This window comes from Lissotriton helveticus, chromosome 6 (assembly GCF_964261635.1).
Source record: "Lissotriton helveticus chromosome 6, aLisHel1.1, whole genome shotgun sequence".
NCBI classification, from domain to species: domain Eukaryota; kingdom Metazoa; phylum Chordata; class Amphibia; order Caudata; family Salamandridae; genus Lissotriton; species Lissotriton helveticus.
The window spans coordinates 1855764425-1855836513 of record NC_136067.1 but is presented as its reverse complement, the minus strand read 5'-3'; the positions used below and the strand labels follow the sequence as shown (position 1 = coordinate 1855836513).

General features: G+C 43.5%; 1 long non-coding RNA gene across 2 annotated transcripts; it reads right to left on the bottom strand.

Annotated features, from left to right (window-relative positions):
* Positions 1-46791: 46791 nt before the first annotated feature.
* LOC144761926 (uncharacterized) lies at positions 46792-61213 on the bottom strand. 2 transcript variants are annotated; one of them, XR_013595952.1, is made up of 5 exons: positions 61088-61213; positions 60641-60798; positions 60453-60552; positions 60286-60367; positions 46792-47942 (listed from the first exon to the last, which is right to left on the bottom strand). It is a non-coding gene; the product is annotated as an uncharacterized LOC144761926 (long non-coding RNA). The 2 variants fall into 2 exon arrangements; XR_013595951.1 differs by lacking the exon at positions 60286-60367 and having other exon boundaries at positions 47735-47942.
* Positions 61214-72089: the final 10876 nt, after the last annotated feature.

Sequence of the window (72089 nt, the reverse complement as noted above, 5' to 3'; positions counted from 1 at the left end):
TCCCTGAGCTGTGCATTTGTATTGGATTCTGCTCCATGTCGTAAACAAATTGTATTCACCTGTCGCTTGGTTTGCACTGATTCATTAATGTTACGTTTGCAATTATTTTGCCACTGCAACAATAGTTCGGGGGAATTGTATTCCTTGCGCAGTTTATCACTGGGATGCTCCCTCCCTTACTACTGCACATGCACGAGGAAACAGGAAAAGGCTTTTGCCAACAAAACTGGATGGTTTGTAAAATGATAAATGTAGGTATCTGTAACAGGAGTGCCCTGAATACACCCGAGGTGAGAGCCAAGCGTTCCTATACTTCTAGCTTAGTATAAAAATACAAATGAAAAAAAAAACATAAAGGCTATGAAACTTTTTTAAACTTATGTATTTATTGAAAGCTTCAAGAAAACAGAAAGAAAGAACCCCATACCACAAAGAGAATCATAAACGAGTGAAAGACACCAGCTCAATGCATGCATTAAGGGATGGTCCAGTAGCACCAACAACGTCCAGTATATCCACACATCAGCCTCAACTTTATTGTTATCAGTAAAGGGTGGCATGTACAGAGTCTTTGCAGTTCAGCAAATGGGGCAATCACTTATCACCCACGCACCAACTTTGGGGTCGATTATGATTGTGGTGAATCCGCATCCTCCAGGCCGGTGGAAGCCACTGCCGCCCGGAGAATGCGGGTTCACCGCCGCAGTCACAGAAAACACCCACCGCCAGATTATGATGGTGGTGGGAACAGCGGCGGACGGCAGGTCCGTCCGCCGCTGATCCGCGAGGTGTTGACTGCAATTTGGTGGTGGTGTCTGCAAGACACCGTCAGCCAAATTAGGATGTGTGTTTCTTTGCTTCTGGGGGCCCCTTGTGGGTGAAGGGGGGGTGGGGTGCACATGGGGGGTACCTATGGTACCCCCCTGCATTTGCATGCACAAAGCGGCAAAGCATGAATTTTTAACCTTGCTTCAAGCAGCACCCGCCGCAATGTTAAAGATACGGGATGAGACCGCCAGGGTGGCGGTCACATCCTAGTTGGTATGGAGGGAACGCCGCTGCCCCTGCGGACGGTCCCTCCACCTCGGGGGTGGCGGACGGATGCAGGTCTGTCCGCCACCCTAATCGGCACCTTTGTTCGAGATGATCTACTTGTCTGTGGCCCTCCCAGTGTTTCTGGGGGATGAGAGTGATCCGGCCCCTCAAATGTCCTTAGATCAGGATTGGACCATCATCAGTTCCCAATAGGTGTCCAGTTCAGTGGCAGCCGACAGAGATAAAGAGTGATGGGGTGGGTGTAGGAGGCGCAGGGGGAGCACAAGGCAGGGGGTTTAGCAATAAAATTAATTAATTAAAAAACTTACCTGGTGCTGCCAGCTGCCTTGCACTCCTCTGCTTGCATTTCCTTGTCCCAGCAGTCCCTGGGAAAGCATCACAGACTTTCCATCCAATCCCTGCACTGCTCTCAAGCTTGAGGGCAGCGTGGTTATTGACCTGAGCGGACTGGATTAACGCTCGCTCAGGCACATATCAGTTTGGCCAGCCTAAAACGGCCGGCCAAACTACCACGCACACTTAAAAATACACCTACCACTCATCCTTCCTCCTTCCATGGCCTAGCCCTCCCTCCCTAAACATTCTGGCTCTGCCAGCACCTGAAAAATAAAACAATTATACAATATTGTTTTATTTTCAACTGATGGCTCTGAGCCCATTATCCTCCGCCATTGCATAGGAGCTGCCGCTGGTCCAGCTGCTCATTGCCGTTTATGATATCTCTCAGCCCGTCTTTGATACAGTTAGGGGGGTAATGGTCTCAATGTAGCACCACATTTTGCCAGCAGTGAATGGCATTGTAGTTCTTCACTGAAGGTGGAATGCCCTTAAAATAGCCAGAAGTGCCAGAAGGAGATTTAGGAGAACAGTATGCCCATTAATTTTGAACAATTCCTTCTCACCTCATCCCTGAAGTCAGCAATTGACAGACAGATGGAAGAATCCGTTAGCTTGGACTCTGCCTCGGGTCCAGTTTTTCTAAGAACCAGTTGGTATAGGGTTGTTGGAGCTTGCTATTTTTTATATATACCCTGAATTTGTATTAATAATTATTATCATAGTTAGGGGAGAGGGCACATGTTGTGGAGCAGCAACAATTCCATTGTTAGTTAGTTAACTGCAAGTCAAGTTCTGCTACCCACATTTCTCTAGCAGCAGGAGTGCATAAAGGTGCCTCATGTTGTTGCATCATGGTTTATAAGTGGGATATCAGTTTTCTAGGAGACTTTGAGACAATTAGTACTGCCAAGGTTTTAAATGGATGGGGAGGAGAAGGTTAGGTGGAATTAGATGCTGTACACTTTACCACTACTAACCAGCGCTAAAATGCTTGTGCTCGCTCCTTTAAGCATGGCAAAATTGGCTTATACCCTGTTGGCATATTTAATTTACTTGTGAGTCCCTAGTAGAGTGGTACTGCATGTTCCAGGGCATGAAACTAAATTCTACTAGTGGGCCAGCAGCACTAATTGTGCCACTCACTTTGTAGCCTTTTAAACATGTCTCGGGTCTGCCATTCCAGGCTGTGTGCGCAGTTTTTTTGTGAAATATTTTTATTAGGTTTTAAAAAATATAAAGGCACATAGTCCTCTCTAATATTAATGTAAAGGAATACAAATTAAAAAGGACTAGAAATAATGACGGTAACACCCCTCCAACATATAAATATTGTTCAGCTAATTGAGAATTAACATATGAAGATCAAAGAAAAGATGTGGAAGTACTCACAGTAGGTCGTCACCTGCTAATAAAAGCTATAAGGCACTTTCCCTCCGCCGACCGACAAACCTTACGTGTGTGCAGTTTGAGCTGGCAAAACAAACCTTTTCAATCTCACAAAAGGGTTTAGCTGTGGAGTGGTTTACATTCACGATACCACTCCATATACACTATACTCACAAAAAATATCGGGATGTTGTCAGTTAATTCAATAAATGATCATGTGTCGGTGTAAGGAAAGAGAAGGGCATTAGTCATATAAAGACGTGAACCCTCACTCACCCAAAGGTGACATGCTTCATCATTGGGTTCCTTCTTGCACCACAAGGTTCACAGTGTGGGCTACAACTCTCCTATTAGGAGAGGAACGTGAGCTGTTTTGTTTTTAAATCATCCAATGGAAGTCAGAGTGAGGGGCAGAGTGCAAATAAAGTGAAAAAACTGTGTTAAAACTCACTTAAGGGAGACAAAATCGTCTTTAATCAGTGTTCCCAAGGGTTAGGGCTAAAAAAGCTAAGTGAAAAATAGACGTATTGATATTCCTTACTAAAGTAAGGTCAACATGGTTCTGCCTTGGGCGACCAGTTGGTTCATGGCATTCTTCAGGACCCACTTCTTTTCACTCTGCTATTTCTGTGCAAAAATGATATTATAAAGGTGTGTAAAATACCATACTTAATTGTAATGGCATCAATCAGAGTGGTATCAACTGCAGTATGGTCCACAATCTGCAAAAAGTATGCATCTTCATTAAACTTAAAAAATGCTTGCTCTTTTGTGTGCACACACACCAATGTGACCCCCCACCTAACAACACATGTGACAAACATAATTAATGATAATCGGTCATGCTTATGATTAAGTATCTCACCACATGGTTACTGTTAATGTACCCCCACCTTCCAAGGGTCCTTTACTGGCAGATCTCCAAAAGTCTGAAGGTGTAAACATACAAACAAAAATAATGTCATAACATAGAAACTAAAATTAGCGACCCAGGACCTTACTTTTCGACAACGCTATCACTAAATAGCATGGCTCACAGTCTTCCAAACAGTGTCACAGTTTCCTTGGCAACTCTAATAGTGAGTGTCCTAAAGCATCACTAGTTATCAGTAACCCGACTCACAATATTTCAATGTATCTCATACATAACTCCCAGTGTATTCTTTCTCCCTCTCACAGATTTATAGAAAGGAGGGGGAAAGAGAGTCACTGATTCTTGTCACATTAAAAATAGTGCATTCAATATCCCTAACAAACAAGGAACTGGTCATGCAGCTCACTCTCCAATCACAATGGGCGCAGAACAAAAAAGTTGCTGAGTGTCTCAAAAAGACTAGTGTATTCAGTATCAAAAAGCAACTATTCATGTGGCTAATTCTTAGATCGCCAATGGCGTAGAACAATAAAGATTATGGAGTGTCATAAGAGGCTCGTTGGCGAAGTACGTGCTGCCCATCGAGGAGACGGTCCCCCGTGTAGTGTCCTTCTGGACACGTTCTAGTCTTTTTGTAACTGCAGCCCACACTGTACACCCGCCACCGGCATCACGAGTCAGGTGACCCGGTCAATAATGGGTCCGAGCACATGTGCTTGTGGCCCATTAGCCAACCCACTATCCTGGTGTCTGCGTCCACTTCATTTACCTAATGCGGGCCTATGGCCAACATTACAATGGCCACGAGGCGGGTCTTTCCCGGGTGTGCAGCCACTGTTCACCGGTGAAGAAAAGGCGGAGAGAGCTGCTCGCGCAGAGGGAACCCCCGTACTGAGGCGCGATGCGCCGAGAAGCCTGTGGGCAGGACGGAGCCCCGCAGCGCGACCTGCGGTGACCGGGAGCCTACCCCGCACCTTATGAGCCTGCAGTGAAGTGCCCTGGGAGGAAGTGCAGACCAAGCGGTGCCCACCCGCGTTGGCTGCAACCGAGTCACTCCCACCGTGAAAGCAGACCGGCCGGAGCCCACCCGCATCGCCGCAACTGACCCCCACCGTGGAGAGGCCGTGCGGAGCCCACCCGCACCGGCTGAGAAAATGGCGAGCTAATGCACGTGGCGGTGAGGAAAGGATAAGCGGGGCCAAACTGCCGATCTGTCGGCCACCGCCACTGCCTGCAGAGAAGTGGCATGACGTCGTGACACAGTGGAGCCCACACGCGCCAGCCAGATCCAAGGTGAGCCCGCAGACCGCCCGAGGAGCTGTGACCAGCCCAAGAAGGCCTAGGAAAAAGCGGAGCACACCCGCAGCGAAGCAGAGCGGCGCCGACACCCCCCTGCGCAGCCTGTTGTGTGGAAATGTCTGCTGTAAGGGGCGGGTGACTTCCAAAGTCGATGGCTGGCTGCCGCGCTGAACATTAGGGAGCACTGAAGCAGGCAGTCCTGGGAGTGGAGCGACCCTCCCCCACCCAGTGCAGCGGGTGAGGAGTGCGGCTGCTGCCGAAGGAGTGGAGGAGAGCAAAGGACGCAAAGGCAGGTGTAGCGTATGCCCCCAGGACTCAATGTCCATGCGCTATACCCTCCCGCATTGCCCGAGTGCAGGAATTCACCAAAGGCAAAGAAGGCCGGCCCCAGCAGCTGAGCCGACTCTCCCCCGCCCAGCGCAGCGTGTAAACCGAGAGGCTGCTTTGGACGGGGAGAGCGAGGAACAGAAAAAAAAAAGCGTACCGCCTGAGGACACTGTGAGCGGCGCCAACACCCCCTTGCGCAGCCCAGGAAAGTAAAGACCCACTCACCCGTAGTAGAGTGGGGCAGCCGTCAGATCAGGCAGAGAGACACTGCGAGCAGTCCTGCAGAGAGAGGCCTAGATCTCCACAGTGCTGGCACCCCACGCCTCGCAGCACAGTGAAGGTGAGACCGGTGTTTGGCCCAGAAGACATCGGTGACTGCAGCCGGCAGCGTGGAGAAGCTGCTGAGGATACAGGTAATCAAGAGGAAAGCATCACAGACATCTAGTGGCCATCTAGCGCCACTGCACTCACACACACAAAAGAAAGTGAGAGATCACTGCAGCCCTGCACTAGTGGCCCCAAGCGCGCCAAAACAAAGCAGACTCCCAGCAGAGGACAACAGGCTGCGAAGCGCCCATAGAACAAGGCAAGTGCACAGCAGCACAGACACTGTACAGACTGCCCCATCCAACAAGACACCCAGCAGCGCGAGATTAGCGCAGGAGCGCCACACAGCTGCAAAGAAGCAAAAGAGTGACATAAAGTAAGACACTGCCAGGACCGGTGAAAACAAAGAGGAGGTGACGCCTGATGGCCACAGGTCATTACCACAGCGGCAACAGAGACACCAGAGCCTTTACCACCACACGGAAATGCAGTGAGTTCCTGAAGAAGTGCAGCACGCACGTTGAGTGGCATGACGACGCCAGCGGAAGTCACAGGAGCAGTGGTGTAACCCTCCGGACACAGAGAAGCGCACCAAAGCAAAAGCATTGCAACAGAAGAGAACAGTGATCACGCAGATCACCGGAAGCATGAAGACTCACCAGGAGGACGCTGGCCACCCCGTCTGGTCACAAGAGAAGAAGAAGCCGACCGCCCAGTCTGGTCGCCATGGAGAAGAAGCCGACCACCCAGTCTGGTCACAAGGGAGAATAAACCCGAACAGCAAGTCTGGTCGCAAGGAAGGAAAGAAGCCAACCACCCAGTCTGGTCACAAAGAAGAGAAAGCCGTCCACCCACTCTGGTCACAAGGAAGATAAAGCCAGATGATCGCCCATGAGGAAAAAAGGGATCCGACCGGCCAGATGGTCGCCGGCGATGACAGACCTGGCAGGAGGTCTGATCAGAGGGAAGTTGAAGTCCGTGGTGCGGATGTACGGAAGAAGACACACAAGGGATCCATGAGAAGGACTAGAAGTAGACGGCTGCGACACCCATCAAGAACCAGAAGTAAAACAGTCAAAGGAAGAAGGTCGCGGCGACCGGTCCAGTCACAGAGTTGAAAGAAGACAGTGTCCTAGAGCCAGGACAAGATCAGAAGGAAATGGGCGGAGTACACGCCACTCGGAGAAGCCTGGTCAGGAGGACAAGAGCAGCAAGGTGACCGGACCGTGTCGTGAGGAAGAAAAGAAGACAGGTGTCGAGTGGCATGGTGCCACCAGAAACAACAACGTCCAGGAAGATGGAGAACGAGTGGCACGACGCCACGAGGAAAAGAAAGGAAGAAAGGAATCGAAGGGCATGGTGCCACCAGAAACAACAACGTCCAGGAAGATGTGAAGAGGGGTGGCAAGCCAACACACATACCAGAAGAGAAGGTGACACGCGCCACAACATCGAGCACCTGGCCTGATCACTCCACCATTATGTTTAATATCTCACTACCTACAGCATTATTTAAATCGAATATGTCAGTCGTGAAGCACAGGAGTTGACTGTGGCATAATATTTACGCCATCGAATTCAATGCTTTGTTAGCGAACAGTACATCTGGGAGCTCCAGTGATCTGGAGACTATTACCTCGGATTATCATGCCTGGATTGGCTCCATAGTAAATACCTCAGTGCCTTTTAAAACTGGCAGGCCATACAGAGTTACCCCATCTGAATCCTGATTCTCGGAGGAACTCAGGCATGCTAAACAGCATTGTCGACTACAGGAATGGCATTGGAGGCAAAACTATGCTTGGGGGTTGCGATCCCCAGATTCCGGTTATCTCTAACTGAAGTGGCAAAAGTTTAGTTACCTCCACACCCATACTGTGGAACACTCTTGCGACCCATTAAAAAACTCCTCAGAATTGCTTCCATTCAGGTACGCCCTTAAAAATTGGCTTTTTACTGTATTTATTCTCAAAATAGGTTTAAGTTTCATTTGCCTTCTCCTTTCCATAGCTATAGCCTTTCAGCTTTAGCTCCTAGATGCCTCCAGGCATTAGTCCTTGCTGTAGAAATATAAAATCAATCAAATCACAGAGCAACCCATTCTGTTGAATGCATGCGGTGGGATGGATATACCAGAACCTAATCCAGTTGGTAAAATTTGCAATGAAACCAATTTGTTTCCAGTACTGAAAACAAATACTGCCATTCCAAGGAATCATCGCTAGTAATCTTAATGAGTTCTGCATTCATTCAAGCTCAGCTAAGTGCAGTGCATGTGCAAGAGTTTTGCTTGGCCTTTCCACATCTGTATGTCCTAGCTTTGGCTTCTTCGCCCTGATTATTGAGCTCCCTAGTTCCTCAAGCTTGACCATTATATCTGTCAACACCTACTCTTCATAAAAGGAATATAACTGCTGTTAAAAGTCGCACAGTTCTGCCTCAGTTCTACCAAAGTGGCCGTGTATGGTTCTTAAGGTTTCTGATTATTTTGAAATGCCTACACCTTGAATCAAAGCCTAAAAGGCCTCCCACAATGTGCCAGCTGAAATGTCAACTAGCATATATCATCTCTAAGGAATAGATGGGCTCTTGTAAAACATTAGGGGGTAGCTCTCAAATGAACTCTTAGGGGCAGATTTATGAAGGCCTTGCGCCGCCGGTGCGTCACTTTTTCCCATGTTAAAAATGACGCACCGGCGGCGCAAGGTCTTCATAAATCTGCCCCTTAGTTCTTCGCAACCAGCAAAGTCAATTCAAGGAGGGCCAGACTGTGATCTGATAAGGTTTGGGGTTTGTGCTCAACAGCAGTTTTAGCGTCTATTGTCACCAGACTTTGTTTCATATAGATGAGTAGTTCCCAGACCACTTGCTCACCTTGCACACCCTGGCTCGATGGCGCGCAAGCATCCTCTGATGCTGCCTCCAGATCTGCAGGCCTAGTGAACCTTCTTTTTTCAATTTAGGTTGCTTGGGATCTTGTTTACCCATGATGGTTTGTCCAATTATGGTGCAGGATGTATCATTTTGTGTGATGTAGGTATCACCTGTGCCTTCAATGTCAGTGTGTAATTCTCTGTTGTCTGGGCTCTCAGTTGAAAAATGAAGGTTAGATGTCCAGTCCCATTACCTGGCTAAGGCCACCCGATGGTGTGTTTGCTACATTCAGGAGCCTATGTCTCTTGTCAATCTGAGGAACTAACCCAAAAAGGGGAGGGGGACCGGTGAAAAGAAGAGCAAATCCCCACCACTCCCCACAAACGCGGCTACTCTTTTCAGCTAGGACTAACAGGGGTGGGGGCATGAGCAGGCCCACACCAGTGCAGAACGATGCCTGGCACCCCCGCTTTCAATTGATTTAATAACCACCCCAGAACAGCACTCAGGTCTTGCTTCTGCTTGTGGGCCTGTCTTGAACAATTAGAACAGTGGTTTCCACCTCATGGTGAGGGAGATTGGCACACAAACATGCACCTTCTTCTTTTCTTATGATCTTAATCAATTGCTTTGCTGTTGTTTAAGGTCATTGAAACTTTGCCCAGTCAAGCCACCCTTCTTTTCAAACATCGCATCTTCATAGTTTGAAAAGATATATGTGATCCAGGCTTCTAAAACGTGATAGCCAGCCAGTTGTTTAACTTTGTGGTACTTCCACTTAACAGGTATTAGCCATCAGGGAGCCTGACTTGGCTTTAGTCCCAGCAGAAGGTAAAACAGTTTTGGTCCTGTTAGGGGGCTTCTTCTTACAGTAAAGAAAAGAAAAGAGTGCTGCAAAAGTGAGAGTAAAACAATATGGTAGGCATACTGTGGGTGAACAATTCTCCAATTGGGGCCAACAATGCTAAATTAGGCCACGTCTGTTGGCCTATGCCATCAGTTTGTGATGCTATTTGACATCTCCTTCACTTCTCAGTTTCAGCAATAAACTGAAGACCTGGCGCTTCAACTAGCAGCTCCACCCGGCCTACATTCCAGCTCCGCTGCCTGGATACCCTCACACGTAATAAATTGCGCCATATTAAACAACATAACAAAACATTCACACTCAATACTGGTTTCACTAAAGAGAGCATACAAACATTTATTTGTTTTAGCTCTGATGAAATGTTTTTCAGATTTGGAAGAATCGTTTTTCAATATCAAAGCTTCTAAAATCCCTGGCAAAGTCACCAATCTCAGCAGAAGAATGCCCAGCATTGAGGAAGGAGGAGCTGAAGAAGAATTAATTTTAGATATTTTTGATGAGTTTATTTTTATATAAAATATTACTTACATGATCCAACCCATGAGAGGTGGTGGTAATAGTCTCCTCGCTTTTTTCTAAGGGGTGTATTACCTTATTACCTTGTTTTGATTTGAAAGTAATGTTCTCTCAACTGAGGCATTATCAAAATGTGAACACAAGACAATTTTTTTGCTAGAACAATTTAACCTTAAACTGGGCCCTACTTTAACTATTTTGACTGAAAAGATTTCTGGGCTCCTGTTATAAAGGACGGGTCACACCCTACTGCCTGCTCCGTTCTCCTGCTGCCTGACTCCTCAAGGTTAGCACAGTGGGTCAGAGTCGGTCACTTGAATACCAAAGCTGAGCATCTAAGATGAAAAGAACTCATGCTAGTCTAAGTTGAGTCAAGCTAATTAATATAGCTATACTAAGTAAAACCAATTGTCCTCAGTTGAGATCTTGGACACAAATCTTAAAGAAAACCAAATACCTCTCATGTACTTTCCAACCATGGTGGCACATAAGGTGTTTCAGACAAGTTGCATAGCTGGAAATCAGTATACCATCATAGTGGGATATAGACTGCTTTGGTACCAATGTCACTGTCTTGCGATCCAGATGAACCAACATCTCCACCTAGCCCCAATGGCCCTACCTCCTATGGGCACCACTGACTGGGTCACTCCATTGGTTCGCTGAGGGAAGAGGAACCTGTTGCACTTCACAGGACCCCCAGTGACGCCACTTGTAGCGCTGGTATGGAGTAAGGAGCAAAGAGAAGAAGCCAATACATTCCAGAATCTGTGAATCTCCCCAAATCTCTAGCAGTGCAACCCCACCAACCACATCGTGAGGACACAGAAAACACAAACAAATGAGCAGTAGGCTGTAGGCGATTGAGAGATGGCACTGTACAAGCAAAAAGCGAGCCATGTAGGCAAAGCAGCATATCATTTGGCTGGAAATAGCCACTGGTGGTGGTTCAGGCTCTACACAGAGACGGTAGGTAACATATTGATACTTTATATAAAAAAATAGAAGGCTGGCCTCCAATGTGATGCAATCAGAATTAAAATATTAAGGCTGTCGTAGCTTCTGTGTACAAAACTGTTATTCTTTATTCAGAATTGCTGACTGAGTTATTTATAGAGCGCACTATTGCCGAGGCGTCTTGGTGCTAAGTGTTGTGCAGGGACGGCAGCTGACGGGTTCATGGATGAGTAAAGAGTCAGGTTTTTATTTCTTTTCTAAAAAGTGCCCTACTGGGCTGAAGTCTCAGTTGTACTGGAAGGGAATTTCATAACTTGGCCGCTAGGAAGGAAAAGCGTTTTCCTCCCCACATTGCTTTTTTAATCTTTGGAAGGTGTACCAATCCAGAAGTCGAAGATCTTAAGCGGCGCGACGGTACATAGTGAGGAAACAAGGATTGCATATCTTTTGCCCCTCCTCCAAATAGAGCTTTATGTACTAGGCAGAGTGCCTTGCAATCAACCCGGCATCTCACTGTAAGCCAGTGAAGTTGCTTTATGCTAGCGGAGGTGGGATGGTGTTTGGGTAGCTTGAGCAGTACTCGCACTGGCACATTTTGAATTGATTGGAGTTTGGAGAATTGGTCTGCACCTGCTCCCAAATAGAGAGCATTGCAGTAGTCTATTCTTGATGGCTCCTACCACTGTTTTTCTCAGAGAGAAAGGGATGAACAGGAGGATCTTCCTCAGGACTTTCAGCTTGGAAAAACAGGCTGACAAGACTTGAATAATCTGCGGTGCCAGGGTTAGATCTTTATCGATCTGAAAACCTAGGTTCCTTGCCTTACTCACCGGTACCAGGCAAGTACCGGCTACATATGGCCACCATAATTGGCTCCAGACCGGTGATTTCAGTCCAAACTCTGCCACCTCTGTTTTTTCTGCGTTCACTCTTAAAAAGCTGGAATTCATCCAGGACATCAATGCGGAGAGACATTTGCAAAACCGGGCAGCTGTTACATCCACGGTTTGTGCTACGGACACCACTAGCTGGGTGTCATCCGCGTATGACACCAGCATGAAACCATAGCTTTTTATGAGTCTAGCAGAGGGGCAACGTATATGTTGAATAACGTCGGGGATAAGGCCGAACCCTGGGGAACTCCACCAGGGAGGGTAAACTTTTCAGATTGAAGGCCATCCCAGTGGATTAGTTGTTCCCTGGATGACAGAAAAGAGGTAATATGGGCTAATGCAACCTCCTGCAACCTTCGATCTAGTACCACATGGTTTACGGTGTCAAAGGCTGCGGTCAGATCAAGCAATATTAAGGCGGCCCTTCCACCACCGCCCATCACCTTCTGAATCTCCTCTATTGCCATAATCAAAGCCGACTCAGTAGAATGCAGAGATCTAAAGCTGTGTTGGGTAAAGTCAAGGATGTTATTTAGCTCCAGATATGCTGTCAATTCAGAGTTCATAGCCTTCTCCAGAATTTTGACGGGTAGAGGTAGGCAAGAGATCGGGCAGTAGTTTTTCTTCTCAAGGGGATCAAGCTTAGTTTTTTTTAGGAGAGGACGAATACAGGCTTTTTTCCAGATCTGCTGAAAGATCCCAGAGTTTACAATTTGGTTTAGTAATGGAGTCAGGGAAGCACTAAACTCCTCTGGGACCAGCTGTAAAATATGTGGGGGGCAAGGATCTAAAGGGGACCCCGATTTGGTTTGCAGCAGGAGATCAGCCACTTTTTCTTCTCCCAAAACTGAAAATCGCATTAGGCTACAGTGAGTGGCTTTGTCCTCCTGCATCTCCAAATAGTTACTCCCAGCCACCTCAGCTGTTTTCGAAAGTTCATTATACACGGTCTCGACTTTATTTTGAAAAAAGTCGGCCAATTTATCCACAAACTTTTGATCTGGAGTAAACTTGGTTTCACGAGGACACCCCATCAGAGCCGTAACAGTTTTAAATAATTATTTTGAGGAGTTTGTGGCCTCCTGAATTTTGGCGGTAAAATAATCTGTTTCGGCTTGTTTTATTGCATTTTTATATTCCTCTAAGGCTACACAGTAGACTTTCCTGTGTACCACATTATATTCGGATCTCCAAGTGCGTTTCTTTTGCCTGCATTTGATTTTAACTTGTTTAAGTTCCACCGAATACCAGGTAGACGAGACTAGCTTTCTTCAGGAGTGCTTCATCACTTCCGGTGCCAGCTTGTTTGCTGCCCTGTTAAGCCAGCTGTCAAAATTAATTGCAGCCTGGTTGAAGTCAGTTGGAGTTAAGGGCCTTTCACTCAGAGCTGTGGATAGGTAATTTTTGCAAACTAAATTCCAAGAGCGAGACTTGACCACAGAAGGTCTGTTCTTGCGACAACTATTGGTTGCTGCAAGGTTAATGGTGAAGTGAACAGCCGAGTGGTCAGACCAGGGTAAGGGGCACACAGTCTTTACTTCAATAAAATCATTGTAGGGAAACATTCCATTTAGTGTATGGCCTGCTTGGTGTGTTGGCTCACTAACAATCTGATTCAGCCCAAAACTAGCTAGCTTATCTGTTAGGCTAGATGTGTCAAGATTGTCATTTCTTTCCAGGTAAAAGTTAAAATCGCCTAGTACCATGAAGGAGTCAGTATCCAAGCATGATTCCAGATAGGTGTGGAGGGAGTTGATGAAGGAGGATCTAGGACCTGAAGGTCTTATAGACAAGTAGACCCGGGAAGAGTTTTCAGTTGTTATATTTTACACTAAATGACATTGCCTCGGCAGCCAATGTGGATTCTGGTATAATTCTCACCATGTAGTGGGATCGATAAATTACGGCAATTTCACCACCCTTTGCCCCAATTCTGTCAGAGTTAGCAACAAAGTAGTAGCCAGCCGGAATCGCAGCATTCCAGTCGGGCTCATTTGTTTTATTTGCCCAAGTTTCTGTAAGAAAAACGAGGTCTGGATTTTCTACTTGGATCAGGCACTCTAAGCGGAACTTGTGCTTGATAATTGACCTGGCATTAAGTAAAATGCAGCTGATGGCTCGAGGGTTCTTGTTAATACTGTTATTGAAAATCTAAAGTTAGAATGGCCAGTTGAGGACCCCTGCTGTCTTGAGAAGTGTTGTTAACCCTGTTATTGTCTGGCTTGTTTCCACCCAGATCCTTGATTATGTGAGTTGTGGATGGATTCAGGGCCATCTAGCCACAGATGTAGCAACGCCTATGGCAAGTAAGTAATTTATCAAACTGTAGTTTATGGAGCAAGCATTCACCAGGATTATAGCCCATGAGTTCACTGCGCGAGCAGGGGTTCTGGCACTGAACACGTTTTGGACGCTGACGGGCGCAGACGGGCTTGCCTTTTGCACGCCAAAGGCAATATTGCTAATATTGCGGGTATTTTTATTTTGGGATGCAGCAATACGAGGTGTCAAAATTCACCTTTTCTGCATTTTAGCTAGGCCTGGGCGGAGTTCGCGGAGTTCCACTATGTAGAACTCAGCGAAGTGCAAAAACCTTGGCTGCGGTATGTGGAGCTCCTCAAGCGGCATTCATTGCGAACAGCACCAAGCACAGTGCTAGCTGGTGCTGCTTTCTTTTTTGCCACTCGAGTAGATTTATACTCGAGCTGTAGCTTTCTCGACACAAACAGACTGTTTCTCAGCGCGAGCTGTCGCAAGCGTACGTGACCACTTGCAATGAGAAATCTGACCGCCCGCGTTGAGAAATCTTGCCAGGAGTTGGATTTTCCTCGCTCATGCTCGCCAACTTGACATTAACGAATGCTAGCGAGGAAAAAAACTCTGCTCGGCTACGCTACGTAACGCGGAGTGCGGGAAACTCCACCTAACTCAGCGAGCGGAGCAGAGTTCACTGCCCAGAATTAATTTTAGCCCCAGAATGTTGCCTTTTTATAAGCCCTATATTTGCTGGAATTATAACTCCGCATTGTGACACTGCTTTTCAGTGCAACAGTGTGTGTATTCTAGCCCTAAGATAGTATTGGTAAAATTGGTTTTACACAATTGGTCTATTTATATTTCTTGTGAGACCATAGTAGATGGAGCAGAAAATTCAACAGTGGCATAAGAGTTACTTGTCATGTGGATTGCAGTGTGTATTTACAGATCCACATAAATTAAAAAAAATCTAGCTTCTAGGAGCATGTCTGTACTCTGGCTGGGCCACAGTTTAAAGGTTCTGTAGGAACACATAGGAAGAAATGTGCCTTTGACGTTTAGGTAATCCTATTTTTGTATACTAGTAAGTCACCTCTAATGTGTGCCTTGTATGCCCGCATGGCAGGATGCCTAATATATAAAAGATTGTTGTACACTCTGTATTTAAATGCTGTCCCCTCACAGTGACTGAAGACCTACAAGCTATTTCACTGTGTGGGTTCAGCTTCATTTTCCATAACACAGTGTAGATGAACCTACACAGTTCAATGTGATTAAAACCTACAGTGTAAAGGGGGGAGGAGCCTAGCTCGCGACCGGGATGGCCGCGCTTTAGCTCGGCTCCGTTCGCCCGCCTGTGTTTTTCACATTTATCCTGCATTTATCCTGCCCCGGGAAGCCCTCCTTGCTGTGTGGTACTACTACGGCGCACTGCAGGCACTTACCACTTGTTCCGGTTGTCCTGGCTGCTGTGGATCCGGTGCAGTGCCCCCGCTCATTCCGGGGACTCGAGAACGGACTGGCCTGGTTCTTCTTCCCGGCTCCTGGGCCGGATGCAGCCCGCGGGCTTGCCCTTCGGGGCGCGCTGGAGGTGATCGGAGGACCGCTGTTCGTGTGAGCCGGAGGTTCCTGGCTGAGAGACTCCTGTGTGGCGGCGGCCTTGGATGGTGGCGCTGCCTTTCATTGTAGGGGTTCCTCGTATGTCCGGCTTGCTCCCCCTTTGTTCCCCGGTCCGGCCATTTTGTTTTTACCGCCCGGACTCGGAGAACGGGACCGGCGACATTGGGGGGCCGGCGAATCCCCTTCTTCTGGTGGCCCCCCTTCCTGTCCGGGGTGTTCTACTGCCTGTCGGCGGGACTTCATTTGCTTGACTGCCGCCCCGGCGGAGGCTGTTGGCCGCGCGGCCTGTTTGGGCTCTCAAGATGGCGGCCAACCCCATTTGCCTGGGCCGGGCCTGGACGAGCGCTGGGGGCCCGCCGCAAGGCCCGGGTGTCGGATACTGTAAAGGTTTTCCTGCACTTAAGGGGATCTTAAACATCCTGCTCTCCTGGCGGCTCTCGGTGGCCACGCCTCTCATGGCTTTGGAGATGATTCCTCACTGCGGGCCTCCCGGGCCCCCACGGCCGGATGAGGCATTGATGTCGCGGGGTGTGGCTGGAATTCTCCTGGCGGACTCGGCCCCGGCTGCAACCCCGGAGGTGCGCAACCTGATGGCACCTTCTCCTTCTGTGCTGCCTCCTCTGCCCCTGGCCCGGGAGCTGGATCTTGTCTTGCCGGACCTCCATGATTCTCCTGGTCCCTCTCAATCACCACTGCCCGGTGATGTCTCCTGTGCCGGCCCGGATGGGTTGGTTTCTTTGGATATATCCTCGGAACTGTGCCTGCATCGTTTGCTACATTCTGAGACTTTCCTGGATCTTCCGTGCTTTTCCTCCTGTGAATTTTTTGGACTGCCATTGGACTTTCCTGCTGTCTGCCTTCTGTTCTTTGTGGCGGGGTCCTCGTCGGATCGGACCTTTTCTGCTTTGGATAAAAAGGGACAGGGCTGATAAACACTGACTTTTATATGCGGTAGTTCATGAATGGTTGGATGATCTTTGTGTCCTGATATGGTTCTGTGTAATTGGTTTGTGCTCCTGGGCTTTGGCCTGATACTCTTTGGCTTCCCGAGGACTTGGACCTTTACCCCAGGCGGGTGGATGGGTGCGTTTACTCCTGTCTCCGGCCCTCCCCCGTGTGTATGTATGTATGTCTCTGATCCCTTCCTTCTTCCCTTCCTTCCCCCTTTTTTGTCTTTTAATTCCGACTTTTCTTGCTCCACTATATTTCGGGTTCTAATTAGGGCGACAGGCACGCTGCGGGGGGGTAGGCCGTAGCCTTCTGCAGGGGTGCAGGGTGGGCTTAGGGGAGGGTGGGGGGGGTCTGTTTGTGTCGGGGGGTCTTTTTCCCCCCTTAATTTACCTTTTTGTTCTATGGCTCTTGTGTATTCACTTTTTCGGGACTCTGTCACCTCGTATTTCCCCCGGGGGTTTTCTGTTTTTCTTCCGGTGTGTGACTGATTGTGGCTCGCTGCATCTTTTGGTATCATGTTTCTGTTACATCGCATGCCGGTTTTATTGTCCTGTTTTTCCCCCTGGGGGTGCATGATTTGGCGGGAGTCCCTTTTGTCGTTCCTTTCTCCCTCTTCCCCTTCCTCCTTTATGGAGGTCCCTTTCTTCCGTTGGGGTGCATATTGTATTGCTTTTGTGATGGGGCTTTTTGACCTCGTCTTCTCTGTTCGGGTAGGGGCGGTGGTGAGTGGGCGCGGTTGACTGATGCCACTGTCGCTACTTGATGGTCTGATTCTGTTTATGTCCTTTGCTAGATTTGATTATATGGCTTCATTTTCTTACGCTGTGTTTATAAAATGGCGGCTTGCCGCGGTCCCTCCCTTGTGGTCTCATATACGGCCCGTTATTCCTTTGTTCCCCAACCCGTATTAGAAAATTAACCTTTATTATCCTGTTCTTGCTGAACGCTCGATGCCTTTTATTGCTTCACCTGTGCTCCTGATGTCATATCCTGTGTAGATCTTCTTCTCATGTGCTGCGTTTCTTTTTTTGCCCATTCTGTTGTGGCCAGCCCGTGGGGTTGTAGGCCCGTATTTGTGAGCTTTCATTGTTCAATAAAGGTTTTAAAAAAAAAAAAAAAAAAAAAAAAAAAAAAAACCTACAGTGTAAAATATTTAAATGTTTATCCCTGCCAGGGGAAATGCTAGTAAACGTCTTCAAAATTACTTCCTACTTATTCATTTTTTCTATTTAAATTGATTAAATGTGAAATCAAAGTTACTCTTCTACAGACATTACATAAATAATGTCTATAGAATAGTAACTTTATAAAAATATACACATTCTTCTTTACAAGGTTAACAACCCTGGCTCACAAAAATGGCCAACCTCAGAGTCCAGGAAGGACAGGGTAATGTTAACTGCTGGCCACTTAACAGGGATTACGTATCTGCATGTGGACAGGAACAGTTGGCAGAGCACAGGACAGGTTTAGCACTACCTCTTTTGACTGGGAGATGGCAGGGAGGACTTCTTCTACTCATTTGCAGGTCTCTCTTTGAGAGCCCGGCTTCCTTCACAGTGAGGAGGGAACCAGTTTAGGCTACCTGAAGTGGGAGAATAGCTAATCTAAATTGGGGTGCTTCCATACTGAAACCGGTGCTTCTTTCTAATTTTGCTGTAAGGCAAAGAGGAAATGCTGCAAAAAGAGGTTGGAGACTGATAGAAAATAGGACTGGGTGACAGACCTTCTCCAGTCATTGGCTTGTTCACTGGATAAATCTGGCCTCTCACTACTCCTTTCTCAGAACATTCTTGAACCCGGGAAGATTCCAACTGAAGAAGAAGGCCAATCTGGTAGAAGACTCATAAATCCTACTGGAAGAAGAGGACTCATGGACTCAATGACTCCCGACTCCTGCTAGCACCCAAAGATTGAAACTGTTCTCCAAAGGCCAAGTGGTTGGCCTCCTGTTTGTAGGGACACACAAATCAGAAGGATTCCTGACTCTAAGAGGCCCAGCTGATGACAGAGGTCTGTAACCTGCTGGAAACCTGGCTGGAGGGAGACCCGGTGTCTAGAAGCCTTCCATACAGAGCTAGTGAATGCAGAAATCACAAGAAGGAACATATGCAGAAGTTGAGAATGGAGGGACTTAACCACTTTTTGTACCTCAGAGAATGAGGAGAAGGTGCTGAGGCTTGTCCGGGAAGGTTGCTTCTTAGGCCAGCAAGAAAAACAGGTTTGCCCCGCTCGGATGCAAAAGTTGAGCTATATTTCTTGCCCCATTAGCAATGTCTCAAAATGTCAATCATTGTCATTGCTTAGTGTAGCAAAGTAGTTGGAATCTTTGTAGTCTCTCAGGAGGTAAAATATTGTATTTTGCAAATCATAAAGGATGGATTTGCTGTACAAATATCTTAGAGGTAAACTGTTCGTCCAAGAGTATCAGACGTAGGGCTTTGACAGTGAGACTCCATGGATTGCTAAGCTTATAAAAGCCTTGTAGGTGTAATGTTCTTTCTGCTGGGCCCTTGGCCCGCATGCCTACTAGAACGACAGACACAGACACTGATAGTTACTGGTTAGTAATGGCCACGAGCACGTGCACTCGCCCCTTTTATTGTCAGGGTCACCTGACCGGTGACACCTGTGGGGGGTGGGTGTAAAGGCTGTATTACATCACAAGTGGAACACTAGACTGTGTCCAGCTAGACATTACATCTCCCCCCACCTTTAATGAAAAGAAAGACTAAAGTCCAACCTAAAAGAAAATAACCAAACAACGGATGGTACTAAATCAGTTCCTTCAGGCCGTCAGCCAGGCAATGCTGGAGCCTTGAACTGCCTGATCATGATGTATTTGTTGGCCTTGGCAAAGTGTATTAGTCCGGTCTGATCTCACAGTGTCGAGGTCCTTGTATGAAGGTCCAGCATCAGTGCATTGAAAGCTGCGGTGAGGTCCACTCTGAAAGATCTCTGTATGTGAAGCCTCCGCCTCGAGGCGGCATGGTTGATGGTCTTCCTTGCTTCTGACTGCAGAGCTACTTCCGATTTGCCTCTCTCACTCAGACTCTTCTCCCACTGGAGCTTCCTGTTGAGTCTTCCGACTGGGCTGCCGTTGAACCGTGTGGATCTTGTGTGTGCTCTACTTCAGTATGCTTGTGGAACTCCAGTGGTTGTCTTCAGTTGGGCGGTAGGCGGCGGTCTGATTTTGTGGAGCGAGGAGGAATGGAGGGATTTCACAGTTTGCCTTTATCTTGCTGATGTTTCTGTCACGCGTGGCTTCTGCGGTGAGATGCTGGGATCTCATCTGACTTGGACTGCTGAAACTTGGGACTGGGCAGTGTCGCGGGAGAGCGTTGGAGAGATATTTGCTTCACGCTGGTTGCGGCTTACGTTTGGTTCTTTTCCATGTGCTGTCTCCTGGGACATTGGTCCGTCGGATGGCTGCCTGATGTCTCAGATGCGCTCACACTGTGGTGATGCGAGCTCTCTGCCCTCTTCCTGTTCTCTTGCACGCCTGTGATGGTTGTCTGCCTTGTGGTACAGTTCCTTCTCTCTTTGTAGAGTGGCATTATGCCACTATCTTCCCCTCCACTCGATCAGGATCTCACTTGGATATGGCATCCTGCCACATGTCTCATGCTGCTGTCACATGGACACTTCGCTGGACGCGTCGTCGTCCATACGGTCTCACCTTCCCGAACTTTCGTTGGCACCATCTCTCTGAGAAGGTCTTGTTCTTCTGCCCTCTTCAGGGTCTTCTTCAGTTTTGCCCTCTTCGTGGTCTGCTGCAGTTCTGCCTTCTTTGGGGTCTTCTGCAGTTCTGCCCTCTCTGGGGTCTTCTGCAGTACTGCCCTCTCTGGGTCTTCTGCAACTCTGCCCTCTTCGGGGTCTTCTTCAGTTCTGCCCTCTTCGGGGTCTTCTGCAATTCTGCCCTCTTCGGGGTCTTCTGCAGTTCTGCCCTCTTCGGGGTCTTCTGCAATTCTGCCCTCTTCTGGGTCTTCTGCAGTTCTGCCCTCTCTGGGGTCTTCTGCAATTCTGCCCTCTTCGGGGTCTTCTGCAATTTTGCCCTCTTCGGGGTCTTCTTCAATTCCTGACATCTAAATGCGTTGCTCCTGATGTCATCACTCCTGCAGCGACCACCCCTGGCCAGTCGACGTTGCTGCACTTAAGGGGGCTGCCACCTCTGCGTATGCAAATGTACAGTTTGTCCACTTGGCCTAACTATGTCATAGTTTTCCCAAGAACTGCTGTACTTCCTCTCTGGTCACCTTCTTCTTTCCCAGCAAATTTGGGGCTGCGACATCTACCTCGGTGCTGCATTATTTTCCTGACACGCCATGCCTCCCAGCTCACTGACCCATCTCATTTAGTGCAGTCTTTGCTGTACCCTCTGTCTTTTATTCAGTGGGCGTAATGATGCAACTTGGCCACTAGATGGCAGCCACTGCTCTCCTCTGAAAGCACCAGCAGATTTCTCTACGCTACAATCTTTAGTCTGTATCTCCCTCTCTCGTGCCGCGCCAGCACTTTGTTTCTTTATTACGCCCCCTGGCACCTTCCTACTATTTTAGCCTTGTCTTTGATTTATTTCCCTATGGCCACTTGTATGCAGGGTCCTTGCAATCTCACGGACCACCCGGTCACATTCCGCCCGACTTCTCCTCAGGCGTCTCTCCCCTCGTGGCAGCTTGCAGCTACGGCCGGCATCTACACTGTCCGGCCTCCCTCGCACTCCATCTCTGCCGTCTTGGGGATCACTTCATGCCGGGCATCTCTTCAGCAGTCTCTTCAATGCGGCGTGGGCTCCCGCCGCCTCCCTTTCACCGCGGGGTACTTCACACACCCTGCAAGCCTCACTGGTTCACTCGCGCTGCAGGGGGGGCTACCGACCTCCTCACCTTCACCCCGGGGCTCTTCACACGCCCCGCGGGTCTTTAAGTCGGTACAGGGTAGGCTCCCGAACGCCATCGCCACCGTCACACCTGGGGCTCCTCACATGCCCTGCACGCGATCAGGCGCTTCTCTCGCCTGCTACAGGGGTTGCCCTCGCCATGGGCATCACTCTTCCCCTCACCGCCTTAAAAACGGGATTATCCCCCCTCGTCGCCAATGTAATGTTCTTTGAGCTGGGCCATTTGCCCGCATGCCTACTAGAACGACAGACACAGACACTGATAGTTACTGGTTAGTAATGGCCACGAGCACGTGCACTCGGCCTCTTTTATTGTCAGGGTCACCTGACCGGTGACGCCTGTGGTGGGTGGGTGTAAAGGGTGTATTACATCACAAGCGGAACACTAGACTGTGTCCAGCAAGACATTACAGTAGGCATAACTCTACAAAATTCTGTAAGTGACGAATGAAAATGTTTTGTGCACCTTAAACTGTTTATTAATGCAAAACCTTCATTAAACAGATGTTAAATGCTTCACTAAAAGAGAAATAATGAAATTCCTCAACTAATACACTGCTCTGAGCAACAGGTCCAAGCATAAGTTGTCTTTACTTTGTGTTATTAAGTCATTTGTTGAGCCGACAATCGTTTTTCTTTCGTACGCAAGAAGAGAAATTGATTCATTTCAGTTATCCAATGTGTAGTGAATTCTCAATTGTATAGTATTACAACTTTGGAAAAGTCTTACTTTCTATATGTCTATAAGCACAGACATTCTAAAAGGAAATGCTCCATTTTCCAATATAAACATCTGCAGTTCCTTATAGTTTATAGCAGACAAATTTGTAGGAAATAGATGTTTTAATGTTTTACTTACCATTTTATTTTTTATCATTTGTAGGTGTGCTGCAATGGTGTTCTGTATGAGAGTAAACCTGGATATGTATGCTGTGAAGAGAAGTACAGGCTTCTTCACTTAACTTCATCAGAGATTTGTTGTGGTGGACAGACCTATGCCGTGCGGCCAGAATATAGCTGTTGCGGTGGGTACTACACCCGCTCACTTGCAGGTAAAACATAACTTCTACAGAAGTGCAACAAATAAAGTTCTGAATCCTCCATTGTGGAGCCAATCTTAAAATACTTTCGGGAAAAGTTTGTAGCCCAATTTGTTCTCCTTTAAACATTCCATCACTAACTATTGTGCAGGTTCATTTGTTGTTTCTCTAATTTTGTTAGTCGGTGCTTTCAGTGAATAGTATGTAGGTGTATGTTACATCTATGCAATTCTGGAGAGTACAAACAGATGACTTGATAAATAGAAACTTTGACATCAAGAACATTCTCCTGCTTTGATTCTAATTCGATACAAAAGGGGATGATGGAGGGAGCGTTTGAACAAATCAAACACTCACCCCCAGTCAACTGATCTGGGTTTAATCCATCACCATTCTTTAGTTCACTCAGCCACCCCAGTTCAGACATGGCTATATGCAAATCAGTCTGACCCTGTGCCTCATGGGACTAGTCCAGCCCGAACTGCCAAGCCATGTCTTCCCTGGACCGGAAACAAGCATCCTGGGACCGGTTTCGGATTCATAATCCTCATCAGCCAGGCTATCTTGAATCCAGTGGCCAAGTGAACAAGGGACTCACGTCTGAGCATACCCTGCCACACTTAGGGCGAACAAAGCGATACAAAAGGGGATGATGGACGGAGCGTTTGAACAAATCAAACACTCACCCCCGGTCAACTGATCTGGGTTTAATCCATCACCATTCTTTAGTTCACTCAGCCACCCCAGTTCAGACATGGCTATATGCAAATCAGTCTGACCCTGTGCCTCATGGGAACAGTCCAGCCCGAACTGCCAAGCCATGTCTTCCCTGGACCGGAAACAAGCATCCTGGGACCGGTTTCGGATTCATAATCCTCATCAGCCAGGCTATCTTGAATCCAGTGGCCAAGTGAACAAGAGACTCACGTCTGAGCATACCCTGCCACACTTAGGGCGAACAAAGCGATGCAAAAGGGGAGGATGGACGGAGCGTTTGAACAAATCAAACACTCACCCCCAGTCAACTGATCTGGGTTTAATCCATCACCATTCTTTAGTTCACTCAGCCACGCCAGTTCAGACATGGCTATATGCAAATCAATCTGACCCTATGCCTCATGGGAACAGTCCAGCCCGAACTGCCAAGCCATGTCTTCCCTGGACTGGAAACAAGCATCCTGGGACCAGTTTCGGATTCATAATCCTCATCAGCCAGGCTATCTTGAATCCAGTGGCCAAGTGAACAAGGGACTCACGTCTGAGCATACCCTGCCACACTTAGGGCGAACAAAGCGATACAAAAGGGGATGATGGACGGAGCATTTGAACAAATCAAACACTCACCCCCAGTCAAATGATCTGGGTTTAATCCATCACCATTCTTTAGTTCACTCAGCCACCCCAGTTCAGACATGGCTATATGCAAATCAGTCTGACCCTGTGCCTCATGGGAACAGTCCAGCCCGAACTGCCAAGCCATGTCTTCCCTGGACCGGAAACATGCATCCTGGGACCGGTTTCGGATTCATAATCCTCATCAGCCAGGCTATCTTGAATCCAGTGGCCAAGTGAACAAGGGACTCACGTCTGAGCATACCCTGCCACACTTAGGGCGAACAAAGCGATACAAAAGGGGATGATGGACGGAGCGTTTGAACAAATCAAACACTCACCCCCAGTCAACTGATCTGGGTTTAATCCATCACCATTCTTTAGTTCACTCAGCCACCCCAGTTCAGACATGGCTATATGCAAATCAGTCTGACCCTGTGCCTCATGGGAACAGTCCAGCCCGAACTGCCAAGCCATGTCTTCCCTGGCCCGGAAACAAGCATCCCGGGACCGGTTTCGGATTCATAATCCTCATCAGCCAGGCTATCTTGAATCCAGTGGCCAAGTGAACAAGGGACTCACGTTTGAGCATACCCTGCCACACTTAGGGTGAACAAAGCGATACAAAAGGGGATGATGGACGGGTGCAGGTTCATTTGTTTTTTCTCTAATTTAGTTAGTCGGTGCTTTCAGTGAATAGTATGTAGGTGTATGTTACATCTATGCAATTCTGGAGAGTACAAACAGATGACTTGATGAATAGAAACGTTGACATCAAGAACATTCTCCTGCTTTGATTCTAATTCCGCATCATGATTTGAGTAACCCCAGATCTTCCTTTTCATCCAGCCAGGGTTAGTGGTGAGATGATATCTGAGCATTAAAGATATGTAAGCATTAGCAGGAAGCCACATTTTTTAAAAACAATGTATGAATATTAACAGGCTAGACTTATGGTAGCATTTTCTTTAAAAGTGGAAGGCCGAGATCTAAATGCTAACGAACACAAGTTTGTTGCTCTTTAACTTTCACTGAGACCACGAAATACTTAGGATTCATACTTTCTTTCCGATAAATGTAGTGACATTTATATCCTACAATAAACAGAGTAGCTGCCTTTTAGGCACTAGTGTCCCACCTGAGGTTTACCTGTGTTCCGAAAATCAAATACGTTTAATCCTGAAGCAGGAAATAAGATGGTCATGTGAAATATTTGGGGTATGTTCCTTCAGTGCATTTTACATCAGATAGAGAATATTGAAAATAATTATGTCTTTTACTAAAAGTCAATATTGGCTTTTGAAGTGTATTGCTATTGGTTTATTTTTTATTGAGTCAAATATTAGTCTTCCTATTGTCTTTTGCATTTCTGCACTCTTTTTGTTGGTACTCTAAACACCTGCTGTAGAAAGTTTTCTGTAGAAATGCCCTGAGCACTACATCATTCTTTCCTGTCCCCCAAGTTATGTTGCTGTCATCCAGCTCGGTTGCAGACCATACTGCCATTTTTCTAGCATAGTGTGTCCAATAGAGTGATACTGTGATTCTTCTCACACTCAGGTCCATCTCTCGGGGGTTTCCAAGCAGCTCCAATGTTTCACTCTGGTCTGCTCAGAACCCTCAACAGCTCTCTTTGGGGCCATGAAGTTCTAAAGACCGAAGAATATATTTTCGAGGAAATCTTGCATGATTTTCAGGTCATACCCCAATTTAGATACAGTTAGTATTTAAACCGTGTCGGGGTCCTGATTCTATGTTTAAGGACAGACTTACATCCCATGTTTTAGATCTTTGTGGATTGCTGTTCTCTTTCATTTACCAACTATAGTCTGGATAATTTGAGGTAAGTAAACAATTTAATTAATAAAACGAATTTTGTAGTGCGGGCGATGCAGGGCGCGCTACGAAATTCGTTTTATTTATTACATTGTTTACCATATTCCGGTTTTTAGCAGCCCCCACCCTTCCCCTTACCCGCCCTGCCTTTCTGCCCCATCGCAACTCCCTTCACGGGCCGTGGCTGGTAGTAAGTGTGTGCGAAAAACAAGACAAGTTCAAAGTACATTGTTTTTGGAACACAGAATCTAAAAACCAGTGCTGAAATACTCGATCCAACCTTCAGTTTTGATTTTTAAGTTAAAGATTCTAAACAAAATGTGTATTCGCAAGTCATTCAGAATCAATATCGTACTAAACTTTGGATATTGGAAGCCTTTGTGAAAATACTAATCATGTATTTTCGGACTAGTGAAACCACAGTAACTGTCCATGAGAGGTATTACAAAAATATAATTTCAAGCATAATCCGTAAAGAGCATTTTGAATACCAAAGACAGTTACAAGCATTATACGTAAGAAGTATCTCTGCTACAAAAAACCCAAAAGCGACACAAGAAGAGTAATAATATTTTTAAAAGGTGTACATGTAGACTGTTAAAATTTGTGAGCGTCCTTTATCTGTATTATTAGGCATGTCTTGGGCACTCACTCTCTCTTTGGTTCACCGAGTGTAGGATTCATTAAAAGGTTTTTATTACAGAAATGTCTTCTGTTTCACAAATTCTATTAACATGCATTTTCCCATAAGTCTTCTTCAGGAATCTGTTTGTGCTTTACACTCTTGAACCTCTCCTCTACCTCCAGGGATTTAATTTCTTCGCCCTAAACACAGATTTGTTTGTGAGTGGAGCATAGTTTGCAGCACAATGCACTCAGGCTCATGCACAAACAAAAGAGGTCTCACCCAGTGCCTAAAAGTCACCATCAGAGCCCAAAGTGGAAACAACAGTGCATTAAGCCATTTCACCCTCTCATAGAGCTCTTTTAAGTCTTCATTCACTTTCGTGCCTCCCCATGTTCCCAGTTCCTCAAGTTAATTACTTGAGGGTGATTTCCATATTGTCCCCGCCAATACTCCATCACTTGCCTGGTGTGACAGTGTATCTGCTGAACTATAGCTTTAAGAAACCACACCTATTTTTCTCCTGTAGGTAGCAAGTCTGGTTTGCACATCCTGATGTTTACTTATCAGTCGGCTCTTGCTGAAGACTATTCATTAGCTTACCTAGCTCCTGGTCTAGTCTCCTGGCTTGAGGTCTGCTCTCTTCTCCATTCCTCCAGGCCTTCACCTCGTCTTTCAGCCTTGGTCTCTGTGGGAAAAGATCCAGCTCTTAATACATCCAACTAAGTGAAAATGGAAACACGCCCTAAGGTAACAATATGCAAGATTTATTCCATATCTAAGTAGTACAACATGCAAGTAACAAATGATGAACCGTTACCCAGTTCCGCTATTCATACACTACCCATATTTCAAAAGATGACTCCCCCAACACGCGGATTAAAAGCCACCATAAAGAGGCATTATGCAAGAACAGACTCGAGGGCAACAACCTCACGCTCATGTCTACATTGAACAACACAAACTCAACACTCCCTACATGAGCACGGAGCAAGTGTAGCACTCGCATGTGAGCACACATGCGAGCATCCTTGCAAACCCAACTATTGCATACAACACACTACCACTCCTTTTTTAAGTTACCTTACATCAAAACAAAATCATTGAACCTCGTAGGAAATCTATGTTTTCTCACATACTAATCACAACCCTACTTCTGCTAGCTGATCATTCATATGCATATGGGTTCTTAGAGACATCATCTCCCTGAACATCTAAGGATACATGTGTGGTATGATTGTCAGCAGGTAACAGCCTACCCTAGAATAATGACACTCTGCTACGATTCAATACCCCACCGCCATCCACATGCACAGCATTTTTGAATACCTCAATGACCGCACCAGGTCAGACCAGTTAGCAAGCCCCTTACAATGGTACCCTTCGTAAGATGCACCATGTCACCCACTTGACCTCTTGCATTCCTCCAACTCTCCGTTTCTTTTCAGCAAATCTTCTTTCATCTTGGCTTAATAAGCTTCCATTTTGGTTCGAATGGCCTTGAAATCTAGTTTATCAACATCGCCTTGTGTCACCATGGCACTATCTTGGTGCCAGGTTTACGACCTCTCAATAGCTCAAACGGGCTTACGGACGTGATGGAATTAGGACAAGTCCTGTAACCGAAAAGCACGGACTGCAGTGCATTCTTCCAATTCAAAACCTCATTGACAGACAACTGAACAGCTTCCTTGACCACTCAGTTAAATCTCTCAATCTGTCCATTTGCTTCAGGATAGAGCAGAGCTTTCCTTTTGTGAACAACAGCACACCTATTCAAATAACTCTTCATTTGTTTACTGACAAAAAGAGGTCCGTAAGTCATCACTAACTCCTGAGGAATGCCCTCCCTTCAAAACACCTCATCCATAAATTGTATAACCACTTCCGATGTAACATCCTTAACCATCTTGATCTCAATCCATTTAGAGAAGTAATTGATCAAAACAATCCCAAAAGCTTCTTGTCTTGGTAGAACCGAAAACGGACTGTCACAGGGATCCTGCTCTCACACAGAACTGTGCATAGAGACTTGGAACCTCAGTGAATTAGGGTGTACCAAAACTCACCTTAGTACCCAAAATCCCCTACCAGACTAGCAATCAGTGTCTCATTGGTTCTTACAAACTCCCAATGTTTAGACAACCCAGAACATGGACTTAGAACACCTCAGGTAACGTGGAACACATGAACACTCTTTCGTGATACCAACATATCAATCCAGAACGAGGAGTAAATGAAGACAAGTGCAAGTTTTAAATGTTTATTTCTAATGCAGTGTTCTCAAGCACAGTATCTTAGCTAATACAAGCAAACATATTATAAACAACAAGGTTATCAGCATAGTTACTAGTCCATAAAATACAAAGGGAGAAAGCATGTCAAAATGCTAAAGGGAAGAAGGCTAAATGGCACCTAAGTCTTACCCTCCCTTGCTTGTATATTATATTATAGCTAAAGAAGGTCTCTTTGGGTTTTAGAAGGGCGGCCCCATACCTCTGATCCTAGTGGAAAGGGATCACATCATCTTCCACCAGCTCTCTGCATGGGAATATTCATCAAGTGTGTTTGCATGCTCTGCGCAGTGCAATATTAAACGTGCCAAAAGCCAGAGTTGGCCGCAGCTGCATATGTATTATGTCTAGAACGTGCGCAGATCAGACCTCACAACAAGCACTGTGTTGAAATAACCTTGAAGGCCTCGGCACTCACTGTTCAGACATAGCTTACCAAGCAAAGCTGATACAATAGCAAAACATATTATTCTTGTGTGAAGCAAAATCTTCTACTAGGCTCAAAGCTCTAATAACAATATGTGCCGTGTGCAGAAGCAGCAGAAAGGTAAAATGGCGTTTAAACATCTAATAAGCTCATGCTAACTTAACACAGTGTGAAGGCAAAGCCCATCTATATGACACTCTCCCTTGATCCGAGCAGGGATAAGATAAGATAAGGGGCCAATTTTTGAATGCAGAGTTCAAGAACGACAGTCAGCTCAAATTTGCGCAAATGAAAAAGATTAAAACATTTGTCTTTCAAAATTTTTATAGTCAAGCAAATTTAGTCATAGGCTGTATCAACGTCAATAGGCCTGGGGCAGAGAAAGTTTTCATATGCTAGATAAAATAAAAATAATTTTAAAAAATGTTCAATGTCCAATAAATGACGATGACAAACCTCATCCCAACATTGAATATGCAAAATATGCAGCAACAGCTTCCAATAGGAAGTCACTGTTCTCATCCGAAAACAGTTCAGCCATCCAATTTAATAGCGGGAAAGAACATACATGCTCTTCCATTACCGGAGCCTCTACTAGCATCGGAGGACCACTCGGTGGGTTCTCAATGAAGCTGTGTGCCAAGAATTCTTGTGCCGCTGCTAACACATTCCATGCATCGCTGCCAAGGCCATAATCCCTCCGTCAGAACAAAGCAATTCATGAGCAACTAAGGGGCTCATAAATTTATTATAATCCACATCAGGAGACACCGTATTGCAGGAACAAAAATCCAGGGCCCAGTCGAAATCACAACTCCGGCAATGAAAGACGGGCTGCACACATGTAAAATAGGAAAATCAAAATGATAATCCATAAGCTGCACTTAATGTTGCAAGAGGCAGCGCTCCATAGCACTCAAGCATTCGGGCCAGAAGCAGCCCCAGCCAAGACAGCTCGTCTTGTAACACAGGATGTGCATCCATTTTGACACAAGCAAAACAGCAATAGCAGCAAGAGCCAGTAGTAAGGGAAATCCACCAAACAGGCTGGAAAAAATATAATGGAAGAAAGCCGGAAAGACACCCAATATCGTTTGAAATTAAGTCACAAGGCCACTGCTTACTACTTTAAAAAAGTGAGCTAGCCCCGATGTGCAGGATGCATTGAAGATAGTGTGAATTAATTCACCGAAATGCAAAGGCAGATCAGTATTTAATAAGGCATGCACCTCTGTGCGAGTGTTAGCCACGTGAAGGACAAATGTTTCACGAGCAGATGTGAGGGCAACTTCTTTTTAGGACAATAGAGCTCTTATGCGACTCATCTTATTGAACTCTGCTTTCAAGGTCGGAATCTTGGGCCAGATGGAAACATCAAGTTTCTCATGCGGGGGTGGATACATTACATTCTTACAGCAAACCACACACTCACTGACGGTAACAACATAAGCAATACCTTTTATTAACCCACAACAATCTTCATTGTTTAATAGTAAATAACTCCCATTTGCCAGTAATGTGAAAGCGGGAACGATAGCAGGCACGGGGTTACCTTTCAAAATACAGGCTAAATTTGGCTCATTCTGATTACAGGAGCCGTGTAATTGGATATGTCTACACATTAATGAGTGATCCGGTGTTTCAGTGCATTCTTCACCATTCAAATAAACTTCTTTGCCCTCCCTAAGTCATCTATATGTAAAAGGAAGCGACCAGTCTTCATGGGGATAAGAACTTCCAAGAGGCTCGTATCTACCAATGGCAAAGTACTTCATACAGCTCTTGAACTCGAACAGGGGAAACGGGAGAGATATCAATCCGTGGATAAGCCGCGTTGCAGTAGTGGCCTCTGCCACAGAAGACGGTAAAAACTCCAACCTCTCAATGTGTAACATGGAAAAAGAGGCATCCTTCATTGAAAGTAAACGCTGCTTGTCAGTCAAACGGGGCTAACAGGGAAGAGGTATTCATGTAATGTGATGGCACTTTTCCTGCCTTAAGCGTCTGCAGGGTCCAAGCAAACTGCATAATAGAACGCAATTGATTTTGACCATGGTACAATACAGACACTTCATCTTGCACAATATCAACAACAGATGACACAATATTATCCAACGTGTAAATGCGGGAAGAAAGCGTGTTAATGCTATTATCTACAACTGGATATGTTAAAAGAAGAATTTAGCAACAGAGTTTGCAACTCTCTGATTGAAAATTTTGTAGTATTACCCCAACCTGAATATTCTTCTAAATCAGGGAAGGAAGGAGCATTTAATTTTTTCGCGGTAGCCAATCCAAGCAAGTTGTCTGTGAAATTGTAAAATTCAAAAACAACATATGATTCGGGATGAGACATGCACAGTGCAAAGCCTCAGTGCCTTGCACCTGCCATCTTTTAGAACCCCAAACTGATTTAAGGTCAACTGTTTACTTCCACAACTCGTAGTCTCCAACAGCTAACTGGTCCAGAAAGGACTTCAAGTACATTAATTTAGTATCAGTAAGTCTAACTTTGGCTGTGGACTTTTCGGTCATTTTAAAATAAAATGCATTGGGATTGATTGATTAAAATCTGTAAAATAAGTGAACCTTTTCAAAAAGTAAGCAGAACTGCCTTGTATGGGAGCTGGACAATGCTCCCATTGTGTATAATTTACAGTGTTCCTCCTGGTATTAGTTTTATGCAGGTAGTGATTGCCATAATGTTGGTAACAATATAAATCACTGTAATTAGCAGATTCTAAATATAAATCTTCAGCATCAAAGGCAGCATAATATTTCAAATCAGAAAACAACGTTTCTACGGCCTGAACATCCCAATCATCAGAACGTATATTTTGTTTAACTACATCCCCCATGTTAACTCTAAGCACATTAGGGCCATTTATAACCTTAGTGGGGCCATGGATTTGAAATTTAACAGCATCCCATACAATCCCATCTAGGACAGGCCAAGCAGTGATGTTAACAAAAGCCAAGTCTCTCTTCAATCTGTGTGATGAGGAATGGGGTGCCAATGTTTCCTTGATATGTCGAATGCATGTTCTCTCCTCGACATAGTGCCCATTGACGAGACAGAACAAATAAAACACAAAACCAATTGACATAAAAAGGCAAATCGAAAAAAGCACCAACCAAATATAGGTCCAAGGGGGAATTAAAACATGTTTTTAAACAGTCTTACATAAACAGTAATCCTTGAAGGCTTTCTGGATGTGTGCGAAACAGTGTCAAATGAAAATCTGGATTCTGTGGCCAAGCGAGTTTGTAAATCAGGCATTGATAAGTCAGTTGAGTAAGTTTAGTCAGTTTCATCATGCTGAGTACCAGGCAGTGTACTCAATAAAGGACTAGAAATTGCAGGCATCTCAAGGGCAACATCAGGCACAGGATTTGAAGCCGGGGACGGAAACAGAATTTCTCACAATTGAAGGACATGAGACCGCTGGTGTCATACTAAGAAGAATCGGCCACTCTGTGTATCTGGACTTTGTCAATGGAGATATACCTGTTTTCCTTACGACCTGGAAGTGGTATTAAAATGACTGTTCTTGTGCCCTTCACACCAAGCACTGGAACTGGAGCTCGATAAGAGGGACCAAATTCTTTCTTGTTTTCAATCTTCTCCCGAACCAGTTCTCCATCTTGGGGTAGCCAGCCAACTACCGGGATCTGCAACGCATCATCCGAGGTGGAGGGCAAATGTTCCTTTGCAAGACTGTCTCTCGTCTCTTGTAGATTCTGTAAAACATTGCAATATTCATCTACATCAAAGGAGGCAGCAACAGCCGCCGAGTCTAGACCGTCAAGGTCCGGTACGAACATCTTGATACCAAAGAGCATTTCATATGGGGTCCGCCCACCCAGAGACCTTCTAGGGGGATTATTTAGAGCACGCTGCACGCTATTGAGGTGGACCAGCCAGTTCCTGCCAGTGCCTATAACTCTAGCTGTCAAAGACTGCTTTAAATCTCGGTTCATCCGTTCCACAATACTATTACCCTCAGGTCTGTATGGAGACAAAAACTTGACTTGGACCCCCAATGAAGTCATGGCATCTTTATACGCCTTAGAGGCGAAAGTAGGACCCTGATCCAAATGGAAGGTACCACAGGCAAAAATCCCTAAAAAGACACGCAAGTCTCTTATGACAGTTTGTGAATCAGCGCTGCGGTGAGGCCACACCCACACAAAACGTGTGCATGAATCAACTGCTACTAAGATGTACTTATATGCAGTATCAGAAGAAAAAGGACCGCAGTGATCTAAATAAAGATAACCTAGTGGTTTATTAGATATGTACAACTGTGTCTGGGGCAGACGCGCAGCAGTTGAATGCTTAATCTGCTGGCAAATGTCACATTGAAGGACATAATCACGCGTCTGTTTGTACAGTCCCCGCCACCAGAAACGCTGTTGTAACTGAACCACAGTAGCTGAAATGCCTGCATGCACAGACGCAACTCCTTCATGGGCCGCTGTAAGCAATGTGTGCCTGCGATCCGCGTTGGGAATCAACCTTTCCCCGACGTCAGGTATTTTCACATAAGGAACTTTATCAGGACTTTAGTGGTATGAATACTTCGAAGGGAACCCCTTAGGATATTTACTTCCCTTCTCAGTCGCAGCAACAGCTGCCAAGATATCATCATCAATCTTACTTTTGAACCGTGTAACTGCTGCAACTAACGACGATACTGCTGATTTTGCGGGCTCATCTGCCAACAAATTGCCAAGAGCGTGGACTCCCACACGCTGATGACCTAGAGTATGAATTACAAACACGAGTGGCAACTGCTCTTTAAGCTCAGCCACTCGGACCCAGATCATTTTATGTTTTATTGTGCTACCCTTGGAATCACGAAAATCATTCTGAATCAAAAAGAACAGGTTTTCATTGTAAGATTGGACACAGTAGTAAGAATCACTCACAATAAGAGTTGTCACACTAGGATCAGCGTACTCCAATGCAAGCATCAGAGCACGAAGCTCTGCCAATTGTGCGATGCAGTCCCCTAGAGTCTGTGTGTGCACGACTCTGGACTTGAACTCATCCTTCCCCATGGCACCTACCACAATGGTGCAAGCTGAAACGTATGCGTGCTTAGACCCATGCGCAACTTGCGCTGAACCATCAGTGTATATGATGCAATGGAAATCCTCCAAAGGCCGCAAAGCCAAAGGTGCAGGATGAACGAATTCATATTGCAAAAACTCCTGCGACTGTAAGGAGGCATCAAAAATAAACGTGACACCCGGAGATGTCAATGATGCTGACCATTGTATCCACCGTGGGTGCAAGGCTTTAGAATTTGGTACAGTGGCTTTCATAACTGCCTCCAATGCAGGATACGGGGTAACAACCAACATGCGTTTTCCCTGTGACAGCGCACGTTCCATAAGAATCACCATCTGCACTGCTGTTAAAACTTTTTCCACAGAGGAGAACCGCATTTCAGCTGAAGTGTACAAGTGTAACTTGTAAGCAATAGGTACTGTGTCTCCTTCATTAAAAGTAAGGTAAGTGAAACCCACCGCCCCAGGGATGATTCTTATCACCAGGTTGGTGTGGTTGTCACGAGTCAGTAAGAATTTAAATTCTAGAAGATCAGCCTGCAAATATTGCAAAATAGCTGAGTGTTCTGGCAGCCAGCACGATTTGGTAAAAGTAGGTTGTATCAAAGCATACAAAGGCTTGATACGCTGGGCATATTCAGGAATATATGTATACCCGAAATTCAAAAATCCCAGCAAGGACTGTAACTTTTTCAGAGTTGTAGGAGCGCGCAATTGTGCGCATTTCTCCAAGAAGTGAGGAGCCAATCCTCGACCTTCATTGTTGAGCTCATAGCCCAGGAACAACACTGTGTACTCAGCAATGTGAGACTTTGCAAAGTTGAGTTTGTAACCAAAGTCCGCAAAGTTACAAATTATGCGGTCAACGCGACACATATGCGCCCAAAGCTCGTCGTCTGTGAGATAGATGTCATCCACATATGAACATGCATCCGTGTCCACTCTATCTAAGAGAGAGACAATGGGGGCAGCAAACACGCCTGGACTATTCTTATAGCCCATCGGTAAACGTTTGTATTGCCGCTGTTTGCCGCCACTTGTAAAACTGGTCTATTGGGAACTTAGACCATCTAAATTGTGGGCAAAAAAAACATTGGAAATGTCAAGTGTAGTTTTAAACCGTTTTCGCACAAGACCATCCACTAAAGCAGAGCCGTGGGTATTCTGTACTGCACAGGTACGACAATGTGAGTTAAGATGCCGGTAATCCAATACCAAACGGTACGAGCCGTCTGGCTTGGTCACAGTAAAAAGAGGGTTATTCATCTGTGACACACAAGTTTCAATTACACCTTGATATTCCAATTGTTTAAGGATTTCCGCAACGGAAGCCTTAGCTTCGCGTCGGATGGGATATTGAGGTTAAGGCTGTGGCATAGACCGTAAGGGAATCTCGTGGTTTGGGGAAAATATATCCCAACCACAGTGTGTAGGGTACAGAGCCGGCGCAAGGGCTTTAGCCCACTCTTCTGCAAAATTCAGCGCATACTCCTTTGAGACAGTGTGCGCGAAACTAGGGAGGATCACCTCCTCCCCTCTCGGAACTGCAAGCACAAAAGGTGGGGGCCAGTCAGCCTCCGCTAACAAAATGTCATAGGTAGTCGTAAGATTTTCCCTAAATACCCCTTTTATGGTACGTTGTATGTCACCTTCAACTAAAAGGACTATTTCATAAAGTCTATCAGGGGGAGCTACTCTAGTGTCAGCTGTCTCCACAACAACATATCGGTCAGTCGCTGTCACCTTCAGTAGTGGACGCAGGGCCTCTCGCACTTTGGTAATCTCCGCCGCGCTGTCCAGCAAGGTCAGAGCCCATGTCCGATTCCGAAGCAGCGTTCTCACTATCTGTGGCATATCTCGCTGTTAAAGCGGCAACTTTCTTTTTCTGAAACTGGGGTCTTTTCGGTGTTGAATTGTCCTGCTTGCCTTTACCGTCTTTTGGGCGGGGCTGGTCGTGTCCCTGCTGGCCACCCTAACCTCTGCCGCCTCCTCCACCATCAGTCGATGAGGCCGATGATTCCTGAAAAGAACGAGGAGAGCGATGTTCAGAAACCTGAAAACGATCAGGTGATTTTATCGTCGCACGATTGCGCAAGTCATAAATACGTTCTGTAGGTGCAGGCACTGGGGACGCAGGACGAGACTCCTGTTTCTGCTGTTGTTGTTTAACCTGTTTTTGTTGTTTTTTCAGCCAATTTTGCTTCTTAGCCTTGGGCTGTTTGTCAGTCTCTGACTTTTGCCCTTGGGGTTGTTTTTCTCTTTTGTTGAGAAAGGCTTGAGCCCCAAACTATTACGGCCTACGGTCTTATAAGCCGCCACAATAATTCTTGGTAACTGTCGGGGGTTGTCGACATCGGGTACAGCCTGCAAAGCATTAGACACCTGAAAGTTCACTGCATCTCCCTTGACATTCGCAAGTACGAGATCGGAAACTACGTCAAAACTGCCGCATAGGCGCATACCCAATTCAACTGCTGCCTCGGGTCCATGCTCATCTTGCACACACTTAAGGACCGTCGGAAGGTCAGTCATTGACGGTGTGCCGAAGCACCTCGTATACACTGCCGCAAAGATCTTACCCCAAGACTCACAGTCACCAGCTTCCGGGACCAAGTCTTTTGGCATGCTAATTGCCAGAATCTTGTGTTTTTCACCAGCAGTCGTGTTAGGAAACACTGACCGACCTAATCACGCTAATTGCGACTACATGTAGTCGTCTTAAATCTGCATGGGGACACGCCCCTTGTTGAGGATGTGGTGTAAATCCAGCCAAAACAGGCCAAGTTGCGCCTGGAATGGACAAATGACCTAACCTCGGAGTTAACAAAGAGTGGAGTAGGGCGCCATTAAACCAAACTCGGTGCTGCCAAGCATTAATAGGAACTTCATCTGTCCTATAGGGAACATAGTCCTGTGGCATGGCAGTGGGAGTGTACGTGTCGAATACATTAGTATTAGCATTCACAGCTGGGAAGGACACCCACGAGTAAAAAATGTTGTATGGCTAAGCTACTTCCGCACTCACCACCATAATCACAGCCATGCCATCCACAGGGACATCATAAGTATGCAAATGATTGCGAACCACAATCCGACTATGCTGTGGAATATCAAAAGCATTAGCCATAGGGACACAGTAAGAAAGAGGTACAATAAAAACCACGTAGCACAACTGGGTAGTAATTCAAAAAGAAACCGTTTGAAAATATTCAAGCTTGAAAAGACCTATGTAACTATAGGTAGGTTTGTCCGACACCACTGTCTTCCAGAAACAATAGCGAAGGGGGTTAAGGACTGATAGAAGCACTACTCAAGTGTCATGTAATAAGACCACCAACCATTGGGCGCCATGTCGCAGGGATCCTGCTCTCACACAGAACTGTGCATAGAGACTTGGAACCTCAGTGAATTAGGGTGTACCAAAACTCACCTTAGTACCCAAAATCCCCTACCAGACTAGCAATCAGTGTCTCATTGGTTCTTGGTTCTTACAAACTCCCAATGTTTAGACAACCCAGAACATGGACTTAGAACACCTCAGGTAACGTGGAACACATGAACACTCTTTCGTTATACCAACATATCAATCCAGAACGAGGAGTAAATGAAGACAAGTGCAAGTTTGAAATGTTTATTTCTAATGCAGTGTTCTCAGGCACAGTATCTTAGCTAATACAAGCAAACATATTATAAACAACAAGGTTATCAGCATAGTTACTAGTCCATAAAATACAAAGGGAGAAAGCATGTTAAAATGCTAAAGGGAAGAAGGCTAAATGGCCCCTAAGTTTTACCCTCCCTTGCTAGTATATTATATTATAGCTAAAGAAGGTCTCTTTGGGTTTTAGAAGGGTGGCCCCATACCTCTGATCCTAGTGGAAAGGGATCACATCATCTTCCACCAGCTCTCTGCATGCGAATATTCATCAAGTGTGTTTGCATGTTCTACGCAGTGCAATATTAAACGCACCTAAAGCCAGAGTTGGCCGCAGCTGCATATGTGTTATGTCTAGAACGTGCACAGATCAGACCTCACAACAACCACTGTGTTGAAATAACCTTGAAGGCCTCGACACTCACTGTTCAGACATAGCTTACCAAGCAAAGCTGATATAATAGCAAAACATATTATTCTCGTGTGAAGCAAAATATTCTACTAGGCTCAAAGCTCTAATAACAATATGTGCCGTGTGCAGAAGCAGCAGAAAGGTAAAATGGAGTTTAAACTTCTAATAAGCTCATGCTAACTTAACACAGTGTGAAGGCAAAGCCCATTTATATGACAGGACCAATGATATCCACTAAGACTTGTACACTCACTCCCTCTACAACAAGCTCACATGTAGGATTTTTTGTCAACATCAAACTACTATTGATATTCAACACAGTGTTTACATCCTGTCCAAAAGCATCCCACATTGCATTGCACTCTTCATAATTATTTACACCTAGGGACTGACCTACAGACTTTAGAAAAATGCCCTGTTAATTACATCTAGAACAAACTTTATCAGTAGAAGGACATGTTTTTGAAATTTCCAAGTGGAAACTGCTTCCACATCTGAAACAAAGGGTCACATTTTTCCTTGCTTCTGTTTATTGCCATCTTGTCCTCAAATCAGCCTTTTGAGTCACTCCTTTTCCCAATTGATTTCTTAATTGTACCTCCCGCTTTTGCTACTACATGCTCTTCCATCTTCTCATTCCCTCTAATTTCTTGCACACATTTCTCAGAGTGTTCAATAGCTTTAGCAATCTTAATGGTAGCACTAAGGGACATGTCAAATGTAGCCCATAGCCTTTCCTGTATATTCTCATTGTTGGTTCTTACAAGAATTTGGTCCCTCAACACTTGTTCATAAGTGATGTGCTTGAAATCACAAGTAACAGCTAATCATCTGAGTGCAGATACATAACTTTCTATAGTCTCATCTGACCTCTGTTTCCTGGAATAAAATATGAAACGCTCCATGACAACATTCGTTTTTTTCCATAACGTAACAATAGTTGTTTAGATGAATGCTGGAAAGAATCAATGTTACCTGCATTCACTAAAGTTGGTAAATTCTTAAACTCTTTTATGCCAATACCCCATAAACAGTGTTTTAATAATGCTAGTTTTCTTTCGAGTGAACACTCTTCCCCTTACAAAACATCAACATAAGCTAAAGAAAACTGCCACTGATGTTTCCCAACCAATGGGTGGTTTTCCTGGCACCGTTAGGAATGATGATGGAGGAACGATTCCTGATAATATAACAAAAAAAACAAAGAAAACGGCAATACTATGTCAGTAGAGAATGAAAATAAACAATAAAAGTGGTCACCGTTGTCATGCAGAAAGGAAAAAGTATACTTCAGGGTGTGCAAACAATTATCTACTTCTTCAATGAACTTGCTGTCTCCAAAACACGTGACCTTCACCTGGAAAAGAAAACAAATATGGACACAGTACTTCTCTTCGGCCGATACGCAGCAGTCATGTGTGCACATCACAGAATGATCTCCATCGACCAACAGTAATGGGATGGAAGTTAAGGCAGCCGAGCTTGTAATATAACTGTAATCATCCAAAGTTAACGCAGGAGGTGGTGTCCGAAATATCAACCAAACCATATGCAAAATGTTCCTGGAAGCAGTAAATCGAATCAGCCAAGAGAAAGTGAACCACCCAATCTAAGCATTAGTGAGCGAATCTGTGAGCTGATACTAATGAAAACAGGTTTCTCATAGGGAATCCATCAATTTGCAGGCAGCCGAGGGAAATATATATTGCCAAATCCCAAAGTAAGTGGGTGGATCCGTAGGCCGATGACAACTGCAATCAGCTTCCTCCTTGAACTCCGTAAATAAATGAAATATGGCGGAAAGCTGCAAGCACATAGGAACGTGCCTCGATCGTCTTTTGCTCCCTCACCCTAAGTGTGCCAGGTATGCCCAGATGTGGGTCCCGGGCTCACTGTGCCACTGGATTCACGCTATCCTGTCTGATGAGGGGTAAAATCCCGAAAACGGTCCTAGGATGCTTGTTTCCGGTCCAGGGAGGACCTGGCTTGGCAGTTCGGGCTGGACTGTTCCCATGAGGCACAAGGTCAACATTGATTTTCAAAAGAATTATGGATTTAACCCAGACCTCTTGACCGGGGGTGAATGTTTTGATTTGTTCTGCATTCCGTCCTTCAATTGTGTGTCTCTCGATCGTCACCAGTGTAGAAAACGATCCAGCCCTTAATACATCCACCCAAGTGAAAATGGGCACATGCCACAAGGTAACAATATGCAAGAGTTATTCCATATCTAAGTAGTACAACATGTCGGTAACACATGACAAACCGTTACCCAGGTCCGCTATATATACACTACCTGTATTTCGAAAGATTGCTCTCCCAAACCGCTGATTAAAAGCCACCCGCATAGGCATTATATAAAAACAGACAGAAGCACAAAAACATCACTCTCATGTCTACATTGGACAAAAACACAAGCTCAACACTCCATACAAGAGCACGGAGCATGCGCAGTGCTCGCGTGTGAGCAGACACATGAGCAACCTTGCAAACCCCGCTCTCAAATACAACAGTCTCCTGTGATTCTCCAACTTAGTGTTCTTCCATCCCCACCTCTTCTTCTCTGGTACTGACTTCTCCCTTTTCCAACAGATTGGCACCTTCTTTCATACTCGCGAACCCTAAAAGACAAACTGCACAACTTCCCTCATACTTGGAAGAGCATCCTCCACAACCCGGTTTTCCTTGTTGTTTACCTACTCTTCTTTCCTTTCACTTTGCATCCCTGCTTTTGTGGTTCCCAGTAAATCCATGATATTCCTCCTGCTTTCTTCCGGCTGAGCAGAGGTGTCTGGAGGGTTGGTGAAACTGTACACAGCTATTTAGGTTGGTTGCACAAGTGTTGTTTAGTGCTTTTTATGTATGTGTGAGAAGCTTGACCTGTGCACTCTTATTTATCGAGAGCCAGAGGAGTTCCCTAATGTGTGATGTGACTTGGGACCAGGATGGAATATTGAAGACCAGTCTGGATGCTGTGTTCTGGAAGGTCTATAGTCATTGTTTTTGTTAGATGGTTGGTGATTCCTGTGTGGGCAGCCTTCTCGTAGTCCAGTTCCAATTGATGAGGGCATGGATGGTGTCTTTCTGGTGTTGTATGGTAGCCACTTGAAAATCGTTTTTCAGCATCCTCGGAGTGTGGAAACAGGATGTGGTGACAGCGTTGACCTGGTTGGTCATGTCCAACTTGCTGTCTAATATGACTACACTCCTGAAGTTTTGCACATATCAGATCAAACTTGAAGGGTGCCTGGGTGGGTGGGCGCTGATAGGCTTGCCTTTGGTGTGTCCGTTGACTTATGTTAATCATGAAATCTGCCTTCTATGTTATGCTCCTCTATTCTCATTTTGTACAGCATTATGTTAGAAATAATAATAGTGCATGGAAAAAATAAAACGCTTTAAAACTACGTTGTCATGTATATGTTGGAGGAAATACTGCTTCTTCCTATGGCTGAGTATTATGAATAGCAAAGTCTGATATTGTATAGGGCAATCAAATACAGTTCATAAAAGCATTAGTCATGTCTCTATCATTAGGGGTCCTAAACAACATGTTACTTTCAACATAGCATATAATACAAGCTGCATATTGTGTGAATTGCTGTGCAAGGTTCTCACACGTTCATGCTCACCCTGATGTTCCCTTAGGAACTCATTTAATATTTGTCATATTTCCTCTCTAGACCCTGATCTGTTATGCAGTCTTATGCATTTCTAGAAAACTTTGTTTTAAGATTCCGATTTTTTAAAGATCTAGGGCCCGATGTAGGTAGCCCTTTACCGATCGGAATCGGCCGAAAATACCGATTTTCGGCCGTTTCCGATCGGTAAAGGGCTATGGAGATGTAGGGGCACATTTTCGGTAATTTTACCGATTCGTTATCATTACCGAATCGGTAAAAAGTACCGATTCGGTAATGATAACGATTCGGTAAAATTACCGAAAATGCAATGTAGGTAGCCTATGTTCCATCAGCACATGGCTTACAGAATCGGTATTTTACCATGGAATACAAATCCATGGTAAAAAAACGATTCCTGTGTACATGCACATCTGTGCATGTACACATGTGCCATGTGACAGACAGACGTGCCCTTAGGGCATGTCTGTGTGCCACATTGCACACATGCCCGTTTTGGGGGTGCTAGAGGGTGTCAAAGTGACACCCCCTGCACCCTTGTGAAATCTTTAATTACCGATTCGGTAAATACCGAATCGGTAATGCCTAATCATTCCTATGGGCTTCAAAGCCCATAGGAATGAATGGGCATTACCGATTCGGTATTTACCGAATCGGTAATTAAAGAATTGTTAAGGATTCGGTAACGAATCCAGATGTTGGGACCTACATCCCATTTACCGATTTTGAAATACCGAATCGGTAAAATTCGGTATTTCAAAATCGGTAAATGGGATTTACCTACATCGGGGCCTATAATCGGAGTTATACATGAAAAAGTCCTATTTGCATGTCCATACATACCTGAAACTCACAAAGATGCAATGTACCATTTAAATGCATTCTTTTCATACATACTGGACATTTAAACTTCACACGGGTTTACAAGAGTGGCCATTCCTTATTAGTGTAGGAGAGCAGATTATGGTGATGCAGTACAAATTTGGTTACCACCTACAAGTTAGTATTTATTGGGCCTCAACAAATACATAGGAGTTCCTTTCCTACCTAACTTACACAAAAGTGGATCTATCATAACTTCTGCTGAAAATGAGATGGAGTGGTCATTCCGGTCCGCTTTTTCAAAACTTTGAAAATAATGTGTTATCTATGGAAAAATGTTTCAAGAGGGTAGGAAAAAATCACAATTCTTAAAAGTACTGTTCCACAATTTCTCTAACAGAAGGCTTGCACAATTTATTCATTTCGTTCATTTAGTAAGCTTAGATTTAATAAAATAGGTCAGCGTCTTCAATATTAATGAACTTCGTGCAGATTCAAACTTACATTATACCAGGTGTGCCTTACATAGTTGTTTATGTGAATACCTCAAAAATACTACACTTGTAAGCTTCGTGTAAACTTTGTGTAGTTTACATAAATAGGGCACAGATTATGGCCAGTAGAGACATGCCAATTCCTGGTCATATAGCTCTTAGCAATCGTATTGAAATTCCAAGTTGAAGGAAATTACCACATGTAGTATTTACATCAAATGTGGCATTTAGCACAGTTCTCCCCTGACACGTTTATCTATAAAAAATATGGTAGTATCTTTTAAGAGGAAACAGCTCTACAAAAAAAGTAGAATCGTAGAAAGTATGGTGGTAAACACCAATTCCACATATTAGAGCCCATGTGTGTTTGGCAGACCCAGAATAAAAGCTGAGCAGCACATGGGCAAACACCCCACCTGCAGAAATGGTATTTACCGAGTGGTATAATACCACCCCTATTTCGAATTATTCACAATCAGGGCCTGGTGCCGAGTTTTGCTCTCCGTGAGTGAACACAAGTCTGCACCCAGATGTGTATTTTCATCACTGCGTTAAATATGTGTTGTATAGAGTGCTGAAGACCGCAGAAGTAGACTACGAAGCACTATATAAAAAGTTTATATTATTACGTTTTATTCTACCCAGAGTGGAACAAATATTCACAGTAGAATTCGTAAACGAGTTGTCGGAAAAATAACCTTGTTTTACAGTATTCTGGATTTTACTGGCATTGCCTTAATTTACTTCTCGCTTAGGTGACAGAAAGAAATGAAATATTGAATTAACTAATGGTCCCCGGGCTGTCCCAGATTCCTCAATTAGAATGTTTCCAGCCATCAAAGCCTATGACAGGCCCATATCATTAGAAGTTTGGAAAACAATGTAATTTAATATTCCCAACTCTTTTTAAATGGGTGGCGCATTCATCATTTATACATCGGCGCGAGCGGCGGACGGTATTGGAGTTGTCTGTTCTGCGCCTCAGCCTTTTAGGTAGCTCTGAGGTCAGCAGCTGAAGTGCTCGCGCCGCCTCTGAACTGGCAGCACGCGCCCGCACTCACCCACCTCCATAGGAAGCTGGAAGTGCGCCAGGCAATTCTGCACATATCCTGCCTCAGCCCTTGTCAAAGTAATTCATATTTCACAATCTTCGCGTGCCTCTTGCAATGATGTCACCGGGAGAAAGGATCGCACTCGGGAGCCAGCTGAAGCAGCCGAAAGAGCCCTATTAATCTCAATGTACTCCAATGGGAAGATTTCATTCGGCGACCTCTATCCCCATCCAGTGGTCTGTGCTCACTAGCATAACTTTGTTTCTGCAGCCAGGAACATTAACTTCGACAGCAAGTTCAAGCCCAGGCCCTTAACAGGAGGGGTCATGTTTTAGAAAGGCTAAAAGGGTGTGTTTTCTATTTAAACTAATTCTGCATCAGTATGCTGTTCAGTAAGATTAGGTACGCTTAGTACAGTGTTTACAACATGCACACTCTGCATGATACATGACTACCTGAGTTGTTTTTATTATTAATCACAGTACAATGAACAATGTAACCCCTCTGTTATATCATGCATTGGAAGACAATGGTTAATATTGCCAAGGGCATTGATTAGGGGTAATTCCGATGGAGTGTGGAGGTTCTCTACTGCTTTGAAATGTATTTAGCTTCGTCTGGACACTTACCCTCTGTCATGTGTCTACTGGGACGCCCCACAGACAGTATCTTTTCCACAGTTGAATTGATGGCATTGCTGGCCTTACCTTCCTCAAGTTGTTTTCACTCTATAACCTAATAAGGATTCTGCATTTTACCTATTATCCTGAAAGGACATGATGTTGGTCTTTGTTCCTTTTGTTTGATTAGAATATTTCTGAATGTAATCTGCTGGGACACAGACATTGCAATATAGCCCGCAGCGGGATTAGAGTTCTCTGGAACTGGTGGATACATGACAAGAAGTTGTCAATAGGGAATGGAGAATTGAGTGGAAACTCCATTGTAAAATATCCTAAAAAAATATCAAGTTATGTTAAGTTAGGCAGAGGTTTTCTAAAGTTGAAACCCAGGACTTCTTGGGGATAGTAATCCTGAACACTGAGATGGAGCCAAATTGGTCATGTCAGGACTTTAGTCTCTCATGGAAATGTAGAATGTTGTGACAGATGGAAAGACACAAAAAGACTGTTGTGCAAAGTTGCACCCTTCACTAACAACACACAACCTCCTACATCTTTTTCTAACAATTGGGAGCTCACAGTTTGCACTGGTAGCTAGAGTGTGATGTACAAGAAGTCTGCAAAAAATGTCAGAAAAGAGAAGAGACAACCTCTTGGGGCTGGCAGCCGGTGTTGAATGCTCCAGTGACAGAGTAGGCTGCGCTTGATCCTCTACCTGACTCAGGTGGTGTTCTGTAGTTTCTTTCTTCCACCACTCAGTAGGACCTCCTCTTTAGTACTCACATTTTTGCGCACTCTAAGCTTGTCTAACTATCACGCTTCTCACTTGTAAACTTAAATGCAGTTCTCACTGCAATAGTTGAGACATTATGTAGGCAGATGCTCATTTTTACTCTCAATTCTAAATATGCATACATCAGCACAAAAAAGGGATAGAAGATCACTCGCTTACTCTACTATGTCTAGCTCACTAGGTGTTATGTGTGCTCATCATCCCAGGTAGGTTAATGCCCTGCTGAGGAATGCAGTTTATGGCACACACATTTAGAAGTTTCCTTAACGGATCACTGTACAAAACAATCTTTCCTCAATAGCTGCTATCAAATAAGTTTGAAAAAGCCCACGTTGAATGCTTTTATATATCTCTTTACTTAGTTACCAGTGATCTTTGTTCGTATATGTGTACAAAAATCAGTATTGAGCTTTCAATTACTAGCATGATAAGTTATGACACCAGTGTCAAATGTGCAGAGCCTTTTGGGCACTACATGTCTAACTCATATGAAAAAAAATCTTCTAATCAACACTGATCATCTCCTTGACAGGTTCACAGTGAGTTATAAAATGTGCAACCATAGTTCCTACTGGTGTTAAACTCTGCATATCAGCATCTTACATTTCTTGTACTTTTCACACTCCCCAGCAACTGATCAATTGAACAATTCCTCTGCTATCCTAGAATCAGTTAACTGATGACCCTACCTATAATATTATTTTCAGATTGAGTATAACTCATCCCTGATGCCCACATATTCATAGAACCGAGTGCATGTGGTGGTGATGGATGTGTTAATACAGGAATGCTTTGTGTGGTTTCTGGGTGATAAGACACATTTTATTTGGTCATCATCATATGGTACAGTTTATACAATCTACACTCTAATTTACAGAGTGAGGATGTTATGCTAGGGATGGAGGTGTAGCTGCTGGGTTTTGCTACTGGTAGAATACAATGACTTTCGAAGACCAAGTGCTATTTTTCAGTTAATCTGCAACTTGCTGGTTGGATGCTTGGTGGCCAATGGAACTAGGTGCCACCCACACGACAGACAAATCCACCAGGATCCTTAGTGCTATTCTAGGTCACAATCTGGCCCTGACAGCCCAAGCACAATCTGGGTCTTCTTCTTTCTTTAATGAAGAAAAAATTCCTAGGCAGTAAATACAATTCACATTACAATAATTTATACATAGTATGACGGGAAATGACCCAAACTCAGTGCAATAAATCAACAACTGTTTAAAACATATGAATTACTTTTTTATTGAGATTTATCTAAAAATGGGACATATTAAAGGGCAAAGAATCAGGGAAAATACAAGAAAGTGCATTATACATCGGGTCCAACGTATTCACCAAAAGTTACGATCGGTGAGCACTTAATTCAAAATGGTATTAAATATCGACATATACATATAATACATAAAACATACATAGGATTGATACAGACAGTAACAGAATGAAACTGATATAGTGTGGCTGAGTGACGAAAGTTCTCAGAGTTCTCAACGCGCATTTCGGCACTGGGCGTGCCTTCATCAGGAGGGCCACAAAAGTATCTCCTAAAAATTGATCAAAGAAGATATATATATATATATATATATATATATATATCTCCCAAGAAGCAAGCAGGGTCCTGCTGAGATCCTCTCTCCCAAGTCAGGTAGCGCAAAGTTATTCGGCGGACCACAAGAGCCGAATCCAATATGAAAAACACGATTGCTTCAAAGCAATAAATTGCGCACTCGGGAATCCGCTTACAAAGTGATTTATTGATTACAGTTTACACGCTACGCGTTTCGACACAATGAGTGTCTTGGTCACACGTGAGTTCCCAGGGAAGCAATGGCAGATAAAAGCATCACAAGAGTAAACATAGAGGAGGTGACTAGTAAGTTAACCATCAGTGGAGCGTAAATATGGGTGCCATTTTGTAGTGGTGTATTTTTAAAGTAAAGTAAACATCACATAGTTGTGCTCACCTAGAGCCGATTGATTCAAAGGCCAAAGGTTACTTGATACAGAGAATATATTGGTCCTCATACAATTCATAGGTTCTAGTGCCTTATGTATAATGGTAACAACTATTGTAGTACCTGTATATATACATATGATACATTCCTGCATTCCAGTAGTGCAACTGTTTCCATTCGGTCTAGTGCCCGTTGTAAACCACACATGTACATCTTGGTATTCATATGTTGGTTCTTCTCCTCTTTTTCAACATACTATGTTTATAGCCAACTACATTACCCCGGATTCGAGTGCACATCTACTATTATATAACTTGCATACAAGTGAAAGTGTCTTTCATTCCAGAGAGGAAATATTGAGATCAGAGGACCGTGAAGTGAAGGTGACGGAACCAATTTCTCTCCTCAATAATATCCTACAAAAACAAATAAACATGCCATTAAAATCTCTTCATAAAATCTTACTTATAAAAGAGGTTACAAATTGAAGTTCATTAACACATTAGATCATAATCAATACTGCAAGGCAAAACTCTGTCACATTGGCACAGTTAGTCCTATATATATATATGTATATATAGGTCTGTCAATTTTGGAAAAGGGGGGTGGTGATGGACAGAGTTTCTGAATGATGCAGAATACTCTTACCAAGTCAAGAGATCATGGTTTTAATCCATCACCGTTTTTTAGCTCACTGCACCATCCCAGCTCAGAAATTGGCTATATGCAAATTAGTCTGTTCCTGTCCCAGTGCATGATGGGAACAGGGCAAACCAAACTACCAAGCCAATTCTTCTACTGGGAAGGAAACAAGCTTCCGGGGACCGGTTTCTGGCATCACAGCCTTCTTCGGCCCGGCTTGCTTGAATCCTGATGGTGCAATGAGCAAGGGACTCACGTCTGAGTATACCCTCCCACACATAGTGTGGATAAAACCGATTTTGGAAAAGGGGGGTGGTGATGGACAGAGTTTCTGAATGATGCAGAATACTCTTACCAAGTCAAGAGATCATGGTTTTAATCCATCACCGTTTTTTAGCTCACTGCACCATCCCAGCTCAGAAATTGGCTATATGCAAATTAGTCTGTTCCTGTCCCAGTGCATGATGGGAACAGGGCAAACCAAACTACCAAGCCAATTCTTCTACTGGGAAGGAAACAAGCTTCCGGGGACCGGTTTCTGGCATCACAGCCTTCTTCGGCCCGGCTTGCTTGAATCCTGATGGTGCAATGAGCAAGGGACTCACGTCTTAGTATACCCTCCCACACATAGTGTGGATAAAAACGATTTTGGAAAAGGGGGGTGGTGATGGACAGAGTTTCTGAATGATGCAGAATACTCTTACCAAGTCAAGAGATCATGGTTTTAATCCATCACCGTTTTTTAGCTCACTGCACCATCCCAGCTCAGAAATTGGCTATATGCAAATTAGTCTGTTCCTGTCCCAGTGCATGATGGGAACAGGGCAAACCAAACTACCAAGCCAATTCTTCTACTGGGAAGGAAACAAGCTTCCGGGGACCGGTTTCTGGCATCACAGCCTTCTTCGGCCCGGCTTGCTTGAATCCTGATGGTGCAATGAGCAAGGGACTCACGTCTGAGTATACCATCCCACACATAGTGTGGATAAAACCGATTTTGGAAAAGGGGGGTGGTGATGGACAGAGTTTCTGAATGATGCAGAATACTCTTACCAAGTCAAGAGATCATGGTTTTAATCCATCACCGTTTTTTAGCTCACTGCACCATCCCAGCTCAGAAATTGGCTTTATGCAAATTAGTCTGTTCCTGTCCCAGTGCATGATGGGAACAGGGCAAACCAAACTACCAAGCCAATTCTTCTACTGGGAAGGAAACAAGCTTCCGGGGACCGGTTTCTGGCATCACAGCCTTCTTCGGCCCGGCTTGCTTGAATCCTGATGGTGCAATGAGCAAGGGACTCACGTCTGAGTATACCCTCCCACACATAGTGTGGATAAAACCGATTTTGGAAAAGGGGGGTGGTGATGGACAGAGTTTCTGAATGATGCAGAATACTCTTACCAAGTCAAGAGATCATGGTTTTAATCCATCACCGTTTTTTAGCTCACTGCACCATCCCAGCTCAGAAATTGGCTATATGCAAATTAGTCTGTTCCTGTCCCAGTGCATGATGGGAACAGGGCAAACCAAACTACCAAGCCAATTCTTCTACTGGGAAGGAAACAAGCTTCCGGGGACCGGTTTCTGGCATCACAGCCTTCTTCGGCCCGGCTTGCTTGAATCCTGATGGTGCAATGAGCAAGGGACTCACGTCTGAGTATACCCTCAATCGGTTTTATCCACACTATTTGTGGGAGGGTATACTCAGACGTGAGTCCCTTGCTCATTGCACCATTAGGATTCAAGCAAGCCGGGCCGAAGAAGGCTGTGATGCCAGAAACCGGTCCCCGGAAGCTTGTTTCCTTCCCAGTATAAGAATTGGCTTGGTAGTTTGGTTTGCCCTGTTCCCATCATGCACTGGGATAGGAACAGACTAATTTGCATATAGCCAAGTTCTGAGCTGGGATGGTGCAGTGAGCTAAAAAACGGTGATGGATTAAAACCATGATCTCTTGACTTGGTAAGAGTATTCTGCATCATTCAGAAGCTCTGTCCATCACCACCCCCCTTTTCCAAAATCTATATAGGTCTGTCAATACATGATTTCAATCGGACAATTATGTATGTACAATATTGCACTGAGCACAACAATTTGATAACTGAAGTTAGTCTACTCGAAGTTTCCACTAAGAACTACAGACAGATGAAATGAGATATGTGCCAGATAGTATAAACCTTTTACAAAAAGACAAGGGAACCCAAAAGGTATGCCATAGGGACCTTGGGCAGTATCATGTTACACAGAACAGTGGTCCCTATTTACGGACACAATAATATGCAAGAACAATAATCACACACTTAATAAGTGATATGTCTTTTGTCCAGCCGGACAAGAAATTTATTTTTTGTTCAAAGGAGTGTTAAGAGATGTGAGAACCAATAGATGCTAAGCGGGCACAGCCGTGACCCTTAACATTCAAGACAAAAGAACGGAACAGGTGGCAAAAAGGGCAAAGCACAAATGTGTCTGTGTACTTGTAGTCAGTGTTACAGACTTAAATTGTTTAGAACACACCATTGCATTTTTCAATATTGCATTCATATATTGCATATGGGGTTTTTTGGTCGACGACGTTTCGATGCCGTTTTACATATAGGGCATCATCATCAAGACAAGGAATAACATCATTGTTGTCTTAAGCATGAATTATTTACACTATGCCTTTTGTCACATTACATAAAATAATTACATGGGAACAAAAGGGGAGGGAAAAACAAAGGATAAACGTGAATTTTTGGCATGTTACTTTGAAACTCTAAAGTCTGGGTGAAGTGATGAAAGCGGCGAGTGAAGAGGTGAGGACCATGACGAAACAATTGCTGCGCGAGTAGTCGTGAGGTCGGAAACGAGTGATAGGTGAAGTGTATCGATACCAGCAACGGTTCTATAACCAAGAGCTCTGTGCCCAAACAGGACGATGTTGGTGTTCTGTCTAAGCACGAGAGAGGGATAAAAGGTGCAGGTCTTGGCGTGGTAAAAGCAAGCACTGGTGGTATTGCCATCGTTGTGCGGGATTTAAAAACAGTGAGAGGTGGTTTCTACGAGCCGTAGTGTGAAAGTTCACGATCTAGGATGAATGCTACATGCGGCATGCAGGCTGGATGTTCGCTGCGGGGGGCAATAAGGGATCGCTTACACGGTAGCTTGAGTGGCATGCACTGTATGGGGCCAAATTGAGGATCAATTGGAGGAGGACCTACGTGCGTGGTTTCCTCGTGGTCTTATTAACTCGTACATAATTTCATGGCTTCATAAGCGTTCTGAAAAAATAAGTATACAATAGGTCAAGGTGCCCGTGTTACTAGCGGTCGGGAGTGAGGCGATCGGATCGGTATATTTACCATATATGAGTAAGTCTGATTGAGAAAAAAATTTATTTTCTCGGTCCACTCGAGTGTGAGCGCGATAGCTCAGTCCGACAGGGTTTAAGCACAATGGCTGGATCTAGAGGAGGGAAAGCGAGGCTGGGTTAGCAGGGTTGAATTATCAGGCCAGGAGGCGATGTTTAAAACCATCCACTGCGACAGCCCGGAAGGGGGTAAACTTACTTGCAAGACATGGGAACACTGCGGTAATTGCGACGGATAGGTATGATGGGGATCTCAATCAGTTGTGAAGGCTGTCAAGCCTAGTGGGTTGTAGAAAGCGCGATTGGACTACCGTGGTGGGTGTCTAGTGAAAAGAAGGGGTAATCCCGGCGGCCATTTTACAGTGGTGCAGTAATAGAGGGTGATTGAGGGAGCTCAAGGACAATAGTGCACAGGACGGCGCATGTGACTTAGCCTGAATACATTGTACAAAATACAAACTCAGATTACGGGGCATTTAGACAGGAATTACAAGAAGGAGGACCAATCTTCAAGGCGGTTTAAGCCATTCCGAATGCTGTGCCCGCTTGGCATCCATTTGTTCTCACATCTCTTAACACTCCTTTGAACAAAAAATACATTTCTTGTCTGGCTGGACAAAAGACATATCACTTATTAAGTGTGTGATTATTGTTCTTGCATATTATTGTGTCCGTAAATAGATAGTATACACCATCACCAAAGTAAATCAATCGAGATTCAATATATAAAAAAGTTAGCACCACCTTAGTGTATTTACTAACTATTAAAAGCATGAAGTTAGATAGATAAGTGAGACTCAGAATGGTTATCAACAGTAGGACAGATCATTATCAAGTGAGAGGATAATGAAACCTACAGAAGGGGGCGGTTATTAGGAGCCAAATGCTTCAAAGGCAAGGGGATAAACGAGGACGATGTGTGATGACGGTATCCACTGCATCAACTCTAAATATCAGAAATTAATCGATATTATTAGAAAGAAAAAAGAGCTCTAAAGGACACATTATGTGGACCTGGGAGTGATATCTACAGTGATCCGACAAATCCAATTGGTTGCAATTAAGCCAAAGAGATGTTAGAAAGTATCTGGTAGGTTATTGACTATATGAATTGGGGAGGTCTTTATGAGAATGCTATTTTAAAATAACGGTAGACCTCTAAGGATAAATATGTTAAAGGATGGAGAATTTTGAAAGTCAATCACTTTGCCGGTTTCGGACAGATGCGTATTGACTTACATACTGATTATTGGTTATGAGAATGGAATTAATAGTAGGCGGAAAGAGAGACTAATCACATACTGACATTAGTTTCTTTACTGTCTTTATGATACATCATCTATGCAGCTTTTGCTCTAGCAATTCATGGTAATTATTTCAACACACTATTGTGTACCGTGTCAAGCTCCACCCCTGAAAGCTGTAGAAGTATACAAATTAAGGTAATCTTGCATCTAGAACTTCCTTGGTGATTTTCTGTGTAAATTCGCTCTTCTCTCTAACTCCAAACTATTTGCCTCATTAGAGCAGGACTCTCACTGGTTACCGACTGGACACACAGAATTATATTTGATGCCAACAGGCTGTGTGTCATCGTGTACTCAGAGACAGAGTGAGTTTTGCAACATTTCCAGCACCTATGGACAGTTGGAACATGATCAATTAGGTATCACATTATCGCTCGCATTCTTAAAACTTGTGAAGCCGGCTACGGATAGGGTTATATTGGCCCTTATTTCCTTTAATACCTTCGTGGCCATGACTGTTATTAAATCCATCCTCATGGCCAGTAAATTTCATATAAGTCTCAGTGGCTACCATTTGCACACATAGAATCACATTTGATGCCACAAGGTTTGTGTCATCACGTACTTCGAGACAGAGTGAGTCTTGTAAACATTCCTAGCATCTATTGAAAGTTAGAACAGGATCAGTCAGGTATAAAATTAACGCTCGTATTCAGAAGACCTTTTAGGCTTACTGCAGATAGGGTGATATTTGCCCAGATTTCCTTTAATACCTTTGTGATCCCGCCTACTATTAATTCCATTCTCATAACCAGTAATCAGTATGTAAGTCAATACGCATCTGTCCCAAACCGGCAAAGTGATTGATTTTCAAAGTCCTCCATCCTTTAACATATTTATCCTTGGAGGTCTGCCGTTATTTTAAAATAGCATTCACCCCCATAAAGACCTCCCCAATTCATATAGTCAATAACCTACCAGATACTTTCTAACATCTCTTTGGCTTAGTTGCAACCAATTGGATTTGTCGGATCACTGTAGATAGCACTCCCAGGTCCACATAATATATCCTTTAGAGCTCTTTTTTCTTTCTAATAATATCGATTAATTTCTGATATTTAGAGTTGATGCAGTGGATACTGTCATCACACATCGTCCTTGTTTATCCCCGTGTCTTTGAAGCATTTGGCTCCTAATAACCGCCCCCTTCTGTAAGTTTCATTATCCTCTCACTTGATAATGATCTGCCCTACTGTTGATAACCATTCTGAGTCTCACTTATCTATCTAACTTCATGCTTTTAATAGTTTGTAAATACACTAAGGTGGTGCTAACTTTTTTATATATTGAATCTCGATTGATTTACTTTGGTGATGGTTTATACTATCTGGCACATATCTAATTTCATCTGTCTGTAGTTCTTAGTGGCAACTTCGAGTAGACTAACTTCAGTTATCAAATTGTTGTGCTCAGTGCAATATTGTACATACATAATTGTCCGATTGAAATCATGTATTGACAGACCTATATATATATATATATATATATCTTCTTTGATCAATTTTTAGGATATACTTTTGTGGCCCTCCTGATGAAGGCACGCCCAGTGCCGAAACGCGCGTTGAGAACTTTGAGAACTTTCATCACTCAGCCACACTATATCAGTTTCATTCTATTACTGTCTGTATCAATCCTCTGTATGTTTTATGTATTATATGTATATGTCGATATTTAATACCGTTTTGAATTAAGTGCTCACCGATCGTAACTTATGGTGAATACGTTGGACCCGATGTATAATGCACTTTCTTGTATTTTCCCTGATTCTTTGTCCTTTATTATGTCCTATTTTTAGATAAATCTCAATAAAAAAGATTTTCATATGTTTTAAACAGTTGTTGATTTATTGCACTGAGTTTGGGTCATCCCCCCGTCATACTATGCATAAATTAATGTAATGTGAATTGTATTTACTGGCTAGGAATTTTTTCTTCGTTATAGTATTGCCCTGTCCTAGGAGTCCCTAAACCGTACAGGGTGTCCTTGATATTCTTCTTCTTGCTTTGCCATCTTACAAATGTTATGAAAAGTCTTCACCTGGCTCCACTTAGTTGGAAAGAAAACTGTTGTACAGACTCTTATTATTTCTTACCTAGATTATTGAGATGGCCTAGGTTTAGACATCCCGATTTACATAACATGAAATACTTGAAATCATGCAAAATTCAGCTTCCCAACTGATATTCACATTTCCCACTGAGGGCACCGGCTGCATTCTACAAATCCAAATAACGTGACAATCTAGAATCATGTCTTTTTAAAAAAAAATATATAGAATTTTTTATTGAGAGTTCAATACATGATTCAACATACATATACAAAATAAAGTGCTTACGGTGCCTGATTTCAATTTTTTGGGGTGATATATTCCCTCAGGCATAATCCATTCTTAGATCTCATCAACGTCAGAATATCAGAATTCATAAACAAAGTGCCTAAAACCAGAAAAGCCAAATAGAGCCACGCTTTGCACAATTTCCCTTTAACATTTTGTTTTAAAGAGATCACAGATTCAATTTCCTATTAACTATCAGTGTTTCTCAAATTTCATCAGAGACCCTAACCTTAAAGCATAGCGTCTCTCCAGCTCTTTAACTTTATGTAGTTTAGCTTTCCAGGCTTGTAATGTGGGTACAATATTACTTTGCCAATTTTGTAGAATTGAAGATCGTGCCACCAGGGCTGATATAACTAACCACCCCTCTTTCATTTTCTCCATTGTTATGCTTGGAGAATATCCCAGAACTGCAATATATTTGTCAATAGTTAATGCTTGGCATGTAGTCATTTTGAGATATTTCTCAATTTCTTCCCATAATTGCTTTATCTTTGGGCAATCCCAAATAATATGAGTCTAAGTACCTCCTCCTTCCTCAGAGCAGCGAAAACACCTATCCTCGATCTGGGGGTATGTATTATGCAGTAACGATGGTGTCCTATATATTAACCATTTTGTATAAAATTGCATTCTTTAAAAATTCCCGCCTCTTTATGTTGTTAAATTAAATGTATTCATTTTATTCCAGACCGCTCTAGGGATCTGGAAACCTTCCTTCTTCTGCCATTTATCTTGGGCTTTTTCGTAGACAGCTGAAGATTTATTTTCGTTAAGAATTTTCACCCAGTTGCTTACTGACCACTTATCAGTTGTTTCTTGCATTGCTTCGCTTAGTTTTGATCTTACTCGTAGCGATCTAGGGTCAATATTTTCTAAAAAGTGTTTGATTTGAATAAATGACCACTTAAGCATATCCCTTGAATGATGCAGCCCAATCTCTATTTCTGGCCACTTTTTCAGGGAGTCCGAGTTGAGAAAGTCTCTCACTTGCCTGTGCCCATTCTCTTCCCATTTCTTTAATACACCTGTTTGCAACAACCTGACCTCCCCAGTATATAGGTCAGCCAATTTTGTAGAGGCATTTAATCGTGGGATATCATGAAATTTCAACAGTTGAATTTTTTGTTTTAAAAGCCACTGGAGAACCTTATATTGCACTTTCTTTGGGTTCTTGGCTATCATCATCGGATCTGTGATTTTATATTCATCTGTTATTTTTCCCATAAAAGAATTTTCCATATCTGTAGAGCTAAGCTGGTTATAAAATCTTTGGTTATTGTGTGCAAAGTTTGCGTAATAATATTCCCTTAGGTTTGGGAGGGATAACCCTCACTCCTCAATTCGGTATTTTAAAGTGGCTAGTGCTAGTCTTGGTTCTTTGTTGGCCCAGGGGAAGAATGTGAATAAACTATCTAATTCTCTGAAAAAAGATGATTGTAGTACACATGGGACTGCTGCAAATAAAAAGTTAAGTAGTGGTAAGATTGCCATTAGCAAAAGTGCCACCCAACCTATTATAGATCTTGGGAGTTGATTCCATTTAACTAGTAAACATTTGACATTTGGTACCAAGGGGTGGTAGTTTAATATGTATAACTATTTCTGAAACCTGTATCCCCTTGGGCCGGGGGTTATGTATTAGTCGAAAACTTGGTACTAGTGTCTCAGCCGAGCAGTTACATAGCAAAACTTCTGTCTTGTCCCTATTTATTTTATATCCACCTATTGCCTGAAATTCTGAAAAAAACTCTAGTATTTCCTTCTGAATGGTCTCCCCGGGTTTTAAAAAAAAACAATGTAATCAGCATATAGTTTTAAATTGATCATGCCCTGTAGGGGGGCAGTTTGTAAAGCTTTTTGCCAGATGGCTATTGCCAGGGGCTCCATGAATAAGGCAAATAAAATTGGAGAAAGAGGGCACCCTTGCCTAGTACCCCATCTCATTCTGCAGGTGCCCACATTTCTAAAATAATTATTATTTGGGCTTGTGAATCCTTATATAAATGTCTTACTATTTGTATAAAACCTTCTGGAAAACGAAACCTAGCAATAATTTAAAAAAAGACACTCCCAGGACACCCGATCGAAAGCTTTCTCAGCATCTAAAAACCACACCTGTGCCTCTATATTATTCTTTTTAAAATAGTCCAAAGCTTCTATAAAAAGTTGTACTTGCTGAGAGTTGTCTACCAGCAACAAAGCCATATTGGACCATGTGGATCAAGAATCCCACAATTTTATTGAGCCTGTTGGTGAGAAGCTTTGTGAAAATGTTGTAATCCACCTTGAGAAGGCTTATTGGCCTATAGGAGTTGGTGGTTTCCCTGTGAAAGGAGGCCGTTGGCATACTCCCTTTTAGTATGTGGTTAGCTAGTTTAAGAAGCTGCGTACTCAAAATCGGGGCACATTTTTTTAAATAGTTCCACTGGCAGTCCATCTTCCCCAGTCACTTTACAATTTGCCATAGATCTAGTTGTTATTTCTATTTCTTCAAGAGTGAATTCTGCTGTTATAAATTCTCTATGTCCTCTGCTCAAAAATGGAATTGGTAGCTTGTCTAAAAAGTTTGCAATATAGTAATGTGATGATTGTTGGTCTGTCTGGTATATTCTCTAAGAATGTCTAAGAAGAGCCTCCCCTACATCCGAGGACCTCGTTAAATGTGCTTTGGATTCCCCGTCTATCAGTGATTCAATTCTATTTTGGGCCTCTTTTTCTTTTGCATGCCACGCAAGTAGTCTCCCTGTGTATTCACCTTCCTCGTATTTGTTTTGTAGGTATGCTGTGTTCGCTGTGGCTCCTAATTGATAGCAACATTCCTGCATTTCCAATTTTGCTTGTATCAGCTCTTGTTTTGATGCTGGGTTTCTATTTTTATTTTGAAGCCGTAACTCAATCTGGAGTCTTTTTTCCTTTCTAGCCCTTTGTAGGGGTATTTATTTAGATGTATTAATCCCTCGTAGCCTTAAAGGTATCCCATACTATATCTACTGGGACAGTATCTGTGCTGCTAGTGAAAAAGCTACTAATTTAGTTTGCTACCTCTCTGCACGAATCCTCTCTTTATAAGTTGATTTTTTTTTCGAAATACCACCTCCCAGGTGATCTTTCCCACCCAACCCTGGCTATTACCATTTGGACTAATGCGTGGTCTGAGACGACATTAGAATGTAATCATGCGTGCTCATTGTGAGAACATGTGAAACCAGAAAGAAATTTATCCTAGAAGCTGTGTTATATTTTTCTGAGAAGCATGAAGAAGCATGTTTTCCATGGGTTCCGGAGGTGCCATGGACCTACCAAGTCTAGATTCCTTTTACAACTGGCCACTGCAAAAGCCACCTGAGGGTTATTTTGTTTCCGTGCACTCATATAAGAATCAACCGATGGGTCCAGAAGAACGTTAAAATCGCCCTACCATATAATAGGGCCAGGGATGCCGGAGAGGGCCTTTTTGAGCTGCAGTAGCGGGAGAGGGTTATCGAGAACTGGCACGTACTTTACAGCTAAGGTGAGATTTATCTGATTCAAACTTCCAGGCATAAAAACCCATCTCCCCCCTGGATCCGCCTGCGTGACTTTTGCTTGAAATTGTACATGCTTACCTACAAATATTCCCGCCCCCATCTGCGCACAACGAGCATTTGATGAACAATGGAAGCCTGCCCAGCTCTGAAGAATCTTACTCGCATCCAATGGGCTCCTAAAGTGAGTTTCTTGTAGAAGTATAGCATCTGGATTGTAACTTCTAAACCAGCTTCCTATTGCCTGAGCTGTGCGTTTATTGTTCATTCCATTGGCATTAAAAGAGAGTATTGTAAAATCTTTTCTGCCCATTATCTACAAGTAATTATGCTGAAAAATGGCTTGCGTTTTTCTAGGAACCCATCGTTGTACCCATACACTCCCCGGTTTCTCAAAAAAGTGCTGTGTGTGCGCATAATGGTATTTTATTTTTTTTACACCTTCCAGGTAAGTGCCACAGTTTCAAAAATAGAGCCCGTGCAAAGCTAGAGTACACCTAAAATATATAGAATTATATGTGCCTAGTCTCATCTTTTGAAAAAACTTCCCTCCAGACGAGGATCGAGTTAACTTTACTGGGGGCAGTCTTAAAAATGTACTCCCTTTGGGACATAATCATACCACATATATCGATACTCAAACCAATGACACTTGCCACACCACACAATCACACAATGGCCAATTAATCCAAAAGTGTAAATGTTTATTTTTCAATATTTCATAAAGCTGTTAAAATCAGGTTTGAGCTATTATCTCTTAATAAAAACACAAGATATCAATGCACTGTTTCACAATCTTCTCCTCCAAGTTATTGCAAATGCTGTCTATTAAAAAAAATTCATAACATAATACCGTGCAACAGGGACAGATCATCATAAGCAAACATTTTGCAAAAAAATCATATTTGTACAAAAGCATACATAAAAAACATCAAATCTATTATTCAAAGTAAAAAAGACCAAGAAGCAACGCGTTTCGGTGGGATTAAAGGTCCAACCACCTTCTTCCGGCACAATAATAACAATTTAAAAAGGTCCCAGCACTTTGAATCTATTATAAAAAAAAACAGAAGGAAGGGAATATCTATTTGTGAACTTGCATTTCATTTAATAATACAATCTTCACACCATTATTCACTTTTAACAGTACATATACATAATAATAAACAAATACATTTCAGATTGTTGGCCATACATTCTCTCCATCAGTAGCGCGCCCAGGGCGACAAATCCCTGTTTCACAGGAATATACACACACATGTATGTATAAATCTATGTGAAACCACTGACAATGCAGGTTCTATACACATCACGAGTTTCATTACTTCTCACATTGTTGCAAGTTTCATTACTTCTCACATTGTGGGCATTCATTTCTATTCTACTATTAGACTCAGATCAAGGCCAACCACCTCCGCTTTCTTATAAAAAACTCAGTGGTACCCCCCTCCTTTAATATCACTCTAGATGGAAACTGACTTTAATAATCATGCATTTATTGCGCAGATGGATGACCCTTGCACACTTCCCAATAACCATCAACAAGATCTTGTCTTCCATTATTGCAGCCAATAATATGCAATATAATTGCACCTACCTTCTTATCAATTGGAGTTATTGGTGCTTAGGGCAGTACTAGGGTAACATTCAAAACTTCAACCTCCTCAGATTGTATGTCTCTAAAGGGAGAATAAAGCAATGTCATGGATTTTCTGTTTGCCCGGGCCATAACACTCCCTCAGTCATATTGATGAACAAACCTACCTAGAAAAAATCAGCAGGTACTCCTGATGTATAATCTCACCATCCAATAAATAGGTACAGATGTCACTGGGCGAATGCTGTTATCTGAATCAACTGACTTCTATAATAAAGCAACACAAAAACTTTCATTAATTGAGTTCAAATTTGTCTAACCACACTATCTAGAATCTGCTTTACACTATAATTACCTGATATAGTAAGTCAATGTTGCCAGAGGAATGGCATCCTATTCTGGAAAGTTATCAATAGACCGTATATCCTGATGGCGATTCCTCAAACACGATCCTCTCTAATGGGGGGATGTTTTTGTGTCGTCGCGTGATATTAAAAAAACGCTACCGGGGTCCTAAATAAATGAAAACAATGAGTTCAACTAAAAGTGCCTGTATCAATACAGCACATACAAAAGCATATCTCGATGTACAACGATATGCATGAGTCAGGAAACCCATAATAATTCAAGCAACATACTGCTACTTAATTACCAAACGCTTTTAAAAAAAAGGCATGACAGACAAAGCATAAATGGTGCTCTCTGCCTTAAAAGTAAGTCAGCGTCTTCATTTAAAGTCTGACAATTACGACTCCTTAATCACAGCCCCATTACTCTAACGAGGCTCACAACCCTTTATTACCGGGATTAAATAATCTCCGTCTCTTCCCGTGCGTCTATTTCAAACGCTATCCCGGCGTTCTCTGTCTTTATATATCTTTCTTGCTCCTGCATCACACGCCTCTGCCGCCATTACGCAGCACTCCACTGCCGCGTGTAGAATAAGTGAAGTAGAGAAAGGACTGCTTCTTCGCACGATCAGTCCACCATCTTTAAGTGGTGATACCGCATTCTCGCAAATGAATGCTAAAATATATGAATATGTTCACTTATATCTAATTACTCGATGTTGTCTACATGCCTCCCAGTCATAGATGCTTCTCTTTTTCTTACTATTAACACTCGTATTGGATGTTCTAGCCTATTATCCTTACAGTTAACCTCTCATCTTCTTATAATTTCTGATTATGTCTCAGCAGATCTAACTAATGCAGGCAATTATTTATTCAGACAGTCCCATTCCTCCCTTGTATTGAGTCCTAAAGGTCGAATAAATACCATTGTTCCCTTGCCTTATGTTTGGCATCTATACTGCCGCCCGTTTATTATTCCAGACTTTCTCTAGAATAAATCAGAAAAAATATTTTTCTTTGTGGTTCAGCTCGCTAAAATGTGATACCAAAGGTGCATTCCATTTTTTCGTCTTAATGGCTGACTTGAGTTCAGCCATACGCACCCTCAATTCACGGCTTGTCTCTCCTATGTACGCTAAGCCACATGGGCAGCGCACCATATAGATGACATTCTTACTGCGACAATTATTCAGAGTGTGTGCAGTTATGGTTACGCCATTGTGTGTGATTTCCTTTGCCACCGCACATTGCTCACACATCTGGCAATTGCCACAACGTACATTGCCCCTTGCTCTTGTATTATCCAGGGTGGTTTGTCTGTTTTTCTGATCCTCCCTATACGTATGGACCAACTGGCTGCGTAAATTGTTGTTCTTTTTATAAGCAAATAAGGGTCTCTCCAGTTTGGTCTCCACTTGGTCATTCAGGATGTGCCAATGTCTATTCACCAAATTTTTAATCCGATTATTACATGAACTAAATTGACTGACAAAAAACACCTTTTTCATCTCCTTTGGTTTTTCAGATTTAGTTAGCATAGACTCTCGGTCAAACAATCTGGCTCTTTTGAATGAGTGGGATATCAATTTTTTCGGGTATCCTCTGTCCTTTAACTTTTCCTTCGGAACCTCTGAATGCTCAAAAAAATCCTCCAACTCAGTACAATTTCTCCTTAACTTGAGAAATTGGCTGAACGGGATGTTTTCTTCCTGAGATTTCGGGTGGTAGCTGGAATAATGAAGCAGAGTGTTCTTGGCCATTGGTTTTGTGAACAACTCTACCGCCAGTCTACCACCCTCTGCCTTAATAGTAATGTCCAAGTAATCCACTTTGCTAAAATGGGCTGTAAATTTAAAATTATCATCGCCCATATTTAGCCAGGCTAGAAATTCTGTTAACAGTTCCATTGGACCATCCCAAATAAAAAAGACATTGTCGATAAAACAATGCCACTCTGTGACATTTTCAAAAAACTGAGCCATCTCATTATATATGTGGTGATCCTCAAAATCGGCCACATATAGACACACCAGGCTCGGCGCACAGGTGGCTCCCATGCTGGTCCCCTAGCATTGGCGGAACAATTGATCTTTAAACAAAAAAATGTTGTTAAATAGAACAAACTCAGTGCATTGAACTATAAAATCTTTGCTCACTCCATGCAGCGTCAGATCGGCAAGGATGCGTCTGATCACCTCTACTGTGGACTTCTGGGGTATATTTCTGTAGAGAGACTCAATGTCCAGGGTGACTAGACACTGAGCCTCTCCCACAAATAGCTTGTTCTCAATCTTGCCTATAATGTCTGATGAGTCCCTCACATACGAACTCAGATTAGATACCAGGGGTTTGAGGAAAAAATCTACATATTTCCTTAAAGGCTCAAGCAGTGAGCCTAAGCAACTAACAATTGGTCTCATTGGTGGGTCAGCAGCATTTTTATGGATTTTTGGTAATCCGTAAAAGGCTGGGATGTTAGGATTTTTATTGTCCAAAAATCTGTATTCCTCATCACAAATCACATTATGTTCTTTCGCTTCTAGCAGAAACTGCCTACATCTATTAGTGAGAATATTAAGTTCAGATTCCTTCACTTTTTCATAGTGATCAGCCACACTCAACAGTTTGAGAACCCTATCTTCATATTCAGTGGTATTAAACAGTACTACCCCCCGTCCTTATCGGCGGGTTTTATTGTAATAGAGGCTTCTGACTTCAAAGTACTAATTGCAATTTTTTTGGGTTTGTTAAGATTTTGTTGTTGGTGATAACTGCTTTCTCAAAGGTTTCAATGTTACTGCCTACTTGTGATAGAGAGGGAGCAAAAGTAGACTTTGGTTTAAAGCCAGTTTTATTATTAGTCTCTCTCGTGGGTTTGTCTTAAAAAAATCTCTGTACTCTAATTTTTCTAAACAACTGTCTCAAATCCTTTTCCAACTGAAATTTATTAATATTAGCTGTGGGAACAAAACTAAACCCTTTTCCTAAAACTGCACTCTCATGTGTACTCAATGCCCTATTAGATAAATTAATAATGGATATTTTATTGTTTATATTCAGCGGCAGTATCTCTGACTCCGGGTACTTATGTATTCTTGAGGAGGTTGGCTGAGAGCAGATTGAGGCCTCGATTGGTTGCCGTTGTAACGCCCTCTCCTGGGTCTTTGATCTAAAAAAAAAACCATAGTCTTCAGACGGACCTCTACAATTTTGTTCTTCTCTTGGACCCTGTTCCTACTCGCTGCTAGAGCCAAATGTTTCAGAAAAGGTAACTCCTTTTTTCCCTCCTCTATTATATCTCGGTCTTCTAAAGTTGTTCTGGTCCCATGTTTGGTCACCTTTTTGCTCGTAATAATTCTCCTTAAAAAAGGGGTATGCCAACTCATAACTGAATCTATTGATATCCTTTCTTAATTTGTTAGTCTTTGTTAAGCCCGTGCTTATAGGGCAAAACAAAAGAGAGGGGCCCTACTCTGCCAAAGGGACAGGACACCAAATAGACTGCAGTCTTAAAAATGTACTCCCTTTGGGACATAATCATACCACATTTATCGATACTCAAACCATTGACACTTGCCACACCACACAATCACACAATGGCCAATTGATCCCAAAGTATAAATGTTTATTTTTCAATATTTCATACAGCTGTTAAAATCAGGTTTGAGCTATTAGCTCTTAATAAAAATACAAGATATCAATGCACTGTTTCACAATCTTCTCCTCCAAGTTATTGCAAATGCTGTCAATAAAAACAATTCATAACATAATACCGCACAACAAGGACTATAATAATATGGGCTTCCAGTCTATTTTAAAGTTGTTGCGTGTGGTAGCCCCCTCTCATAGTTAAATTACGGCCATTTAAATTACCTAGCAGCTGTAATGCTAAAGTGCCTCTAAAATATATTGGACCCTGTTCCTACTCGCTGCTAGAGCCAAATGTTTCAGAAAAGGTAACTCCTTTTTTCCCTCCTCTATTATATCTCGGTCTTCTAAAGTTGTTCTGGTCCCATGTTTGGTCACCTTTTTGCTTGTAATAATTCTCCTTAAAAAAGGGGTATGCCAACTCATAACTGAATCTATTGATATCCTTTCTTAATTTGTTAGTCTTTGTTAAGCCCGTGCTTATAGGGCAAAACAAAAGAGAGGGGCCCTACTCTGCCAAAGGGACAGGACACCAAATAGACTGCAGTCTTAAAAATGTACTCCCTTTGGGACATAATCATACCACATTTATCGATACTCAAACCATTGACACTTGCCACACCACACAATCACACAATGGCCAATTGATCCCAAAGTATAAATGTTTATTTTTCAATATTTCATACAGCTGTTAAAATCAGGTTTGAGCTATTAGCTCTTAATAAAAATACAAGATATCAATGCACTGTTTCACAATCTTCTCCTCCAAGTTATTGCAAATGCTGTCAATAAAAACAATTCATAACATAATACCGCACAACAAGGACTATAATAATATGGGCTTCCAGTCTATTTTAAAGTTGTTGCGTGTGGTAGCCCCCTCTCATAGTTAAATTACGGCCATTTAAATTACCTAGCAGCTGTAATGCTAAAGTGCCTCTAAAATATATAAAGTGACTCATGCTTTATAAGCAGGTAATGTAAACACAGGCATTCAGCTGAATATCATAGGAGCTGAGATTCCAAAGTGCGTCAGAGAACATAAAGTGACCGGTGCTATGTAAACAAATACTACAAACACATGCAGTCTTAAGTGCTACAAAGCCAAGTACTATAAGCACCGATGTCTATTTAGATACCATAGCAGCTGTAGTTCTAAAATGCATCTAGAATACATAAAGTGACTTGTGCTATATAGGCAGATAATGTAAATACAGACATTCAGCTGAATATTGTAGCAGCTAAAATCCCAAAGTGAGTCAAGGATACATAAAGTGACTTGTGCTATGTAAACAAATGTTGTAAACACAGGCATCCAATTATGTTCCCTAACAGCTGTGGTTCTAAAAAAATCTAAAGTGCATAAAATGTCTTATACTATTGTAAGCAGATACTGTAAACACCAACTGTAAATATGTCAACACGAAATTGAGCATATTTATTTATTTATTTATTTATGCAATTTTTAAAGCGCTACAAATACCCATGGGTGTCTCGGCGCTGAGGGCTAAGGGCTGCCGCCAACAATCAGGAATCTCGATAGCAATTAGAAAGATAGTGATTAATCGTAGCGTTGAGAGAACAGCCATGTCTTTAGCTGTTTTCTGAAAGTGATAAGAGATGGGCTAGATTTTATATTCAAAGGAAGGGAGTTCCATAGCTTAGCAGCTGCTATGGTGAAACATCTGTCTCCCCATTTAACTCTCCTTGTTCTGGGTATCTGAAGCAGATGGGCCGTGTTGGAACGAAGCGTTCTGGAAGCAGCCAGAGGCTTAAAAGAACTTGTAAGGAATTTAGGTCCCATATTGTGTATTGCCTTATAGACAATACAGAGGGCTTTAAACTTCGTACGACTTCTGACTGGAAGCCAGTGCAGTTGGTCCAGGTAACACGATACAGAGCTAGATTTTGGGATGCCCAGAAGAACTCTGGCAGAGGCATTTTGTACCATTTGTAGTTTAGAGATGATCTTTTTTTGTGCGTTGAGGAAAAGGGCGTTGCAATAGTCAGTGCGTGAAAACACCAATGTAGATATAAGTGTTTTTCCAGCAGTCATGGGTAGATATGGGAGCAGTTTTTTTATTTTCCTTAAGATGTTAAATGATGATGATACTACCGCGTTCACGTGATGATGGAAAAGGAGTTTATCATCAAATATTACTCCCAAGTTTCTGACTTTGCAGACAGGTTGCGGTGGAGTTCCCATTTCCTCCGGCCACCATAAGGGGGACCACAAAGGCTGAATGCTTCCAAAGAGCATGACCTCTGTCTTAGTTGAATTGAGTTTTAGGCAGTTGGATGCCATCCAACTGCTAATGGCCCTCATGCCGTCCTTAAAATTTGCTGCAACCTCGAGTCCATTTCTGTGTATAGATAGTACCAACTGGGTGTCATCGGCGTATGTTGTTAGGTTGATGTTGTAAGATTTGATTACCCTCGCTAAGTCCGAAACGTAGATATTAAAAAGGGTCGGACTTAGCGAGGAACCCTGAGGGACTCCACAAGGAAGGCTGAAAGTAGGAGACGTGAAGGTACCTAGCTTAACTGCCTGTTTGCGGTCGGCCAGGAAAGATGAGATAAGGTCTCTGGCCGTATGTTTGATCCCGATGGCCTCGACACGGCCGATCAGAGTAGCATGATCGACCGTGTCGAAAGCCGCCGATAGATCCAGCAAAATCAGGACAGCCTGTCCGCCATTATCCATCGTGGTCCTTATTTCATCTGCCGCCTTGATCAAGGCAGTTTCTGTCCCGTGACCTTGTCGGAAACCGAACTGGGTGTCATCTAAGAGGTCATTATTTTGAATGTAGTCAGACAGTTGTTTATTCATGACGGATTCAAAGATCTTGGCTGGGAAGGGTAGGGATGCAATAGGACGGTAACTGGATGGCAATGAAGGATCAAGTGACGGTTTTTTGAGAAGTGGCCTGATTACAGTATTTTTCCAAATAGTGGGGTAGGAACCTGTTGAAAACATAGTGTTACAAATGTGTGTCAGGGGTAAAGTAATGATGTCTGGAATAGTATTAAGTATGGAGGGGTGACAGGGGTCCAGTGGGGAACCAGATTTAATTGACAGAATTAGTTTATGAATGTGTTGTGGATGTACAATAGTAAATTCCGTGAGAACAGTGGGAACCGAATTTGTCTGAGTAATTAATGGGTCCGCATTGTTGAAATTTGGAGTGAAATCCTTAAATATAGATGTCACCTTATCGGAAAAGAAGTCAGCCAAATTGTTACAAAGTGTTTGGGATGTTTCCGGGGGAGGGTTGGAAGGTTCGGCAAGGTGGTTTACGACTTCAAACAATTTCTTCATGCTGCACCTAGCTTGATCTATTTGGGTGGTATAATAGATATTTTTTTCAGTTGCTATGCTCTGCTTGTAATTATGAAGTGCAGCTTTGTATATTATTTTGTCTGAGGAATTGTAGTGTTTGCGCCAGTGGCGCTCAAGGTTACGACAGTGTTGTCGTTGAAGTCTAAGATTTTCAGTAAACCATGGGGCTGAAGGGACCTTTCTATTATGTTTGGAAGTCCTGGAAGGTACGAGTACGGAAAATGCCCCTTCAAGAATGGAGGTGTATCTGGTGGCGGCATTATTGGGGTCAGTTTCGTTGTCTATGTCCCTGAAAGCGTCAGTGAGAATCTGAGTGAGCTGATTGTAATCTAAGTTTTTCCAATCTCTGGCAGTTCGGTAGGGATTCTGAGAGGAAGTTGTAGAAGCTGTCAATTTGGTTTTAATATCAAATAGAATGGCAAAGTGATCTGACCATGTTAGAGGCAGAATTTTGTTCTTGATGATATAAGGATTGTTGGTAAAAATACCGTCAAGCGTATGTCCTGCCTTATGAGTAGGAGCAGTTATCAATTGTACAAGATCTACTGAGAGCAGATCGCTAATAAGCTGGTCAGTGTCTTTGTCAGTTTGGGATTCGAGATGAAAATTAAAATCTCCCAAAACTGTAAAGTGTTTATGATCCACGGCTAACTCACTCAATTGATGAAGTTGTGAGAGAAAAGTAGTGCGTGAGCCAGGAGGTCGATACAAAAGAGTGCCTGTGAAAGATTGGTTCGTGGTAAGAGTAACCGTGAAGGCAAGTGCCTCACAGCACCTGTGTTTTAGGTCGATGGCTTTGACGCGGAGGCTGTTACGGTATATAATTGCAATCCCTCCGCCTTTATGTACAGAAGTGCGGTCCTGTCTATGAACACAATAGTTTTCTGGCATGGCAGCTCTAAAATCTGGTCCAGATGCATCGTCTCCCCATGTTTCGGTAAGAAATAGGAGATCGATAGCATGGGTATTAAGCAGCTCTAATATTTCAATTTTGTGACATGGAAGCGAGCGAGCGTTAAGTAGTGCTGCATGAATCAATTTTTGTGGTGTAGGTAAAGCCAAATTACAATTTGTGCAGAGAGTGCAGAGAAAAGGCCCTCCGGTAGGATCAGATATTTGGCAAATGGGGGGGTCGTGTATTTTATGTAGGGTTTTATTTAGGTAGTGCAGGTCGTTTGCTGTATAGACTAACCTTTTAGTGGACTCAGGTGTAAGGGGGGTGGCCCTGGGCTCGGTCCAGGCTCGGACGGGCGCAGACGGGCTTGGCTTAGGCGCGGCTTCGGCGCGCGCCCGGCGCGCCCGCTGCGCCAGCCCGCTGCGCCGTCTGGGGGGAACGCATATACATCTTAAATTGATCCATCTTGCATGATTTTTAAGCACGTATAATCAAACTCTCTTTTTTTTTTAATTGCCTCACCCCCACCACCTTCCCCTCTTTCCCCCCTGAAAGACGGAATTACCCACCATTCCCTCTTTCCAATCCTTTTAGCTCAATGCCGTTTTGTTGCATGCTTTGTGCCCTCTGGCTCTACCCCTTCCCCTTCCTCCCTCTTATCCAATGCTATTTAAACAAACTTTTACAAGCCAAATGAAATAAGTGTCTGAGCTTTTCCATAACCGTTTGACTGTCTTAGTTTAGTCCCCTTTAAGGCAGAAGCAGAGTCTCACTCCTCTTCGTCTGTCAGTTTTGATAGCAGTGATTGAGCTTCTTGGATATATGCAAAAATATAGAATTTTCCTTTAGCTAATACTTTAAGTTTAGATTGTTGAACTATTGAAGCCTGTGCACCCCTCCGTTTAAACAGGTCGATCATTTTAACAAAGTCTTTAGGCCTCAGTGCTGAGGCTGCAGACATATCAGAAAATATTTTGAATTGAGGGGTTTCTGTGGTGGAGAAAAATCTCCTTGCTATTGCAATACTTAGTATTTTTTCCTTAAGTCTAAAATCTGCAAAATTAAGTAGTATTGTCCGTGGAAATTTAGGGTATGTTTGCCTCTGTGCTGGGACTCTGTGGGCTCTTGGATCGTAAGGTCCCCTTCTAGTTCCGGCATTACTTTTCTCAACAGTGAGTCTGCCCATTTAGTCACCTCTGTGCCTTCACATCCTTCTGGGATTCCCACTAGGCGGAGGTTTAAACGCCTATTATAATTTTCTAAGTCCTGGAGCTTTGATTCCATCTGACTTTTACTTTTGCTCAGAACTAGCACATCTTGCTGTATGGCATGCAATATGTCCTCTCGGTCAGAGATGTGGTTCTCTGCCTCGTTTAGTCTTTTCGGTGCACTAGAGGTGTTCTCTTCCAGTTTGGGCAGTCTTTTGTGCAATAGGGCAATATCTGATGCCTGGGAGTTTTTCAAATCTCTAATTTCATTCAGTATGGTTAACAGCATTCTTTGTATTGATGATTCTCTGCTCTTATCCCCCTCCAGGGTTTTTTCCACCAGCGCCATTGGGTTTTCGGTGCTTTCTTAAATTTCGCTGTTTGTATCCCATGGGATCCTGTCTGAACGCTTCGGAGGGGTGAATCTAGATTATCCTTTTTTTGCAAGGGTACTGATCTGACCTTCTCTGCTACAGAGGAAGCGCCGTCAATATGGTCGAAGTCCGTGGTCTTAGTTGTGATCTGATTCTTCTGATGTTTATTGAAGAGAGGGTATTGCTTAGAACCAGGAGGTACATCATCATTTATGTTCTGTGCCCCCATGCTCATATCTTGATCCCCTACCATTCCATATCTCTGGCCGCGGGTTGGAAGAATAATTACCAGCACCTACCTTGATTTCAAAGTCTGACATACTCTCAGCATCTGAGGGGTTGTCTGGCTTAGATTGCACATTTTTATTTTCCCTTTCAGCTAACGCGTTAGCTTTTATTTCCATCTTTTGCTTCTGTGTGTTTCTTTGACCTCTTCGTACCACTCCTGGAGCAGGAGAGGTGGTATCCTGATCCGGTATTTTGAAGGTTTCCTTTTTTGCCACCTTGGGTTGCTTTGTGTGCATTCTCTCGCCCCCCCCCCTCCTCACAAAGGAGAGACAGAGTAGAACCTCAGAGGGTACCCCTCTCTTCTCTGCCCGAGCCCTAGGACTCTTGTAACCATGTAGCAGGGGTCCTCTCCTTCCAAATTCTAACCTAGTTGTAGCCAAAGTGGGAGGGTAGAAGTAGGGCTCAGGCAGGGCTCATGGCGTACCAAAATCTCAAGGCCATCTCAAGCCACAAGAAACGTCCTCTCATAACTTGCCACAGCAGGATAGGTAGATATACAAATTAGATCAGTAGAAACCGTGCAGAGACTGTAGGGTCTAGCAGTCCTACATAGTCCTGTTAGTTCTGGGGGCGCCGATAGTCCTGTGAGGGAGATTGAAATATCAAGCCTCGTGCAGCTTTAGTGTGCCATGGCGGAAGGACATCCAGGAGCCACAGGGGGAGAGGCATATCAGGTCTGCAGTACTGTATGGAGTTAGTCAAAACTATTTTACCCCTTCCCCCACCGCCTGGCTTACTTGTCTGAGGCACAAAAGTACCACTATCGGTAGAGTAAAGACCAACTCACCTATTAGTTTTGCCATACACTCGGCGCATTTTATCAGAGTGGACAAATGTATAAAATGTATTATTGTCAGTCTAATTCAATATAGAACACTCACCCAGTTTTATTAGGTCAAAGGATGATATGCCCTGCTACCATGTCATCACCCATACAGAGCTAAAACAATTTGATCCTGCTCCTGGAATCAACACTATACTACTGTCCTGTTAAAACTTAGATATTTTTTTGGAAATATTTCGACTGAAAGAACGATCTCCATCACTCTCAGACTCTAGTCTGAGTGTGCAGAATGCCTGCAAGTTTGTTTATTCATTTTGTAAAACACAGTGCATTCACCTCTTTGACTGATGTACAGTTACGGCCAGCCTGCCTCTCTAAAAACCATACCAATCTCAAGTTCTATAGAAAATCACAAAATTGAATTTATTCTCAAAATGTCCTTTTCATCATAACATACAACAATAGAACAATTAAAAAAGCAGATGTTCAACTCCCTACCTTAAACATCTCCTACAGCAATTCAGCGTATTAAGCCAACATAGCCTATGGCTGATCCAGTGCTGGTGACAAACCTTAGCCTACCTTGAGCTATAACTTATATCCAAAATATATTTGAGGATCCATTCAGTGGTGAAGAATAACAGGAACATTCCATCATGGCTGCTGTGGTACACATCTGATTCTTAGGCATGTTGTGCATAGATGAACCACTCATAATCACACCAATGGTGCCTATTTCTGTGTCCTCGGTCAGAGGTGGTCCTTCATCACTTTTTAAAATGTCTTGCAAATGAAGCAATACCAATACTGAGGCCATAATACTGGGTAGAGATTTTACACTTTTCTCAAGAAGCACATCCACATACAAAGTAGTTTTCTTCAGTGCAAGGGACTACGATAGCAATATGTGCTTT